Source organism: Bubalus bubalis, chromosome 16 (genome assembly GCF_019923935.1).
Source record: "Bubalus bubalis isolate 160015118507 breed Murrah chromosome 16, NDDB_SH_1, whole genome shotgun sequence".
Classification (NCBI taxonomy): Eukaryota; Metazoa; Chordata; class Mammalia; order Artiodactyla; family Bovidae; genus Bubalus; species Bubalus bubalis.
Window position 1 is genome coordinate 63889015 of NC_059172.1, and position 70941 is coordinate 63959955.

The window sequence follows — 70941 nt, forward strand, 5'->3', positions numbered from 1 at the left end:
AAATTTTATATCTCAAAGATGTGAATTTGTGATTAAAAAAATATACCTAGCTTTGTTTTTTAAAAATGTTTTATTTATTTATTATAGATATCCTTATTTATTTATTTAATTCTGACTGTGCTGGGCTTTTGCTGCTGTGTGTGGCTTTTTCTAGCTGTAGCAAGTGGGGTATGAGGGCTCCTCGTTGGGGTGGCCTCTCTTGTGACTGGTCGTGGGCTCTAGGTGCGTGAACTCGGTAGTTGTGACTCACGGGGTCAGTAGTTGTGGCTTGGGTGCTCTAGAGCACAGGTTCAGTAGTTGTGGCACATGAGGTTAGGTGCCCCGTGACATGTGGGATCTTCCTGGGCCAAACCTGTGTCCTCTGCATTGATAGGCAGATTCTTAACCACTGGACCACCAGGGAAGTCCAAAAATACATCCAGCTTTGTTATAGTGAATTTTCTAACAAAAAAAAAAATGCACTTTGCATTTGTTTGTCACCTAGCCCACTTCAATCACTTGCTGCTCCTAAAATGAGCTGTGGACTTTCCTGCCTCTGTGTCCTTGACATGCCCTTTCTCTGCTGTTGATTCACCTCCCTTACTCAGTTCAAATACCACCTTCTCTGAGAAACTCTCACCATTTGGTCAGAGTAAATGATTCTGAGCTGTCAAGCCCCACTAAAGAAATTCTTCCATCTCTAGTGAGCCCCAAGGATCCTCTCAAGGAAACACTTTCCCCTTCGAGACATGTGAGGAAACAGGGGTTGGCTTCAGACCCAAGGTAAGGACAAACCCGAGGGATGAGTTGTATACCTGTCACACCAGCCTGAAGAGATCACCCTCTGCTCATCAGGTTGTCATGTCCTGGGGAACCTCTTTCACTGATCAGTGGTGTCCGTTCTATGTAGATGGATGGAAAGGGTTAAGCAGCCAGGCAATTCCCCAGAGGCTTGGTAATTTCTGGAGAATCCTGGCACAAGTAATTTGCATAATGCAGACTTATCTCCTGGACAATGCAATGCCCTGCAATCCCAATGCAAACGAACTGCAGCTGTATTAACCTCTGAGGCTTGGGGGGCTGTTTGGACTATTGCTGGGAGCCCTTGCAGGAGATCACCCTTCCCCATTCAGCCCCAGGGACAGCAAAGTACAGACAGAACTTCATTTGTCTAGGGTTGGAGTTATGCACAAGGTGATTCTCTGCTCACTTCATCCTATAGTAACATCAGCAGTCAGGCTCAGGAGACTGTCTGAGAGCTTGGCCTATGGGATTAGACAGGCCTGGTTTCAAATCCTGCTTCTGTCGCTTAGTGGCCATGTGACCAAGGGCTAGTTGCTTGGTTTCCCTCTGCCCCAGTTTCTCCATCTATAAAATGGGTCCTCAAAGTATTGCCATGAGGATTGGATGAAATAATATAATATAATGCAAAGTACTTAGCCTAGGGTCTGAAGTCTTGAGTGATTCATGGCTGTGAAGATAAGGAAGAAAAGTACTCTCAGAGATTTCTCCCTGAAGCCTGCTATGAGATCTGATGTTCACCCTGCATAGAGGACCATCTGCAGTGTTCTAGAGACAGCAGAAGATTCTTGAGAGTCCCTTGGATAGGAAGGAGATCAAACCAGTCAATTCTAGGGCAAATCAATCCTGAATATTTACTGGAAGGACTGATACTGAAGCTCCAATACTTTGACCATCTGATGTGAAGAGCCAACTCGTTGAAAAAGACCCTGATGCTGGGAAAGATTGAGGGCAAGAGAAGAAGTGGGCAAAAGAGGATGAGATGGTTGGATAGCATCATCAGCTCAATGAACATGAGTTTGAGAAATTCCGGGAGATGGTGAAGGATGCAGAAGCCTTAGTGCTGCAGTCCATGGGGTTGCAAAGAGTTGGACACAACTGAATGATTGAAAAACAACAGCAAAAGACAGGTGGCCCCCTCTCACTAAACTCTCAGCTCCATAGGAGGTGGCTAGGAGTCCCTCCTGCAGGGGGGCCCTCATCCGCTCTGATGATCTGCTGTTTGTTGAGGGGTGAAAGGCAGCAAAGGATGACACTGAGTCGGAGATCCCACCAGAAGAGTCTTAGGACACTGTACAAACAGAAAACTCAGTCCTGTGACTTGTGCTCTGATCAGAGTCACTTCTCTGTCAGGATGAGCAGAAACTCCCCCAGCTCACACCTGCCAGCAGGGCTCCATCCCAGGGAGTTACAAGAACCTAAACTCTCTGCCCTTGTCAATATCTACCCCTCTTGCATCTATCTGTAGGATCCTTGCCATCAGAAGCAGGAAGCGGGAAGACCCTGCCGGTCTCTGTAACAAAGAGACCCTAGGATGTGGGCTCACCTTCTCCTCATCTCCAAGGAGATTGTTTTCTATTCTTGCCCGTTAGAGGGGGTCAGGGATCAGGACAAGATTCTTGAGCATGGAACTGGGGTGTCCCCAGGGAAGACTCAGTGAATAGGCCAGGGCCCTGGATGGCACGGAAGAGTCTGAAGGGCCCCATGTGACCAGGAGAACTTGGCACCCTGGACAAGGATACCACTGCCCCTTCGAGACTTTACTTCAGGCTGGTCTTTTAGGTCTGGGACTTTTGGACGCCCTCAGAGCAGCAGACCCTGCTGGTCCTGGGTTGGACGGCCAAGATTTAAACCTGGATTTGGTCCCCAACCTGAGGCAGGGCTCAGCTCTCCGCCCTTCACTCCTCCCCAGTCCTCTGCCAACACCTGCAGGGTATGGCGCTGTAGAAGTTAATGAGTGATTTATTAAGTCCCACAGATGACATTCCTGCTATTCGCCTCCATACTCAGATGGCTGAAGGAGACTTTCCTTTTATGATTTAAGAGTTCGGAGAACTTCTTTTCCGAGGAGGGTGGATTCGGATTTTGTATATCCTGAAGCGTCTCCTTTGCGGAGATGGCTCAGGAGAGACGCTAGTGGGCACGTGGCGTGGGAGCCGAATTCCTTCCTGTGCGCTCCTTCTCCGGGACGGCCTTTTCACGGAAAAGAGATAAGGCGGGTAGAGTTCCGGTTAATATTTAATCAGGGTACACGGATTCAGCTCTGCAAAGGCCACACTTAAGACTTCTGTTTGCAGTCTCTAAGTGCCAGGAAAGTATTAGTCCCTCCTGCACATTTAGGGCAAGATTACAGAGTTCTTTCTCCCAAAGTCAGCGGCAGGAATTCAGATGAATACGCCATCAGGCATAGCAGCCTCAGACCCCTACCTCGTCAAAGCCACGCTGGGATTCTCTGCAGGGCCGGGCTGGGAGGGACTGAGCCCTCTCCTCCTAACCAGACCTTTCCCGGCCCCATGGATTGCCCCCACCGGCCCAGTTGACTTTCTCTGCTCAGCCAGTGCTGAGTGTGGTCAACCGCGTGGTCGCCTCGCAGAAAGGAAGAAATGCTGTCTTTAAGTTTTTCTATTTGACGCTCTTTCCAAATGACTTATTCTAGGGATTTGGTTTCCTTGGTGGTGAACTCCTGTCTTCAGAGCGACAGGAGCCTCCGCGAAGTCAGGGATAGGACGGTGGATGCCCTGCGGCTGAGCCCTTGGGTCTCGCCCTGCTTCCATCAGCATCTGCTGATCTCAACAAACAGATGCTTTCACCTGTTCTCCTCTTAACTCTCCTCTTGGATATCACTTGCCCTCCCATTTCTTCTCCCACAGGGTGTGTGTCCCTGCGTGTGCCTGTGAGCGGGGTACTGGAAGGGCATGAGCTCTCGCTGTTTCTCTTAGAAATCTGGACTCGTGATGAGGTATTATTACTCGCCAGCGGATCTCTGTGGAGAAGGCAATGGCACCCCACTCCAGTACTTTGCCTGGAAAATCCCATGGATGGAGGAGCCTGGTAGGCTGCAGTCCATGGGGTCGCTAAGAGTCAGACACGACTGAGCGACTTCACTTTCACTTTTCACTTTCATGCATTGGAGAAGGAAATGGCAACCCACTCCAGTGTTCTTGCCTGGAGAATCCCAGGGATGGGGGAGCCTGGTGGGCTGCTGTCTATGGGGTCACACAGAGTCGGACACGACTGAAGTGACTTAGCAGCAGCATCAGCGGATCTCTGCCAACTCCAAGGTGTAAATCACAGCTCCTCACAGATCTTTCAGTTCAGCTCAGTCGCTCAGTTGTGTCTGACTCTGCAACACCATGGACTGCAGTACGCCAGGCCTCCCTGTCCATCACCAACTCCCAGAGTTTACTCAAACTCATGTCCATTTAGTTGGTGATGTCATCCAATCATCTCATCCTGTGTCATCCCCTTCTTCTCCCACCTTCAATCTTTCCCAGCATCAGGGTCTTTTCCAATGAGTCAGTTCTTTGCAGCAGGTGGCCAAAGTATTGGAGTTTCAGCTTCAACATCAGTCCTTTCAATGAATATTTAGGACTGATTTCCTTTAGGATGGACTGGTTGGATCTCCTTGCTATCCAAGGGACTCTCAAGAGTCTTCTCCAACACCACAGATCAAAAGCATCAATTCTTTGGCACTTAGCTTTCCTTATGGTCCAACTCTCACATCCATACATGACCACTGGAAAAACCATAGCTTTGACTAGACAGACCTTTGTTGGCAAAGTAATGTCTCTGCTTTTAATATGCTGTCTAGGTTGGTCATAGCTTTTCTTCCAAGGAGCAAGTGTCTTTTTTTATTTCATGGCTGCAGTCACCATCTGCATTGATTTTGGAGCCCCCCAAAATAAAGTCTGACGCTGTTTCCACTGTTTCCCCATCTATTTGCCATTAAGTGATGGGTCCAGATGCCATGACCTTAGTTTTCTGAATGTTGAGCTTCAAGCCAAATTTTTCACTCTCCTCTTTCACTTTCATCAAGAGGCTCTTTAGTTCCTCTTTGCTTTCTGCCATAAGGGTGGTAATCTGAGGTTATTGCTATTTTTCCCGGCAATCTTGATTCCAGCTTGTGCTTCCTCCAGCCCAGCATTTCTGATGATGTACTCTGCATATAAGTTAAATAAGCAGGGTGACAATATACAGCCTTGACGTACTCCTTTTCCTATTTGGAACCAGTCTTTTGTTCCATGTCCAGTTCTAACTGTTGCTTACTGACCTGCATGCAGATTTCTCAGGAAGCAGGTCAGGTGGTTTGGTATTCCCATCTCTTTAAGAACTTACCACAGTTTGTGGTGATCCACACAGTCAAAGGCTTTGGCATAGTCAATAAAGCAGAAGTAGATGTTTTTCTGGAACTCTCTTGCTTTTTTGATAATCCAGTGGATGTTGGCAATTTGATCTTTGGTTCCACTGCCTTTTATAACACCAGCTTGAACATCTGCAAGTTCACTGTTCATGTACTATTGAAGCCTGGCTTGGAGAATTTTGAGCATTACTTTACTAGCATGTGCTGCTGCTGCTGCTAAGTTGCTTCAGTTGTGTCCGAGGCTCCCTCATCCCTGGGATTCTCCAGGCAAGAACACTGGAGTGGGTTGCCATTTCCTTCGCCAATGCATGAAAGTGAAAAGTGTAAGTGAAGTCGTTCAGTTGTGTCTGACTCCTAGCGACCCCATGGACTGCAGCGCACCAGGCTCCTCTGTCCATGGGATTTTCCAGGTAAGAGTACTGGAGTGGGGACTAGCGTGTGAGATGAGTGCAATTGTGCGGTAGTTTGAGCATTCTTTGGCATTGTCTTTCTTTGGGATTGGAATGAAAACACCCTTTCCAGTCCTGTGGCCACTGCCGAGTTTTCCAAATTTGCTGGCATATTGAGTGCAGCACTCTAATAGCATCATATTTTAAGATTTGAAATAGCTCAACTGGAATTCCATCACCTCCACTAGCTTTGTTCATAGTGATGCTTCCCAAGGCCCACTTGACTTCGCATTCCAGGATGTCTGGTTCTAGGTGAGTGATCACACCATCGTGATTATCTGGGTAGTGAAGATCTTTTTTGTATAGTTCTCCTGTGTATTCTTGCCACCTCTTCTTAATATCTCCTGCTTCTGTTAGGTCTATACCATTTCTGTCCTTTATTGAGTCCATCTTTGCATGAAATGTTCCCCTGGTATCTCTAATTTTCTTGAAGAGATCTCTAGTCTTTCCCATTCTATTGTTTTCCTCTATTTCTTTGCACTGATCACTGAGGAAGGATCACATATCTTTATGAGCAACAAAAGTTGCCTTTAGGGGTTCATCACTATGTATGCACAGGGTTAAGAGCTTTATTCATGACCTCATTTAATCCTTCACTTATTATATACCTTCTAAGCTAAGTGTGATTATCAACCTCATTTTATAGCTGAGGATAAAGACACACAGAAAGACCTCAAATAACTTATTTAAGGTCACAGAGCTACTGAGTTGTCAAGCCAGGATAGAAGCCCAGATCTGTCTGCGTCTACTGCACCCTTTACCACCACATGCTATAATTTTTAAATGTAAATATTTAAACCAAGTTTATATTAAATTTACTATAATTGCACAGTAACATATGAATGTTATTCTTGTGGAAAATTAAAACTGCCTAGATAGAGCTGGAATCCTCTTTGATCAAATCCCCTATTTTTTGTTACTTTCCCTCATTCAGTGGGTAATTATTCTGTTTGGCTAATACAATTTCAGACCTTTTCCTATATATTTATATATATCTAAATATATGCTTGAGCTTCTCAGGTGGCTCAGTGGTAAAGAATCCACCTGCCAATGAAGGTGATACCTGGGTTGGGAAGATCCGCTGGAGAAGGAAATGGTAACCCACTCCAGTATTCTTGAGTGGGAAGTCCTAAGGGTAGATGAGCCTGGTGGGCTACAGTCCTTGGGGTTGCAAAGAGTCAGACATGACTTAGTGATTAAAAACAACAAACAAAAACAAATATGTGCATAGAAAACATCAGCAACACTTGCTTTTCAGCAACCCATGGAATCATGCTTACAAGCACCATTCTGGAGCTGCTTTCTTTTCACAATAGGTCTTGATTCTCTTTCCATGTAAACGTAGCAGATTCATTCATTCCTGTCACAGCCTAAAATTTCATGTTATGTATATGTACCATAGTTTTCTGTTTTGTTGGTCATTCCCCAATCAGTGAACATTTGAGTTGTTATCAAATTTCCATTATCATAATGTTTCAACCAAGATCCTTGGACATAGCTCCTTGTTCAATTTTGTGAGTATTTTTTTTAGGGCAGAGGAAGTGGGATTGGTGTGTGATAGAGTATGAAAATTTTAAATTTCAATAGATACAAGCAAATGATCCTCCACAGTGGCTGTGCCAATAGATAACTTCAACAGTTGTTACACACAAGTTGAAGGAAAAATACTGTCTCTCCAGTGAGGACTGCACAAGAGAAAATGGGCTTAAACAGTAATAGGACACACACAGGTAATAGGCAATGAGCGATGTGACTTCACAGACTTCTAGTTGGGCAGGTGACAATTTCTTTGAGCCTCAGTCTTCACATCTGCAAAATGGAAACAGTGATTTCAGTAACTCAGAGGGCTACTGTGAGGATTACTTGAGACGATACATGAAAAATTCATCGGGTATGACTGTACACATACTTGGTAAGCTAATGTAGTTATTATTAGCTTCAGGGGAAGGAAAAGAGAATGGAGGAGGGTCAGGACTGTCTTTTTCTAGAAATCCTTAAGGACAGTAAACTTGTGTCTGGGCTGGACCCAGGAGCTATTCCCTTGAGACAGAAAATTGGGTGACAGTGCACTGATGCTCAGCCAATTTAAAAGCAGAGCTAAAGGCCACAAGCCATGACCTTGAGCTTGACAGGCCCAGGAATGGTTGAAGACCATGCAGCATGGACATTCATTACCTTCTTATAAAAATTACAAATTCATGGGAAATGCTTTTGATGTTTTTGCCCTTGAAATATCTTGACTTTTAAATCCTAACTTCCTTGATATTCTGTGTGGCAAATATTGAGGATTTTAGTCCATCACGGCAATGTTAGTAAAGTAATAAAGCTTTATTTGGTGAGTTTTATTTTCCTATCAGCATGGCATAATCAGCTCGGCTCTGACCTTCGCTTGGGATGGGTAACCCTGAGAAAGTTGTGCAAACATTTTAAGTCCCAATCCTTTGAATAACTGCATGATAATACTATTTATAAGAAAAGCTAATGCTTTTTATGGAACACTTAAAATGTACCAGACATCGTGCTAATTAATCACTTAATGTGTGTTACTGGGTTATTATATAATTTAATGCTCACAGTGAGTAGAAGTAGGTGGTGGTCCCACGAGGCAAATCTGGGTTCAAATCCACTATCATTAACTGAGCCCAAGTGCCAGGCTGGGCCCAGCTCTCTTGGGGTGTAGTCTTCTCTTGGGTCTGGTAGGTGAGAGGCAGTTCTTGGCTTGAGAGGAAGCAAAGGTTGTCACTCACTCCTGACCTGCTTCTTGGAAACCTTCATTGGGATTGAAACCAGAGCTCTTGAACCATCTTGAGCTTCCTATCTGTCTATTTATTTTTGGCTGTTCTGGGTCTTCAGTGCTGTGGGGGCTACTCTCTAGCTGCAGAGGACAGGCTCTAGGGTGCATGGACTTCGGTAGTTGTGGCTTCCAGGGCTCTAGAGCACTGGCTCAGTGATGGTGGTGTGCTGGCTTAGTTGCCCTGAGGCGTGGGGAAACTTCCTAGACCAGGGATCAAACCCCTGCATGGGCACGTGGACTCTTCACCACTTAACCACCAGGAAAGCCCCATCTTGAGCTTCTTAAACCACCATCTCCCTTCTCCATCTTTCCCTACACCAAACTCCAGGTGCCAAAGAGACAATGCCGAGCCCAGTCCCCCTTTTTCCAGCTTCTGAACCTCTGAAACCCAAGTGGTGGGGGGAGTACCACAGGAGGAGCAGTACCTCAGCATCTGGGTGCCTTGGAGCCCATCAGAACTGGCTTCCCATCAGACAGGAGTGCTGAGAACAGGCCGGTGAGGGCACACCAGAGGTCAGGTGTGGTGGTGGAGAAGTTTGCAGACTTGTGCTGTGAGGACAAGCCTACGCTTGGGGCCAAAGAGAGATGGAGACAGAGAAAGAAGGGGCTTCTGAAGAAGTCTATACGCTTTTCTTGGTGACCATCCCTGCCCTGGTGACTCAGTTGTCCACCCATCGCCCTGGGACCATGAACTCCCTTCTCGGGAGGTGACAGCTGTCTTACTGTCCTCATTGGGCAAACTAGCAGCTCCCGTGGGGGCTCTGCATGTTCAGGTGCCTCCTGGAAACTCCTGCTCGCTCAGCGAGCAGGACATGGGGGGAGCCGGTCACAGGAACGTGGGTCTCTCTGGGCTTCAGAGGCTCTTTATCTGTAGGAAACCGGACATCCCAGGGCCCTTTCACGGTCATGTCCAACAGCTCTTGGCTCATCGCCATCTTGAAAGGAAACCCATTTCTGGTGGGGGTATGCCTGGGAGCTGTCCCCTTCAAATTCAGCACAGAGTTCTGGCCCAAGGTGTGGCTGACTAAGCACAGGATTGGGGGCCCCAAGACCAGGCTTCAGTAGTCGGTGACCCTGGGCAGGTCTCTTTGGTGCTGAGCTTCAGTTTTCTTCTCAGTGGAGTGAAGGGCTGGCTGAGTGGGGAGGTGGTTGCCCCACAGTGGGCAAGGTTGAAGGCAATGAACCAGCTTCAGCAGAGGAGGCGTGTCTCTTCCTTGGTAAAATTGACAAATAGAACTCTCTGCACAAAACTGACCTCCTCAGAGGTCCTAACACAAAGCGAGTGAGTTTGAGGGTCTCATACAGTGTGAGGAGCGTCTGGGTTTCCAGACCTCTGTCTTCTCAGGGGAACTGTTTCTAGGATGCCTAGCTATCCCAGTTTGCCCAGGACTAAAGGAGTCCCAGAAGGGTGTTGGGGATGCAACAGGCTGGTGCCAGAGAAAAAATGAGAACATGAAAATTGAGGCACAGAGAGGTGAAATGACTTGCCCAAGGGCACACAGCAGTAGGAAGAGCCAAAATTTGAACCCAGGCAATTTTTAAAAAAAAATTTATTTTTTAAAATATAGATTTATTTATTTTAATTGGAGGCTAATTACTTTACAATATTGTATTGGTTTTGCCATACAGTTTTTTGAGTGGTAAAATTGGGAAAGACGGGCAAAACACGTCAGATTGGTCACCCTGACTATTCCCCAAGCTCGCCTCCTAGAGGCCTAGGGCAGGACCCTTCTGCCTTTGGCCTTGGGCTAAGTTCAAACCCACTTGCCCTTGGCTCTGACCCACTGGAGTCTAGCACTGGACCTTGCTTTTCTTACCCATGGGCTTGGTTTCTTTCTCTCCTCTGTACCTGCTCAGTCTCATCTCCATCACCCACTTGAGTCAGACAGTCCTGGATTTCGACCCTTGGAGAAGTTACTTGACCAGGTATTCTCATCCGTATAGCTTAAAATGACACATACTCTCATCAGGTGCCAGGAAGAGTGCTAAGAACTTTCCATATCTTAACTCATTATCCCTCACAGCAATCTCATGAGCGTTATTATTATCTGTGCTATCAGGCATTATTATTATTATCTGTATTAGAGTTCCCCAGAGAAACAGAACAGACATCTATGTGTCTGTCTGTCTAACTATCTACCTGTTTATCTATCTACTGGAGAGATTTGCTTTAAGGAATTGGCTCTCATGATTAAAGAGACTGGGAAATCCAAAATCTGTAAGGAGGGGGCCGCAGGGAGCAGAAGGCTGGAGTCCAGGAAAGAACTGATGAGCTTGGAAAGTGAGGCACAGAGAGGTGAAGTGACTTGCCCAAGGGCACACAGCAGTAAGGAGAGGAGCCAACATTTGAAGCCAGGCAGTTTTTCCTTCAGAGCCTAAGCCCCTAATTACTATTGTAAATGGCCTTTGTAATATGGGGCTATGACTGTAACTATTACCTTGCTGAGTTCTTGGGAGGATTAAAATACATACATTATGTACCTGGTGACTGGCAGAAAGGAGATTCTCAATACTTGCTACTGGCCTTCTCCCTGAACTTTTCTGTTGCACAAAATGAGGCAGGTGGCCACAGATAGTCTGGTTACTATTGCTATCAGACTCAAAAGGCTCAGCTCCGCTGAGGAATGGGTTTTTAGCCAGGGGCGCATGTGCGTTACACGTGCTTATGATGTTGGATGGCTGGAGGCCACGGGGCTGCTGAGTCAGTGACCTGCATTCTTCTGTGTGTCTTTAAACCAGAGCAGGGCCAAGCCCTCAACCAGCCAGGAGCCTGGAGAAAGATAACAGGGTGTGAGGCGGTCTGTAAAGCCCAGGGCCTTGCAGCCAGCAGGGAGAGAGGGGCCAGGTGGCTTCAGGGCCCTTTGGGAGCCTGCCCTTTGTCCGGGGCTGTGGCCTTGGTATGCACCCAGCCTGGTCTCTGCTGCCAGACACCGTGTTCATTGGTAGAATGTAGAACTGGTCAGACAGTGATCCCTAAGGCCAGCTCACCTGACCTTCCACCCCAGTTATCGGTCCGTTTGACCTGAGACTCAGGATGAAATGATTGAACTGCTGGCTGTGGTATGTGCAGGTAACATTTACGCTCACATCTGCAAGCTGTCGTGCAGACTTGGAGGGGAAGCCACCCAAGGCACAGAGGTGAGCTCTGGCGCCAGCAAGTCTGGGCTCAGATCTTGACTCCATTTACTACCTTTGTGACACTGGTCAAGCCAATTGACCTCTCTAAAGCCTCAGATTCTTCTTCTCTAAAGTGGGGGTCATATGACTGATCTCTGAACTGGTTGGTTCAGTTACAAGGGCTCACACGTGTCAAAGGGCTTGGGCTCCTCTATCTTCTCTGCTTGGAATCACTCCTCATCTGCTTAAAACGCTGCTCTGGGGCCACCTTCTCTGACCATCTGCTTTGTATTCTTTGAGTCTAGAAGCATCAAGAAGGGCTCATAGCACCTTTGGCTGGCCCCATGCTTGGAGCCTAGGTTTAGAGTGATGGACAAACCCAGGCTGGACTCCTGAAAGGCGGACCAAACTTGGCTGGGACCCAGACAGTGGTGACAGTCTCCCTGCGGGGAGAGCACCCCACGCTGCTGGGGTGGATTCTTGTACATTTTAGTTATATCTCCTGGGAACAAGTCCTGGCTGGTTTTGGTTGATTTTTTTTTTTTTTTTGACTTTCAAGATATAGCACGTGAATTTCTAAATTTCAAAGCCCTCTAGGCAATATGCAAATGGTTTTAATTTGAGGTGTAACAGACAGGTGGAATTGACTCTAGAAAGCCAGCACTTTTTTGATTCCTGCCATATGATCTCTGAAAAGCAAGATGATTCTTTCAATTTATAGAATATTTTTTGGCCTCTTCTGTCCTATGATTTCTCTAGGCTGTGGTGTTGAGGAAAACATTTAAGGAGAAGCTTCTAAGAAAAAGGAAGATTCTCCTTGCTTTGGGTTATGGCGCACTCTTTCCTGTGTTGGTTTAGCAGCAGCGGGTTAGGGGCTGTGGTCTGGACGGCAGGGTGTCCATCCTGGATCAGAGAGGAAGATGCCAGGCAACTCCAGGCCTTCCCCTAGGACTTGTTTTGATCCTTTCTTGTCACACTTTCCTTTTTCTTTAACTTCTCATGGTTTTTTATGTGTGGTGGGGTGTGGGGGGCTGGAGGGACCATCTGACCCTACAGAACAGACCTTGGCTGAGTAACTGGAATTAAGATAGTGATTAAAAGCATGAGCTTCCGGGATGGAATTTGTGGATTCAAATCCTGACTTTTCCCACAACCTGTTCTTGTGGCTCTGGGTACTTCATTTAACCACCCTAAGGCTTATACCTGTAAAATGGAAATAAAACCAGCATCTGCTTCATTTTGCCAGGGTGAAATGCATTCATTAGGTAATGTACACAGTACAGCACATGATATTTAAAAACTCCCTCACAGAATGTTTCCTTCTTGGTTTCATGTATTATTAACCAACTTGGGAGCTCCAACCCACCCACAGGTGATGGGTCCTGTTGTGATCCCAAATGGTGCTGAGTGCTCTGTGGGGAGACAAGAGAAAGATCAGCCTTATTTCTTGGCTCTAAGGAGCTCTAGGAGAGACAAGACTTATACAAGAATAGAAAATCATGAGCTAAACAACCAAGCCAGTGTCTAATAAAATGCTAAGCTGAACGAACCTGGTGATGGGAGAGGTTGAAATTCAGGGAAGGAGGCCTCTATAGAAGCAAGGAGGTGCCCAGCATTTATTGAGCACTTACTATGTGCTGGCTTCACACAACTGGACCCTATTTTACTCACCAAGGGACACTGAGGCTCAGACACATGAAATAACTCACTTCCAGGTAGAATTGGCTGGAATTGGCATTGGAGTCTGGATGATGGAGAGTGGTCCTGAGCTGACCTGGAGAGAGTGGTGGGGTGCAGAGAGGCAGAGGTTGAAGGGGATCTCTATTCCTCAGTTTGCTGCCTTATTCCTTGGTTGCTCCCCTGAAGCTGTGCCCTGCCCCCTAGAAAGACATGAGAAGTGCTGCCTGGGGCCCACTGCTGGTCTAGCCATGCTGGGCAGGCTATGGGCATTGGTGCCAGCTGGTGCTGGCTGGTGGAGACCACATACGGCTCCTACTGTGCCACAGCCCAGCAGTGAAACCCGACACGTGTCTTGGCTCCACAAGGTGCTGGGCATTTGCCTTCTTATCAGGCTGGGCACATTCCTTGACCAAGTGGCCACCTGGGTTGCCGGTCAGGGTAGGTCCACTTCCGGCTGTGTGTGGATTTGCATTGCTGCCTGTCCTGCAAGGTTTGCATTTCTGAGAGTCTGGCCTGGTGATGTGGGGGCTGGCGTTGGGGGTGTGCTGCCTTGACTGCTGTCATTAGTGTGACTGAGGCATCTGGCATCCTGGGACAAGTGTGGTTCTGGTAGAGAGGACCAGGCTTTGAATCCTGCCCACCTTTCTTGATTGTACAAGCTGGAGCAGATCACCTCACCCCTTTAGGCTTCACCTTCCTTTACCATAAAATGGAAATGGTAAAAAAAAATACCCACCCTCAGTTTCATTTTGAGTATCAAATATTATAAGGAGCCTGACCTATCTTGCTAGGTGCTCCATAAAATTAATAATCATTTTTAACAATAATCACTGCCTCTGGAATATTGAGAGCTCTGAGCTCTAAAATAGTGCTCAGAAGGGATTAATACAAGTATGTGGTATGAGGCTGCCTCTGCGTCTTTCTTGTGCGGACTTGGTAGAGACCCAGCTTCTAATCCTCAAATGGGAGAAGGAATTTGAGCCTGTGGAAATCCTGCGCTCCAGCAGATTGCTCAGGAAGATTGTGTGACTGTAATAAAACTTTGCCCCTACAAAGTCTCTACCGGGCTGACATGTGTCTTGAGGAGAGTTTAGCTTGAATGCATCACCCAATGGGGTGCTCTAGCGATCATAATGGGCAAATGCCCACTTCTCATCTGTCACGTCTGGGGCTCAGTGGAGAGAAAACACTGTAGGTGTCAGAGCCCTGGGGTTTCAACTGCAGCTTGCCATCGGGTGACCCAGGACACTTTCCTCCACTTCTTTTGGTCCCCTTCTCATGTCAGGAGGTCCTCTGCCCTCTCTTGTCCTTGGCATTTACAAGAGCCCTGCAAGGTCAGCATTATGATGATGGTTTGTGTGTGCATGTGTGTGCGTGTGTGCACTCGGTCATGTCAGATTCTGTGTGACCCCATGGACTGTATCCCGCCAGGCTCCTCTGTCCCTGGGATTCTCCAGGAAAGGATACTGGAGTGAGTTATCACCTCCTTCTCCAGGGGATCTTCCCAACTCAGGGATCCAACCCACGTCTCCCGTGTCTCCTGTGGACTGGCAGGTGGATTCTTTACCGCTGAGCCACCTGGGAAGCCCACTGTTACTGAGCAATCAAACTTGGGTCACTTAGTGACTTGCCCAAGCACTCCTGTAAGAAACCCAGAGTGAAAACAAGGTGTTGCACCAGGCTTGAGCCTCGTGTTGAAAACTTTATCCAGATTCCCCGGGATCCTCTGGAAGAAGTTCTGGGCCAGTGGTCCAGTTTGAAACCTTGAGTCCTTCCTTTGGCATCTTAATCACTGTGCTTTTCCGAATGAAATTCCTCTTCTCTGGTAACACTAACTGGCTGTTTGCATAGTGTATCTTTGAGAACAATCTCAGGCCAAACCCTGTCATTTTATGAGAAGTTGGTTAATTATAAGGCGCTGCCAAGCCTGCAGCATGGAACAGATAGGGCAGACTGACTATTTTCAGGGGTTGTAAAAATTCTCTGGATGGCTATTGCCAAAAAAAAATTTCTAAAATGGACTGCACGGTGGTTCTAACAGAGACATTTTTGGGGAGGGAAAGTCCAGCTTTATGGAGTCACTAAGAATAGTGCAGGTTGACCTGGGGTTTTGATTCCAATCAGTTCAGTCTGAGATCAGCTTTATTCTCAAAAACCTGGCCGATCAGCCTACAGCCCTGAAGATCCAGTCATGTGAACTCAAGGCACTTTTGGTGAGAGTGTGGAGGTAGTTCGGGTAGATTTAGGCTTCTTTTCTGAGTTTTAATAAGTTGAATGACCCCTTAGGCGGCAGACCCACGAATTAAACATAAATTTCATTTTCCTCCAGGAAACAAACAATTCACAGCGGCCGGAGGAGATGCTGTGCTTTTTGTGGGTGCAGCCTTAGCGCCATTTTCTCCACCTGGGCCCTACCCTGGTCAGCAGGAGCTCATGGCAGGGCAGCTGAGTGGGAGCGGGGAGGAAGAGGAGCCGCAGGATGGACTGCACTTATCAGGAGGTGACTCTGAGACCTCTGCTCGATCTGAACTCGCTCAGCTCCCAGCTTGGAGAGCCAGGGGCAGACAATCCCGACTCCATACGAGGAGATGAGGTTGGCAAAAGAGGCAGCTAATGGCTGCGTGAGTTAGGCCGAGACTGGAGGCACAGTGGTGTGATTAGCAGGTTTTGAGACTGGAACCTGGGAGCTGGCTGGCCTCTTAGCTTCAGCCCTCTGGCCCCTAGGTGGGTACCATTCTCCCCCCCGACACACTTCATGGAATGTAAGTGAAGGGAACCAGAGGACCAGGAGTACTCCTCAAAGTGTTCCTTGAAGCAAAGGTGGCCGAGTTTTGCCCTTCCCAGTCCCTCAAGCTGACAAACCCATCAGTCTCTCTTTGAGTGTCTACCTCTCCTTCCTGGCTTAGGCGGTAGGTTGTCCCTCTTCCAAGAGGCATCCCACAGGGGATGTTCTAATATCCTCGCTCTTGTCTCTTTTTTAGTCTTGGAATAGGGTCCTTGTCTTCTCCTCTCCCTTTCCTCCCCTCACTCTCATCGTTTGCTCTCTTTCTCTTCTTCCTTTAACCTCTGTCCCTCTTCTTCTTTATTCTCTTTCCCCAGCCCTTTCTCCTTCCTTGTTTTGATGTGTTGATTTTTCTTCCTACCCCTGGCAGTCTTGCCTCCTTAACAGAACTAGGGGCTCCCTGAGGCCAAAGACCACGACTTGAACTTGCATCCTATCTGGTGTATGGAGAGAGACCCTCTTGAACCAATTGTCAGGGTGGTTCTCAGTGAGTCTGTGTTCCTCCTGGCCTGTGACTCCACTTCAGAGTACTTCCTTCCCTCTCTAAGCCCTCCTGGACTGCTTTCCTGGACTGTGGCTCCTCTAGGGCAGCTTCAGTAGCTGACGGGGGCTTGCCTCTGCCTTGGCTGGCCTGTCCTATCCTCAGCCCCGTTTCCATTGCCAGCTGCTGGTCTCCACTGCACAGACCCCTTTCAGCTGCCGACGAGCTCTTGGACAGCGACTAGGCAAGGCTGAAGTTCCCCATTCTCTGCCATTTCTTTTTCCCTCTGCTGGCAACAAGAAGTCTCAGTGACTGGGAACACTAAAAAAGATCTGACCCAGCCTGTCTGAAAAAATAACACAAACAAAATAAAAACTGAATTTGTTGAACTCTACTTGTAAGATATTATTGTAGACAAACATATATCATTATCCAGCTTTAACAGTGAAATCTTGGCTTTTCATGGCTGGAGACTGATGGAGACTGAGACCAAAATGCAGAAGGTGAGTAGCAGTGGCAGTCAGGAAGTCTCCACGGATGGTTTAGTTGAAACCCTAAGGTAAACAGCTCATTGCCAGGCATCTGGTTAGCTGCTTCATGTGCCTTTTCACTGAGTCCTCCAGCAATCCTAGGAGGCAAGTGAGTGTTAATTTTTTTGCCCGTCTTATACACAAACTACTGAAGCTTAGGAAGAGTTAAGCAGTTTAGCCAAAGTAATGGGCCTAGAGGTTTAAATCTGGGGTGACTCGGGTTGGTGCTTACGTTCATAGCCACTCTATGGTACTACCTCCAAAAGCAAGCACGGTGTCAAGTTTGGAAAGCTTTCAGGAATCAGGCCCTGGAGTGAGGCAGTCCAATCCATAGTGAGCTCTCAGATGAATAAATCATCACGTTTGCCTCTGTAGACGTTTATATGTTTGGGTCTATTAGACTAGCCCTAAAAAGTATACTGTTTTTACTTTTAGACACTATTACTACGGTTTGTGTAGCTGCCACAGATGAATCAACATCTCAGTCCCTTGCTACTCAGAGTGTGCTTGAAAGACCAGAATTGTCAGCCTCAGCTGGGAGCCTGCTAGAAATGCAGGGTCTCAGACCCCACCCCAGACCTGCCCAAGCACAATCTCCACTCTATGAGCCCCCAGGGGCCCATGTGCACACGGGGTGAGCTGGGCTCACAGCTTTGCCCTGTGGGGGTTACCCACGCAGTTGAAGGCAGAGCAACTGATTTATGATTCAGTCCACCCAGTTTTCCAAAGGAACACAACATTTTATTATTTAAAAAATATTTAACCACTTCTGATGTAACTGATAACCCTGACTAGCTCATAAAAACTAACCATTTAAAAACATTTCTGTTAAACAGTGGAGTTTACCTGAATCCAAATACCTGGGCATACCTCAAGTACCTCATTCACTGAACATCACCTGCTCTCTTTCTAACAACTTCTGAGTCACTCGACAGGAAGAAGTCCTTGAAAGTGGCTCATTTTAGCCAGCTGCACACACTATTAGAGAAAAGAATAAGGATAATTACCACTTACTGAGTACTTTCTACTGGGGGTCTATAGTGCGTTATCTGTAATCCTATTATTTTTAGGGGTGGCATGGGACTTCAACTTTTGCATCTCTTCTGGTTTATTTTGTAGAAGGGAATTTCATATAAAATTGTGATGTTTTATTGACAGGGACTATCTTAGTCATCCTTCTACCTGCAGAGTGCTTGGTACAGCATTTTATATAGAGTAATTGCATAGTAAGCATTTTTAAAAAATAAAAGACAGTCCAGCAACTCCAAGCTCCTCCTAAGGACGTTTCTTAAAGAGGCCTTTTGATTTTTCTTTAAGACATTAAAAATAATTCCATGGTATCATTTGAAACAGAGCTCTACTGGAGCAGTTTCCTCGCAGAGACCATGACAATAGCTGACCAAATTCTCTTTGTTCCCTTTCTGTTCTGCATCAAGTTTTAACCACAGCTTTCCATTTCAGCCTTTTATTTTTGTCAGTCAGAGATGCCTTCATTCTGCTGATGGTGTTGTCCATGGATGAAGAGTGGGGTCAGTGGTATGAACCTCTGGAGAACTCTGTTCCAGAACTCTGTTCTAGGGCCTTTCCTAGGGCAAGGGGGTCATAGACTATGGGCTTAGACAGATTTAGGTTTGAATTATGTTCCTCTAACTTATTGACCTGGTATTTGACTCAAACTTTCTGAACCTTAGTTTTCTCATCTATAAAATGGGATACTGCTGCTGCTAAGTCACTTCAGTCGTGTCTGACTCTGTGTGACCCTATAGATGGCAGCCCACCAGGCTCTGCCATCCCTGGGATTCTCCAGGCAAGAACACTGGAGTGGGTTGCCATTTCCTTCTCCAATGCATGAAAGTGAAAAGTGAAAGTGAAGTTGCTCAGTCATGTCCGACTCTTAGTGACCCCATGGACTGCAGCCTTCCAGGCTCCTCCGTCCACGGGATTTCCCAGGCAGAAGTACTGGAGTGAGGTGCCATTGCCTTCTTTGAAAATGGGATACTAATACTTAACTTAGTGGCTGGTTTGGGGGACCAAATGAGCTAGTGGCAGGTAGGTAGCCTAGCAGGCACAAAATAACTGGGGAGCTCCATCTGCACAATGACCAGCTGAAGTCAGCAAGACCATGATTTTCCCCTAAAGAAGAGAGAGAACAGAAAAACCAGATAGTTAGGAAAGTCTTTCCCAAAGGAATGGCTACAACTGTTCTCAGACCCTGGCAATAGTGACAAAGTTCTCACAATCCCCATTCTCTCCAAGAGAATGGATGGCCTCTTGTCTCAGTGTCTTAGGGCATTTGGAAAGATCTTGGATGCTCTGGTCATGCAATGTGACCGGACTTCCTGAGCCTTTTTTTAAATTTTTAATTGAAGTATAATTGACTTATTATGCTGCCAGTCCCAGGTGCACAAACAGTGAGTCTATATTTCTGTACATTACATGATGATCACTACAGGAAGTCTATTCACCATACAAAGTTATTGCAGGGTTATTGACTATATTTCTCATGTTGTACATTGCATCCTGGTGACACATATGAGCTCCTTTTGATCAACTCAAAAAAAAAAAAAAAGCATTCCACAAGTTGTTCCCAGGACAAAACCAATTTTGAAGAGTTTTTCTGAACGAGTAGGTTTTACTCCATTGGTTTGTGTGCTTGGGTCACTGAAGCCCAGAGGGGTTAAGGCACTTGTCCAATATCGCAGAGCCAATAGTCGGTAGAAGCAGGAATCAAGCCTAGGTCGGTCTGCTCCAGAGGTCATAAGTCTGGGCTGTATGGAGTGGTGTCTGGCAAGCGGGATTCCCACTCCCCTCATCCTGCTGCAGAAAGGAGACAGATGGCAATCTCCTTTCTTCCCTTGCACAGGTGGGAGGGAACACGGAGGCTCACGCTCCGCATGGCTACCCAGATCAGTAGGCTCAGTTCTGTCCTGCCCAGGTGGCCTCCTCCAGGCAATCAGCCAGCATCCCTGCACTCCCCCCAGCCCCTCTTGGAACAGGGAGGGAATGGGATGGAGGGGGTAGGTTGGGGGGGCGGTTCCTCCTCTAGCCATTCCCATCTCATGGAGAGGAAGCCTCAGGGAAGGACAACCAAGCCCACTGTAGCTTTGATCCTTCCTGCAAAACACTTGGAACACAGAAAACTTCAGCCTTTTCATTTTCTTATTCACAAAGCTCAGTGAGTGAGAACTTAAAAACCTGTGGAGGAGAACTTTAGAGAGGCCACAGGGAGGACACTCCCCACCCCCTCCACCACCATCTGAGTCTAGCTCTGCTTGCTAAGCCCGTGGCAGAGACAAGTGGCTCAGACGAGCCTGGCTCCTCAGACCCAGCTCAGACTGGCTGCAGCCTATGTGCGCTGAACTGGAGGGAGGAGATCGGGGTCAGGAGCCCCATGGCTCTCACCTGCCACACACTTCTGCAGGTCCTCAACCCACTGCACTGCCCTGGGCCCGGACTCCAGTGAAAGGTTAGAAGGATGTCCTTGCTGTGTCTTTCTGTTTCAGGTCGAGGGTGGCAGGCAGAGCGGTTTACTCAGGCTGGGGAGGTGCTCAGGCTGGAGCCCTCTCACTCGATGGGGCCACTCTCTATGCCCTCCCCTCGCTGGGCTGTTGGAGCAGTTGGAGGCTTGCGGTGTAGGAGCAGGCTACCGCAGAAGGAAGAAACATTCCTGTGGCTTCCTCAGGCCCAAATGCACATGAAATAGAGACCCAGAGCCCCACAGAGAGTAGGTGGGTGTTCCCACTGCCTGGTTCAGTGCCTCAGTGGAGACACGAGGAAGGTTCCCCAGACAGAGCATGGCAGGAGGTCATCTGAACAAGTCTGATTGCGTGTCCCAGCCACCGAAAGTCTTTTTGCAACATGAAGCAAGGAGCCACGCAGAGAGAAGTTCAAAGGAAATGAGTGTCCACAATGATGTCAGGCCCAGATTCCTTCCGGGTCGGAATTCTCTGATAATAACAACCAGAGTGGGAGGTGTTTACTGTTGGCCAGGATCTGTGCTTTTTATGAAACTTTAAAAAGTGGTTTTCAATAACCTTAGGAGTTTTGAAGGGCTACCAAAGGCTGGATTTTCTATTTGTCCCTTAAGGGGAACTAAACAATTAGGCCCATGTCCCTTCTGCCTCTTGCTCCCCGATCCCTCCTGCCCCCCAAGTCATCTCTTCCTCAGTAGCTCCTTATTGACCTGTAATGGCTTTTTGTGCAATAAAGAACTTCTCTGCCAGAAGACAGTCCTGTCCTGGAACAAGTCACTTTGCTGTTCTGGACTCAGTTTTCTCACCTGTGGAATGAGGGTTGATTGGACAAAACCACTGGTTCTCAACACTGACTCTGCATTAGTATCTTCTTGGGGGGAGTCCCGAGATCATCTGAATGCTTACTTCATAGATACCCATACACCCATGACACATAAATGCACACATGTATAAAGGGTGAAAGCTGCATAAGATTTGTAGTCTAGTTAACAGCATTGGACCAATATCACCTTCCTGATTTTGCTATTGTACTGTAATAAAAAGATGTCAGTCACCATTGAGAGAAGCTAGGTGAAGGGTGTATAGGACTCCAAGTATTTAGTATTATTTTTGCAACTTCTTGTACTTTTAAAATACAGAGTTGAAAAAATTCCTAATGCCCAAATTCCACCCCAGAGATTACGATTCATTTGTCCAGGGCTTGGATATCAGTGTTTTTCAAAACCTCCTTGGTGACTGTAATATGCAGCCACAGGGTTCAGAGCCCCTGAAATAGATGATATCTGGAATCCTTTCCAGCCCTAAAATATTATCAGCCAAATTAATCTCAACCCTTCCTCAAACTATTTAAATGTTCAACGTGTAGGGGTCATTTTTGTTTTTATTACCCACTGCATAAAGGTGTTCTTTAATTTGTCCTAAAGTTACCCCTTGTCTGAGTGACCTATGCTTTCATTCTCAAGTACTGTCATCCTCCAGCTGGATCTTGGAACTGCTGCTTCTAATTGATGTTCTTTCCCCAGGTTTCTTGCCTCTGCCATGGTTGACATTCATGGGCGGCAGTTCATTTCTCATTCACCCTAGACCACAAGCCCCTGCTTAGATGTGGTCAGCTCTGCACAGGTCTCACCAGATAAGGGTGAATTAGGCAGGCTTCCATTTAAATTCTCTTTACTTTATTTATTTATTTTAATTTTATTTTATTTTTAAACTTTACAAAATTGTATTAGTTATGCCAAATATCAAAATGAATCTGCCACAGGTATACATGTGTTCCCCATCCTGAACCCTAAATTCTCTTTACTTTATTCTCTGTACTTCCCCCCAAACCTCTATGGGGAACCAGACTTTCCCGAACCATTGAGGTTAATCAATAGGAATTATAACATGGGAAATGAAAGATTCAAACCTAATGCTGAATGGGACTGTACTTGGCATTTGAAAAAGAAAAAAAAGCACCTCAAAGTTAAATCTCTCACAGGGAGTCCACTTGAGGATTTGCCCCTGTTCTAATGCTAAATCCCCTGTCCTCTGATGAACAGTCTTTTCAGAGAACACACATTTTTTGCACAATCACAGTGAAATTGTTACCCTATCCGGATACCGTTAGGGAAAGTGTCATCCACGTACAAATTTATCTCTTTCAGTTATCAGGGCAATCCTAGTAACTGAATAACCCCCAGCAGAGCTCTTCTCAAAATCTGGCTTATTCAACCTCGAGTTACACAGTGCGGGAGAGATGTGGGCTTCGCTAGGGCAGACCTATGTGGGCTTTGACAGGTCTAGTCCTGACAGGCTAAAGGCGAATGTTTTCTCTTTGCTCCTGATCACCCAGGTGGAAATGAACAGATGTCTCTCTCTCTCACACATACAAATATTTCCCAGGGACCAAGTGCACGTTCTCTATCCATATTAAGTGATAGAAACTGTTTTCTGAGTGGACACAGATTCCTGCCCTCAATGAGTTTAGAACTTTATTATTGTGCGAACTTGTCTCCTTTCAGATTTGTTCATCTTCCAGCTCCTACATCTTGCCCAGAGGCCTACCGGGAGTAAGAAATGGGTTATGTTCCCTGCCTTTTAAAGCACAGAGCCGCCTAGCCCTGAATACCCTGCACCCCTGTCTTGCTGCACTAAACTCTAGTCATTAGGGCTTTGTGATACCCCGCCCCTGACCAACTCTTGTTTCTTCAGCAGGGCATCTGTATTCTTCATCCGTATGAAGAAGCGAGGAAGTGTGAAAGTTAATTTTCTTGAGCAGCCATGCCAACGTTGTGCAGGCATCACAGAGGGTTTGAGGATTTAGAAATCGTTGTAAGTCCATGTTTATTTTAATCTATAATAGTCACAGTTTTCATTGGCTTTAATTCTAATTTATTTAACCTTCATCTTTCTAGAATGAATAATCACTTTAAAAACCATTTTCTACTGAAAAGAGGCACTGCATGGCCCCTCTCCTCAGCTCTGCCCGGCTCCATCATTCCAGTTATCTTTATCTGTACCTTGCTCTCTGATGTCCACTTGCAGTCTTAGGCCAGCTGCCAAATGTCACTGCTCTGGGCCATTGATTGAGGTAATGGTTTCCAAATGTTTACTACTTTAAACTTTATCTCAGCTCTCTCAGGCTTTAACGTTTGACCCTAATATAAATTTCCTAAGAATCTGAAAATCAGTCCATGCCCATCCTCCCGGTTTTAAATTTTAAAAATCACATCCTTATTTCTGTGTGTTTTTAAATTTAATTAAAAATTTTTATTAGAGGATAATTGCTTTACAATGTTGTGGAGGTCTCTGCTGTACATCAGTGCAAATCAATCATCATCATATTTATATGCCCTTCCCTCTTAAGCCTTCACCACGATTCCACACCTCTAGATCATTACAGAGTGCCAAACTGGGCTCCCTGTGTTACATAGCGGTTTCCAACTAGCTATCTGTTTTACACATGATAGTGTATATATGTCAATGCTTCTGCCTCTCTGTGCCCATTAGTCCATTCTCTACGTCTCTCTTTTAAATTTTTGACTGAATTTTGAAGGCGTGTAATCAGTCTTGCACATGATAAGCACTTAATCAATATTTTGCTTTATTAATGTTCCTAATGGTTCTGAATGGACTTCCCTGGTGGCTCAGATGGTAAAGCATCTGCCTACAATGTGGGAGATTCAGGTTCAACCCTGGGTTGGGAAGATCTCCTGGAGTAGGAAATGGCAACCCACTCCAGTATTCTTGCCTGGAAAATCTCATGGACGGAGGAATCTGGTAGGCTATAGTCCATGGGGTCGCAAAGAGTTGGACACAGCTGCTGCTAAGTCGCTTCAGTCGTGTCCAACTCTGTGTGACCCCAGAGATGGCAGCCCACCAGGCTCCCCGTCCCTGGGATTCTCCAGGCAAGAACACTGGAGTGGGTTGCCATTTCCTCCTCCAATGCATGAAAGTGAAAAGTGAAAGTGAAGGCGCTCAGTCATGTCCGACTCTTAGCGACCCCATGGACTGCAGCCTACCAGGCTCCTCTGTCCATGGGATTTTCCAGGCAAGAGTACTAGAGTGGGGTGCTATTGCCTTCTCTGTGGACACAGCTGAGTGACTTCATATTCACTTTCAAGGGTTCTGAATAACAAAATTATTCATTCATTTGAACTTACATTTGTAACCTTATTAAATGTCTCTGTGGTATGAGGAACTGGCTACAAATATTCATGTCCAGATACACATGCAACTTTTAGGGCAAAGATCAAATTCCAAATAGATTATTCCTCCACGTCTAATGCATGGAATGCATGCTGAGACTATTAGAAGGTCTGACTGTGGCATCAGATAAGCAGAATTTGAGGACTCTGTCTTGATTTATAGGTTGTGTGACCATGGGCAAGTTATTTCATCTCTCAAAACAGCAATTTTATCATTGAGAAAAATGAGACCATTATAGTGTCTATCTTGTGTGGTTGTTTGAAGATTAAATGAGATAGGGCCATTGCATTGGCCCACAGAAAGAACTCAGTCCATATAAGCTATTATTAAAGTTTCTGAGTTCTTCTAAGTTACAAGGGAACAATCCAGACACGGAACATCAGTGTTTTTTCATTTTATTTTTAATTGAAGGATAATTGCTTTACAACATTGTATTGGTTTCCGCCATACATCCATATCAGTGTTTTAACTGTAAGCAGAGGACCACCTAAATCAGAATCAACCAAGGACTTACTGAATGAAAAAAAAAGAATCAACTTAGATACATTTAAACAGGCAGATGCCTGGGCCCTACCACTGACTTATTGATCATGCTTTCTCACACCGAGGTGCTATTGTTCAGTCACTCAGTCCTGCCCAAACCTTTTCGACACCATGGACTGTACACGCCAAGCTTCCCTGTCCTTCATTATCTCCTTGAGCTTGCTCAAATTTATTTCCATTGAGTCAGTGATGCCATCCAACCATCTCATTCTCTGTTGCCCTCTTCTCCTCTTGTCCTCAATCTTTCTCAGTATCAGGGCCTTTTCCAAAGAGTCTTCACGTCAGGTGACCAAAGTATTGGAGCTTTAGCTTAAACATCAGTCTTTCTATTGAATATTCAGAGTTGATTTCCTTTAGGACTGACTGGTTTGATCCTGCTGTCTCAAGGGGCTCTCAACAGTTTTCTCCAGCACCACAGTTTGAAAGCATCAATTCTTTGGTGCTCAGCCTTCTTTATTGTCCAACTCTCACAACTGTATGTGAGTGACTATTGGAAAAACCATAGCTTTGACCACGTGGACCTTTGTTGGCAAGGTGATGTCTCTGTTTTTTAATACACCATCTAGGTGTGTCATAGCAAGGAGCATGCGTCTTTTAATTTCGTGGCTGCAATCACATCCACAGTGATTTTGGAGCCCCCCAAAATAGAGTCTGTCACTGTTTCCACTTTTTCCCCATCGATTTGCCATGAAGTGATGGGGGTGGATGCCATGATCTTCTTTTTTTGAATGTTGAGTTTCAAGCCAGCTTTTTCACTCTCCTCTTTCACCTTCATCAAGAGGCTCTTTAGTTCCTCTTTGTTTTCTGCCATAAGGGTGGTGTCATCTGCATATCTGAGGTTATTGATATTTCTCCTGGCAATCTTGATTCCAGTTTATGCTTCATCCAGCCTGTACTCTGCATAGAAGTTAAACAAGCAGGGTGACAGGTTAAACAAGCCTTGATGTACTCCTTTCCCAATTTTGAACCAGTCTGTTGTTCCATGTCTGGTTCTAACTGTTGCTTCTTAACCTGCATACAGACTTTTCAGGAGACAGGTAATGTGGTCTGGTACTTCCATATCTGTAAGAATTTTCCACAGTTTGTTGTGATCCACACAGTCAAAAGCTTTAGCATAATCAATGAAGCAGAAGTAGATGTTTTTCTGGAATTCTCTTGATTTTTTTTATGATCCAACAGATGTGGGCAATTTGATCTCTGGTTCTCTGCCTTTTCTAAATCCTGCTTGAACATCTAGAATTTCTCAGTTCAAATACTGCTGAAGCCTAGCTTGAAGGTTTTGAACATAATTTTGATAACAATTGTGAAATGAGTGCAATTGTACGGTAATTTGAGCATGCATTGGTATTGCCTTTCTTTGGGATTGGAATGAAAACTGACCTTTTCCTGGGCACCTGTGTTTTATCCAGCTTCCTAGGCATCTATTGATGAGAAGCGTTCTGGGCTGTCTCAGAGCTGCTGTGCAGCTCCGTGTCACTGTGTGAGCTGCAGTGGGTAAGAGGCTAGGTGGCCTGTGTCCATTGACTTTGTAGCATGTCAGGTGTTCTGTGGCCCCAAATTTTTGCAAAGATCTTAAGGACCATTTTATATGCTTTGTGCTCAGTCATGTCTGACTCTTTGCAAACCCATGGACTGTATATAGTCTGCCAGGCTCCTCTGCCCATGGGATTTTCCAGGTAAGACTACTGGAGTGGGGTGCCATTTTCTATTCCAGGGGATCTTCCCAACCCAGGGGATTGAACCTGCATCTCTTGCATCTCCTGCATTGGCAGGCAGATATTTATCCACTAGCACCACCTATGAAGCCCATTTTAAAGTTGGAGTTATTCATCATAATACGCAGTAGAGATTTTAGCTCTTGTCTCACATTTTTAAAAAATGAATCTTTTTCCATGCCAGATTTAGGGGAAAAATTAAAGGACATGTGAAGAAAGAACCAGATACAAGGAAGCAGGAAGTGCTCTCAACGCTGCAAGGTCACCGATTCAGAAAGCAGAGGATAGAAGTGGGGAATGAAAAAAAGAATGGCATCCAGGAAAGAGATTTTGGTGCCAACCACTGGACATCTGTGTGTTCTTTGCTCTTTGTCTCTTTGGGGCAGCTGCTGGGGGTGGGTACAAGGTGTGCAGGGGCTTTGGGCTGTGTGCACAGACATTTGTTGACAATAGACCGGTTTCAGTTTGGTTTGAAACTATTAAAATTTTATTTTTATTGGTGTCTCAGAAAGGCAGTGATTGTTCTGTTCCCCTGGCACATCTATCCCAGAGGCAGGTTGTAACTTGTCCTGTTTGCCCAAGCCTTAGTAGAGTCCCCAGGGAAGGGACAGTCAGATAGTGTCAATTTGAAAGCAAATGTGTCTCCTGATCAAAAGAAACCCACTGAGGTGGAGGCTTGTCACCTTCTTCCCCTCCATCTTCCAGCTCTTGTGCTTGGCACCTTCTTTTCCTGTGGACAGTCCGACCCAGCTGGAAAGCTCTGACTATTTGTAGGCAGCTGGGAACACAGTTTTGTGTCAACAGGAAGGTTGGGGTTTAATGGAGAATGATTCCTCAGGCTCCCGAGCAGTCTTTCACAAATGGCAGCTCAAACGTTTCACCAGTGGAGAGTAGGGAGCACTTCTTGGTATTTTTCAGACCCTAGCGCAGCCACTTATTGGCTGCGTGACAGTGGGCAGGTGACTTAACTTCTCTGAACCTCAGACTTCTCATTTTGCTATCAGTGTTATTGTGAAGATTGAGATGATGTGTGAGAAGATCAATAGACAATTCTGGCACATAGAAGGGCTCAGAAAATGGTAGCTGTGGCCAGTACCAATGGTACCAGTATTGCTTCCCTTGTGCTGAACCTCAGGACACGGAAAATGCCCCCAGACCTCACTGTGGAGATGAAGTCCTGTGCCTTCATGCCCTCAACAAACAGGATTCAACAGTATAGTTTAGGACAGATAGCTTTAGTAGCTCCTCTTCACCTTGAAAGGCAGTTGGCCTTGTTCAAACAGATTAATCAGAGAAGTTCAATTGTAAATAACATGGTCAATCCTATAAATCAATCTGTAAATAAGTGATGCATATTTAAAGACCTAAAGCAGAAATTCAGAAATAGAAAGTAACAAAGAATTCTAACCTTTGTGGTACATCAACTGCATGGCAGCTCTCAAGAGAAAGATTAAGTATTTGCCCTCGAAGTTTACAAAACAGGATTTTGGGTATGAAAAGAATTATCTACAGTTTAACCCTGCTGTAGGTATGATGTGCTTTTGAGGCATCTTAACCTTCCATTGACCACTGATACACATGAGAAACTAATGATTCATACACGTCTTTCTCTGATGTTACCCCAAGATGTATACCCTCGTCTAGCAGTGGAGGCTGAATGTCCCGCTTCAGCCATCACAGCTGTGTCTACCCTCCATGCCCACGGGAGCCAAGGTACCTCACCGCATTAAAATAATTTTCAATCTGTGAACAAGTGGGATTAAATACTAAAGAGTAATTCTTGATTTCCAGAATAACTTGATATTATTCATATCAGTTGGGGAATGACTAGTGGAAAATTTAAAAAACAAGCCAACTTTTAGTAATACAAAATTATTTATTAGTTAAAAAATTATCATTTGTTCGTTACACACAAAAAAGTAAAACAACCGAATGTTCCCTACAAAAATTTTAACCGTTAAGCATACAAAGTAGGAGTGGCAGTATGACTGAGCCTAAGGACTCTGTCTTGAAGCCTCAATTAGTGTCAGAAAACCAAAAACGGTGACATGTAAACTGCACCTGTGATATTTTGTTAGCAGGTTGTATATTTTGAGTTGTCATCTAGAGGTGGTAAAAAAAGAAAAAAAAAAAAAAGATGTACGCATGTCATGTTCCAAATAGGCGTCATTTCTATTAACTGTAGCAAATGTCCCAATTTGTTTCCCTCTTATAGAAATCACTGCTTGCTGCTGCGGAGGGAGCGAAATTCACATAGTCTGTGCTGGGGTAGGAAAAGCAGTCTGAGGCTCTGAAGGCGTCCAAGCGTTCGGCCTCACAGGAGGCACAGCAGCAGATGGAGGCGGGGGAGAAGCTGTCATACTGGGCGTGCGCGGGCGGGTGAGAGTAGGCATAATCTTCCGACGGGTGGCCGCAGTTCCTGGTGTCCAGCTGCGGGAGAGCGGTGTGGCTCTCCGCGGTGTATGAAGGCAGCTGAGCAGGACAGTAATTGTAGTCGAAGGAGCCAGAGAGAGTGGAGGAATCCGAAGGCGATTCTGGCGTCTAGAGAGATGAAAACCAAGGACCAAAAGGCGTGATAAATTAGACAGGATTAAAAGAACTGAATAGAGCCGATTTATTAACTCAGAGTAAAAGAACATTAGGGGTGGAAAAAAAAAAAAGCATAACAAAACCATCCGACCCAACCCAAATCTGCAGAAGTAATTTTATTTGCTGGCTGTGTGATTTCATGACACCACATTCTCTATTTACCTATTTCTTTCCCAACAATAAACTGCCCTGCTTCACTGGCTTTCTTTGTTATAAGCATACTTTACAGGATGCTTTGTTCTTGAAACCACAAAATCCCATTGTGCCTGGTCACCTGCACATCAAATCTTGCTTGTGCCTTGATGTAAGGGGCAGGTGGCACCCTGGATGTTTCTCCACACCCTTGACTGTGGAGAAGAAGGTGAATACACAGGGAGAGCTGGGATCCTCACGGAGCCAGTGTCTGGGAGGCTCCAAGACTCCAAACTCCTGTTATAGGCACTAAAGTCTTATCCTCTGTGGAAAAAGGTACTTTCTGCTCCCTCTTAAGCGGGTCCATGATTGTTACTGAGAAAGCCTAACTTGGGAGCTGGAAGAGAAGTGGATGTTTGGGGGGCCCTGTGTGTATATCCTGTAGAGTTAATTTCTTATCCCCTTAAAATTCACTTACTTACATGGACTTTTGACAAACCAAAAGCAAAAAAGAATTTACATTTAAAAAAACCTGTTTTTAAGGTTTTTAACAGTATCTAAAAGACATCTTCAACAATTGGTAACTACCAATGGAAGCCTCACTCCATTTAAACTGATAACACATTTTCAATAATATAAGGTCTGATATGAACAGACAATGTAAATGTTTTCAACTATTAGGGCTTCACTTTTTACCAAACATCTCAGACTAAAATGGGCTCTTATGCCTGTACCAGACCAATAAGACCCTTTAGGAGAGCCAATTAAGTGTCAAAATAAAACAGAAATAGCTCCTTATCAGACAACAGTTTGCCTTGTTGACACAGCCTTAATTCCATTTTCTAGAACTCAAAAATCCAAGGGCCATTGTTTAAATCAGTAATTTCCAACAGAGAGAAGTCTGAATTTTACAGTTTAAAAACATTAAATGAATATTGCCGGGAAACCTTTTTATGGCCACACACCAATGTACTCTGGGCATAGCTGACTCAGGAAATCGTGATTACACGTGTTTCCAGAGGTTTTTGCCCTTCAATATGTAGCTATTTCTACCTCTGTTGGGTTTTACATCAGTCTTTGCTGGCTTCCTGGATGATTTCCTTGTTGATAGCGTTTGTATGATTTCTCACGAGATGATACAAACTCTCTGCCCCATAGTAGGCAATAACAGGTTTTGTAAAGAACAGAGATAAATTACCAGGCTCTGGTTAAAGCAGAAAGGGGCAGCTTGGAAGCTGTCTGGGAAATAGTGTGGAGTACTTTGCATGGAACTAAGCGAAGGATCCGGGTGTGTCTCTGGCTGAAGGTAGGAATCAAATATCTGGTCCAGAAAGCCTGGGTTTTCTTCACAAGAAACACAACTGGAAAATTCTCGGGGTTGGAAATAATTGGGTGTGGAAGGAATTGGTTCAGGCTCAAAATACAGTCCTAGAAGAAAAAGGAACAGGAGAGGTTTTGGTTTAAAAACTGCACTTACATATGTGAATGGAGTTCTAGTCTATATTCTGAATATTTCCTACATCTAGGGGGAAAAGGGGAAAGTTTGAGAAAAGTAAATAGGCAGGCAATTTGGATTTTTAAAGTTGCCTTAGTTAATTCAAGCCCAGTGAAATGAATCTGATTAATAGCTTGGAGATTTATTCAAAAGGTGAAAAGAAAAGAACGGTGATCCAATTTCTGTCCAACTGTCACAGCCAAGCTCAAACTTTCACTGTCCACTTTCTTGGACTATAAGCACCAACACCCAGCCCCTATCTGCAGTCCACGTGAACCTCATCTCTCAAAAGTAAACTGTAGAGTTGCTTGAGGCTTTAAGAAAACTGATGCCATGGCAAATAATCCTCTTGATCTAGGGTTAATTGCTTTCTAAAAGTTTTCACACTGAGTGACTGAACTGAACTTATATTTTGAGGAGTATTATAAACGGCAACACAAATCATAAAAGGGAGAAACCAGGAATACAGAATACAATCTAGTATTATTTGTTTTATATTACAAAAGGCAAAAATGTTTCCTTAGTGAACACATTACATTACATGTGATCAAGGAATTAATCTAAGTGCTTAAATACAAAACAAGAATAGCTCCAAAAACATGACTCCTTTTCCATTTTAGTATTAATAGGCCCCAATTTTGATTATTATCCTGAAATGCTCAAAGAAGATAGGCTTAGAGGAATGACGGAACACTGGAGGTTTTGAAGTCTCAAGGCTCCTTTAAGGTTAAGTTAAAGTGGCACATTCAGTGGGGAGTTCCCATAGCACAGGTTTCCTTATAGATGACCTCCCTCAACTCTGAGCTGCGAGTGGCATCGGTAGGAGTGTTTATGTAATAGCGTTATTCGTAATGGGCTGAGAAAACACACTTGTTTGAACTGCTTTCTGGGAAGAGAGTAAAGGAGAGGAGGGAAGCCCCTGTCGGCTAGAAACTAAGTGAAACAAGAGCAAAGGCATTATTCTAGGACCTCGGGATGTCTGGTTTTCCACCTAATAGTACACTTAAAAGATAACAGGTTTCAGAAAGCAATTCTGATCTTTTAATCAAGATTAGTTACTTGGAAATGAGGACCTGGAACTAATGTGAGGAACAAGCTCTTGGGACAGAGTAGATAGCAGAGAATAGACAGTTCAGAAATGAGGACAAAATGTTGCACCTGTTTCCTTGCTGGGCTTATATTTGGAGTCACCATGCCTTTTTTTTCACCTTCTGATTGGTTGGATTCCAATTAAATGGTGGTGCCTATCTTAACCCCTGAATCAAGTACTAAAAGCCTTTCGAGATGGACTTTTGCAAGTGTTTTTGAGGGAATTGTAAGGCTGGCTGTACTGACCTGCAGAAGATGGTGGGACTGGGTCTGAAAGGTGGACACTGTTGCCTCCGGACTGCTGCCAAAGCAAGATGACCACAAAGCAAAGTGAAATAAGAGTTCTTTAAAGGGAAAGCTAAAACATTTTGACATGAACTATGTTGCCTTCTACTTTAAGGTAAGCCAGATCCTTTCTTCTAAAAAAACTTGCCGCTGTGAAATACAACCGATGTTATATCTTATTCATATTCAACTTTTATTTTTGCTTGGGGATTTTCTTCTAGTGTCTCCCACTTAAATTTTTATTAATTTTGATAAAAATTAATTTAAATGATTTTTATATTACATAAATGAACAGTTCAAGAAAACTCAGTAGAGAGTCTATTAAACTATTTAATTTAAAATTAATAAGGACTAACATTTATTTAATCCCAACTAGCTATAACTCAGTCAATCATTTTCCTCAAAATTTTCTTACACTATCTGTTGGCTTAATCTTGGATAGCTAAAAATAGTCACATGTTCTTCCTAGCTATGATATAACAGAAAATATTTTCTTAAAGTTGTAGTCAGTAACCTGTAGCTTATCTACATTGTAGTTAATGGTTGGGAAATATTTTACTTCTCTGGACTTTTTATGCTATCTTCTATAAAATTTGCTTTTTTTCACTACAATAAATACCTGAAGTTTACGAGTCTGTTCCTTTTAACTATTCAAAGTAAAGCAGCCTGTGTCTTCTGGTTAAATTAATAACTGTACTAATTGAGTAATTTAGGACTTTTTTATTTCAGGTTTCAGGTGGTGGCTTTAAAGTTTAAAGGGACCAGCCAGCCTTGCTCCGAGAGTCTGTGCCAGGAAGCAGAGCTCCGCATGCCTGTCTCCTGTCTCGCGGGGTACACTCACAGCTGTACACTGAGCCCCTGGGAGCCTGCACACTCAGTTGCTGCTGAAATAGGAGGTGGTGTTAATTTTGAAAATGATCCATGCTGTAATGTCATGAACCAGGAAGCTGGAATCCTTCACCAGCTCTTTATGCAAATATTTGGCTGCAGCTTGAGCTCAAGCACTTGGAAGGAGTGGGTTTTAAAAACTCATTGTAGAGCTCTGGTTAACCCCATTCCTCCCCCGGAATGGTCTCTTTGTAGACCTCCCCAGGTTATCTCCCTCAGGTATGTTTACAATATCCTACGTGATATTATCTCGCTAGTCATGGGTTCACTTTCTACTCTGCTCCAAGAATACAAAGACAGTCTCCTTTCCCTAGATTTCAAACAGCGCAAAAATCCACAATCTATGATTTATAAAAACACATCATCTGTTTAAAAAAATTAATAGTAGAAAAGGGTAAATTATGTTTTTTGGTAAGTACTAATTCAAGTTTCTCTTTATCCTGTAGGTGAGAGAGTTAATGTGTGTGTGTGTGTGTGTGTGTGTGTGTGTGTATGTGTGTGTGTGTATATGTGTGTAGGGCTGTTTGTAAACTGATTCTGCTGAAGTAAGTTTTTGAAATTGACAAATCTGACATGCATGTGTGTCTCCTGGCACTACTGGATACCTTAACATTTGTCTCAATCTATAACTTCCATCCAGGATTGCCTTCTTAAAATTTCAAATTGTGGATACTACTCTGTTTTTACAACAAATTATGATAAATTTCTTCCTGCTTTATGTATTTGATAAAAAATCAACTCTTTCCTTGGCTTAATGCTTCCCAAAGGTCTCCTTCAACCACTGAACAAATTGGAGATGATCTCTGTTAAACCAGAAGCAGGCATACATACACTATCCCCTTCTATCTACCATCCGTGTCTACTGACTATACCTCCTAGGCTTCCTAGAATCCCAGATCCTTCTGCTGGTTCCCAGTGAGGAATTTTACATCTGACTCTCATAGTTAAATCATCTCTGTGTTACTCCTCCATGCCTGTGAGGACCTGGGTGGGTATCATCTTCCAGAAAGCAAAGTTGGGGCCAGCTTTGCCCTGCATGTTCCTGCAAGGCACTGGTTTAGAAGTACTGCTTGATTATTTTTCAGAGAGGAATTCAGAAAAATTTAGATAAGTCAAACTGCTCTAGGGAATAGATACTGGTCAGATACACAAATGAAATGTTTCAGCCTTGCTTTCATTCCAGAAGCTAGCTAACAGGGAAACAGTGGCCAAACCAACCCAGAAGTGACCAAGAATAATACAGTAGCCATATGCAAGTGGGTCTTCTCCAGGTTGCAGCTGGAGCAGAACTGTACAAGGTCCCAAAGCCCCTTAATGAAAGATTACATTTTGTTAGGAACATCCTGATGATTTTTTTTTCTTTTTTGGTACCACTAGTATATCCCAGTTCCTTTGTTCCTGGTTTTATTAATTTTAAAATAATCTCTGAAATAAAGGAGTTGGTAGTTAAGGCTACCAGACTCCTGCTCAGTACAGCTGGATCTGCAGGAAGATGAATTTAGGGAGCCAACAGGTGGGAAAGTTGTTGTGTTTTTTTTTAAAGAATAAGTGGGTCTTGGTCCCACTTTTTGCTCTACCATTAGCAACTGTAAGGCTTTGAACCTTAGCTGTAATAGAGGCATACAGATCCCTGATCCACTCACCTCTCCTTGTTATTATAAGAACTAAAAGAAACAGTGAGTGTGCAAAAGTGCTTTAAAAGAACCACTGGAAAGCCCTCTACAAATGGAAAAAAGTTTAAAACTTTAGCATGAGCTGAAGTTCTACATATGGAGGTACTGACTTTGCATGCATGCTCACTGGCTCAGAAGTGTCTGACTCTTTGCAACCCCACGGACTTTGCAACCCGCAGGCTCCTCTGTCCATGGGATTATCCAGGCAAGAATACTGGAGTGGGTTGCTATTTCCTCCTCCAGGGGATCTTCTCAATTCAGGGATTGAACCTATATCTCCCATGTCTCTTACATTGGCAGGTGGATTTTTTTTTTTTTTTTTTTTTTTTTGCCACTGAGCTACCTGGGAAGCCCACTGACTTGACATCCAGCAAATATAAAATTTGTGCTGCCCATGCCATATCACAGAAACCTCTAAACTCTGAGCAAAGGGTGTGAGTGAACACTAGTGAATATCTGGCTTTTAACTTCTGATTCTAATTTTATTTTAGCTACTTTTCACAAATAATAATAATGATAGCTAACATGTATTGAGCACTTTCTAAGTGGAAAGTGTTCTTCTAAGTGTTTATGTGTAATAACCCATTTACTCCTCACAAAATCCATTTCCAGCTTAAAGGAAACTGAGACATGAGAGACTGAGTAACTTGCTCAAGCCTTCACACAATGGAGGAACTGAGGTCTGAACCCAGTTCACTGGTTCTAGAACCTGTGTTCACCACTGCTAGGGCATCTGCATCTTCCCTAAAAGGCCCGTTTTATGAACTCAGGCACTGCACACAAACAGCACTGGACACAAACACTGTTGTGGGACAGATGCCAATAAGCTGAAGACAGGACCAGTCTTATCACTGGCAATATGGGCCCATCCTTCGTATCTGAATCTACACCCAAACCAACCCAAAGGCAACTGTGTGATCAAGGGCTCTAATTGCCCTCTCTTGGGGGAAACCACCCTAGTTTATTTGGTTCCGCTGCTGAGCATTCTTGCCAGTATCTTCTGCTTTAGGATGCACATAAAATGGTAGGTACCCTTATGACTGCCCAGGTCTATCTCATAACCCGGAACTGCTTAAGGCTTCATCACATATAAGGAGGTGGTTCTATATTCCAAGCTGTCTCCTCTGAGGCTACACAGCCCCTTTCAGCTGGGTAATTTCAGTGCTTGGGATCAGAAGAATGAGGACAGGGGATGCGGTGGGGGGGAGGTTCCATGGAGAATCGCCCCATGAAGGGCTTCCTAAAAGGACATTTCTGGGAGAGATTTCCTTTGCCTATGTGAGGGCACATACACTATCTTCCTACAGAATAAGAACCTACTTACCTACTGCTGCTTCTCTCCCTGCACTGGACCAACACGCTCGACTCTGATCAGTGAGGGCTGGACTCCCCCAAGTCCTGAGCCCTACAACATGTCTGTTCTCTGTGGTGAACTGGGATGAAGGTGGGCACAGATGTTGTAAGATCAGCTTAAGAAGGCCAGGTCTGGGGATGGTGATGGGCCCAGGGAGGCCTCCTACACTTTCCCAGACACAGGGCAGAATGAAGCGGAACACCATTTGGGAACAAGTGAAGGGTTTATGCTTACGGTTCCCCCTGAGGCTGCCTGGTGTGCCCTTCTCTGCTGCAGCAGCTCCTTCACTGTGATCTTCACCCGGACACCTTGATACACCTTAGGTTTTTCTGGGGAAAGGCAACTGAGTCAGCGGTCAAGGGTAAGGTCTGCAGTGTCAGGCAAGGGTGTAGGGGTCTTTATAAACTATGGCATCTAACGCCAGATCTCTAGGACTGGATATCGCAAAGAGAATGCTAAAAGGCAGATGGGAAAGAAACTCAAATTTCTCAAACTTGAAAGGATGAAGAGATTACCATGGGCAGGTTTCAGGGCCCCAGTGGAAATAGAACCTATGGAAATCTGTGGGCCCACCCACCCCAGGCTGGGCACAGGTTTTTCTGCTCAGGAACGTGGAGACCAGTCTAGGGAAGCTCTCCTCCTTGGCTCAGTTAGGGAAACCCAGGGTTCTGGTCTGGAAGAGAGACCGGGGGAGGGGCTGGATGCTTCAGCACTGACCTAGCCCACCCGACTCCCACTCCAGTGGAAGTTCCGAGTCCCTTCCTTTCCCACGGGACCAGTCTTGGCTTCTGGGGAGCCTCTGACCTCAGTGTGCCCCTGGTCTGGAAGCCAGCCTTGGGGCAAGCAGCGGACGGGTGGGGTTTGGCCGACCCTGGGCCCTTGGATGGCGAGGAGCTCATTAGGCTGAGCCCAGTAAAGGGACCAGGCCTGACAACTGCCCCCCTCCCTCCCGTCTTTTTCTCTTGCCTCCTCTCTCCTTGCCCCCTTTCTGCGCCTTCGCCTCTTTCCCGCCTCCCTCCTTAGGCCCCGCTCCTGCTCGCCCCTTTTCCCGTCTCTCCCCACCCCCTCCCTTTCTGAGGCTGGCATTTCCCTGCGGCGCCCAGACTCCAAGTCGAGTCCGCGCAGCGCGAGCCCTGGGGAGGCGTGCGGGGCGGCCCAGGACCGCGCGCTCTCGGCAGGGAAGCCGCCCTCCAGAAGGGGCCGCCCCGGGCTGCCCGGCTCCCGGGAGAGGCCGAGCGCCCGAGGGGTCGGCGGGGAGGGCGTCCGGCGGGCCGGGAGCTCGGGGCAGCCGCGGCCCCGAGTGGCGGGTGGGGGGACGCGGAGCCGCGGTGAGTAGGTCGGGCCGGGCGAGTGTTCGCGGGGAGGTGGCCGAGGGAGTCCGGGCGCGACTCCGGCCCTGACCTCGACCCCGGAGTGCGCGAGCGCGGGACAGGCGCGCGGGGAGGGGGCGGGCCGCGCAATCGGCCGAAGCGCCCGCGACCGTGTCGGGCCGCCAGCGCCTCGCCTGGTCACTACGGAGACCGCCGCAGGACTGGTGGGAGCCCCCGGGACCCGGCCCCGGGGGCTAGACGTCTCCCCCCGGAAAAGGAGGTCCTGAGTTCGTCGCCCAGACCCAGGGGATCCGCATCTGGCCCGCGGGGCTGGGCGCCGCACCCTTGCCGCCATCCACCGTCTCCCGGAGACTTCCTCCCCGGGTCCGCGGCCCCAGGGACAGCGAGTGCGGCCCGGGGTCCGCGCAGGAACCGCCACGGCCCGGCTCTGGGCGGCCGGCGCGCGTCCCGGGCTCATCGCGAGCCTCTAGCTCCCCCCGCCGCCGCTGCTGCGCGCGCAGAGTTCGCTCAGCCGAGAAGTCCCAGGGTCACATCTGTGGCCAAGTGAGAGGGCTGGTGGTGGACCGCGGGACGCGGACCGCCGCTGCGGTCAACTGGGTCTCTGGGCCTCTGCCCTGGGGACCAGGCGCCGAGTGGGAGCGGCCACAGCGTGGCCCGTGCCCTCTCCCGATCCCGGGCTCCTACTTGCATGCCCTGACTTTGTGCCTCTCTGTTCCATGCAGGAAAAGTCGTGGAAATACACCCGTATCAAAACGCCCCTCGCCCTCGTGACCCTACCCCAGAAGAAGCAGCGGAGTTACCCGACATCGTGGTCAGCAGAAGCTGAGGTGGTGGCTGGATGCTGCAGCTGCAGGGACTCAGCGTGGAGGAGGGCTCCTGTGCAGGGGGAGAAGCAGAGATGCAACATTTTTAAAGTTTCACAAAGCATCCAGCTGCACCCAGGTTCCTGGAGCAGGAGACAAACAGAATTAATGTTTTATACCTTCGGGTATAGGTTTGAGTTTTTTCCCCCTCATGCCAAGTATTTAAAACCTCTAGAAACCCATGATTTGACAATCAATGATTGCGCGATACTTTCAATTTGAATATTCAAAGGCTTAACAAAATGGACTATCTTCTGCAGAAATCCTGCACACAGGCACCCCAGGGAGAGTCCAGAGAAACAGGGAGTGAGACCCCTTTGGGTCCTGACCCTTGCTTTTACTGTATTTTGAGCATTTTGCCCACCTTCCCACAGAGAGAGCAGGAATCCTCAAAGATGCTCTGTGTTTCTGCCTCAAAGGGAGCTCTGGGATCCATGAGTGACCTAGGCTGCCCTTCATGTCCACCTGAGCCAGACTGACTGGGCTGACTGGTTTCCATCTCCTCAGTCTCTGTTTTGAGGGAAAATCTCAGGTTTTGGGGAGTAAACATGGCAGCCAGTAGGTATGGCCTGGCAAGGAGTCACTCTGGGCCCAGGTTGCAGGCTGGAGGCCTACAGAGGCCTTCGCTCTGCGCCTCATCTCCTTCTGGCCCCGCCTGGCCACGTGCCGGCTTCCCTCCCCTTTTCCCCCGCTCTCTGTCTGTGCCCCAGACACTGGGGTTTCAGTTCAGAATGCCTGCACATTAAGACCCTTTGCTCCTCCCCACAGAGCTGGGGATGCCTCTGGGGCCTCACCCTCTGGAGAGTGTCTGAGTCTGGTGGTTTTTCACTATGAAGTTCCCTTTTTGTTTTTTTCCTCTCCTTTTTCCCCTCTGGAGCCACCCCTGCCTTTTGGCCACAGGAACGTGTGTTGAGAAAGGATGATAAGCTTGGCTTCTGCTCATTTTAGCTGAAAGGATATGGATTTGGGTTCAGGCCTTCACACTTTGGGTGAGAGGTGGGAGGGCTTTGAGGTCAGCTGCCCCCTCAGTCCCGGCCTAATCCCCTTACAGATGACCTGAGATTGTGCTGGGTTATGTTCTCCAACCACCTGCTGTACCTGTTCTGTGTGATTTGGAAGCTTGAGAAGATACAAGTGGCCCAGAGAGTGAGTGGGTGCCAGGCCAGATCCTCTCCTAGCCCCCGAGGGAAGGCAGAGTGGGGTTCCCTTTCCGGGTAAGCCAAGACATTTCCATGTTGCCAGGACAGGTAACACTTATAGGCCCCTGTTCTTTATTCTCTGAAATGCGTAAAGTGGATTTGAGCATAAAAATACCCAAATGCTCTGGGATGTGTTGGTTGCAGGGTGGAGCACACAGAGGTGGAGAAAGGAGTTCTCTAAGAGTGACAAGACACCAAGAGTGTGATGGGTAAGTTGCCTGACAAGTGGAGCCATGTCTCAGGGAGGAGATCAGGGCTGGGGACCCTTGAGGTGGCCCCTGGCAGTACATTTGTCACGAGTCCACCCGGAATCTGTCAGCTCTGGAGTTTCTTTCTCCCAAGGCACTGAACCTGTGTTTTCCTGTTGGACCTCAGGACCAGCCTGGTGAGGAGGGGAAAGCCACCGGGAGTTTAGAGAGGAGAGCCCCTGTTTCCTTTCTCCATGCCCTGTTGTGCATGGGCACAGCCCTTCTCAGGAAACAGTGAGTCAAGCAGCGTAGAATTAGGGACAGTCTCTTGTCCATCTAGCTTCTTCCATGACTTCTCTTTTGCCCTCCTTTTTATTTTATACTTATTTTCTTTTGGCTTGCTTTAAATAAAATCTTCTCTTGCACCTTTGTGTTATTATTTTTTTTCTGGGTTTCTTTTTTTTTCCGTCTCTCTTTTTGTCATCACTTTCCTCCATTCCTTATCTGCATTGCTGTTTTTCTCCTGGGCTTTGTGTGTGTGTCTGTTTTCCCGTGTTCTGGGGCGCTGTCTCAGTTTTTCAGGCTTAGTCGCCTTCCTAATTTGTCCTTTTAGGTGGAGATGGGTGGGGATGGCAGGAGCCATAGAGTGCCCTTAGCGACATCATGGAAACTGATGGTGGTGACTGGTTGCCCTTTGGAGAAGGCAGGCAGGGCTGGGTGAGAGGTGAGTGGTGTGGAGGCCACAGGCTCTGTAGGGACAGCAGAGACTTCTCTGTCCCTTCCTCCAGAAGGCTCTGCCCAAACCAGAGCAGCAATTCTGGGGGCTTCTGCGTTGGCCCCTAGCTGAAGCGATGGATGTTCCAGTGCTGTAGCTAGCTAGCAACTTTGGAAAACTGGATTTCCTTAGGCTGGAGTCTTGATTTGAGAAACAAGGCCCCCTCCCGCCTCAGTTTGTAGCCTAACATTAAGGAGTTTGGTTTTCACTGTTTCTATAATTGCAAAACCCTAGCACAGATACTTAAGAGCCAGATGCCACGCCTGTAGAGGTGAGGGAGCGTTCTAACTTGCGCTCGTAAATTTTCCTTGTGGGGCCACGTGAGTCTTGTGGCCTGAAGCAGTGAGCTCGGCTCTGAGACCCCATAGCCTTCGATGTTCCTCATGGACTTTTTAGAGTTTGTCCTTCACTGAGTGTTTGTTGCATGTCACACACTGAATGGTAGAACCTCCCCAGATCCCAGGCGAGGAAGCAGGGTCAGAGGGATGAGCAACATGATCAAGATTACTGAGCAGGTACATGCAGGATTAGGAATCAAAGTTTCATAAATCCCTTACTCTTAACTATTAGAGTTATCTCCATGATCTTTTATAGCAGACACTTTCAAACTTCTTAGACTTCAACCCACAACTAAGAAATTCATCTTACACGTTCACATACTATAACAGTATATGTTTATAGAATAAATTTTTGTGGAACAATGTACACCTATGCGTGTAAGATGTTCTGAAATTTTCTGTTCCATCTTTTCCATCTCATATTATTTAGGAAAAATCTATGTTGATTGGGAGTCGCTGAGATAATTTAATGATCCGCTGATGAGTTGTGACAAACATTGGAAAATACTGGCTGTGAGACATGCAGACCCACTGGGCAGAGCTTTGAACAGCACATGCTGTTGCGTGTGGACAGTGTGTGCGCTGTCTGCTGTGCTGTTGGCATGTGTGGGGAGGCTGGGGCAGCGCAGATACTGACTGGAGAGTGGTCTGTAAACACTGGGGTCACCGGAACCCCGAGAAGAGGCTGCCTGGAGGGGAGGAGGAGCTGCTAATTATGCTAATGACAGCTTGTGTGCCTCGGACTGGGAACTCTTCTTTCTTGCTGGGGGCATGTGCTGTGCTTAGTCATTCAGTCGTGTCCAACTGTGTGTGACCCCATGGACTGTAGCCCTCCAGGCTCCTCTGTCCATGGGGATTCTCTAGGCAAGAATACTGGAGTAGGTTGCCATGCCCTCCTCCAGGGGATCTTCCCAACCTAGGGATCAAACTCAGGTGTCCCACACTGCAGGTGGATTCTTTACCATCTGAGCCACCAGGGAAGCCCAAGAATACTGGAGTGGGTAGACTATTGCTTCTCCAGGGGAACTTACCAACCCAGGAATTGAACTGGGGTCTCCTTCATTGCAGATGGATTCTTTACCCACTGAGCTACCCTCATGGTTACCTGCTGTCTGCCCTGAGGTCCTGATCATCCCTTTGGAGTTTTTAATAAAAGACTGAAAAATAAAATGTAGTGGACTTTAACAGTTTCTCTTGCCTCAAAATGTAACACAGGGTCCTGATGTTTGGATGTTTAAAGGGATCTCTGAGGTACTGAGAGAGACTTGGCGTATTTTTCAAACATCCCTGTTGGTGGTCGTCTGGCCTAGCTCTTGGGGTGAGCTGTAGGCCTGTAAATGAGTCTTGAGGAAATGGGAGCTCACTGCGTGTCAGGCAGCCTGTTCCACTGCTGTAAATATAATGATCACTGGCAGAGCCAAAATCCAATGTGTTGTGTTAGTTGAGTACCATCTATATGCTTGGCCTGGTATCAAGCACCAGGAATACAAAGACAGATAGTCCTGCTTTCTGCCATCAACTGCTTGGTGAGTAATGTGGATTACCTGTTCTCCCACTTCCACATTGCTGCTCCTTCATTATGGGTCTGTCCAGTACATTCATTTGTTCATTCATTCATTCAACAAGTGTATAATGATGACCTGCTTTGACCAGGCCCAGAGCTAAGCCTGAAGAAGTTATCACACTTCTTCCACTCCTGCTGCAAACCTTTTCTTTTTGAGGTTCACCATCCATAGTTTCTCTAAGTCTTCATGTATTGCAATATTTCAGATCTCTGAGGCACTGATCTTAGAAACTCTTAGTTAGTCCTTGACCGTCTTGAAGTCCTGTAGCACCAAAATAATGGGAATAGCATACATTTCTTTTTAAAGTTTTAAGCTGAATATTTTAACTCAAAAGTTTTGCAGGCTTTTGTATGCAAATGACACTGCAAAGCATTATATTTTCCCCCCAAAGTAGGAGATTTTATTAAATTACACACATTTGACACATGGATGTGGAAAGACTTTCAGTATAAGAAAAAGAAGGAGTTTATTCCCTCTAAATTTGACTATGGCTGTAAATTCTCTTTATTAATGCAAAGTTCTTTTGTCATTCTTACTGAGGAACACTGTTACCAAACCTTGTGGGTAATATCAAGTTCCAAAAATATGGAGGAAACAAGTACTTACTGGGACCAGTGTGAATGCTTGGTCCGTATGAAAATGACCAGGAAAACTATTATACGAAGGTTATTTAATGATCTGTGGTAAGTCAAACTCTTTCCATAAAACAGATTCAAAGTTTTTACTTTAAGAGACTTCCATGGGGAATGAGCATTGGATAGTTTATCATTTAGGAAGATACCATCAAATTCTTCTTGAAAAGCTCATCTTTTACTTAAAACATTTTTATTATGCAACATTTAAGACATACAAAAGCATTGAGATTAACATGATAAAAGCCTATGAATATATTATCAAGGTTAAGAAATATTATCAAGGCTAAGAAATATGTAATCACTCATTTATGTTTAATTTTTTGGATTTTTCCACCTAAGATATTTGATTGAGAGAAGGCTACTGATTTTCCTAATGTGAAGAGCTAATTCTTAGATATTATTTGTTTTATCCACATTTTTTCCTTTCAGAACTTGGACATTTTTTACCTCTTTTCCTTGTAATAGACTGACAATTGCATATTGCAAACCCAAATATCTTATTTATCAGAAATTATGAATAAAGGACACTTTAATATCAAAGATCAAATAAGTCATGGTCTCATCATTTACAAATAAATGTAAAAGATTTTCTTATTTATTTAATCTGATCTTTAGGGATTCTAATTCTTAATCTATTTATCATATTTGTTTTAATCACACCAGATATAATACCAAACATTGAGTAACTTTTATTTCTAAGAATTCTTAGTAATATTTACAGTCTGCATATCCTAAATGAATTCATAAAACATTTTCTGTGCTACTTCAAAGGTTCAGTAATTTTCCTTGTTAAAGACATTTAAAAATACAAAATCAATCATCTTAGATATATTACCAGTAAAACTCAATATCCAGTACTGCCTGGGTTTGCAAAGAGTATGACTAAGTTAAACATTAAACCTGGTGAGGATTTTCTTATACATCAGAACTGTCATCCACGGTGTTGGGATCTAAGTTGTTATTCATCTTTGTGGTATCATTTTTGCTCAATTTAACAAACACTAACGGAACACCTACAGCCTGCTGGACACTAAGCCAGCTTCTGAGGACACAGAATTGAAACAATCAGAAGTCTTTTCCTTGATGAGTCTAGTTAGAGAAGCCTCTTTAGCCAGAGGGCACAATTTTGCACTTAACCCCTCAAGAGTCAGCATTTATCGAGTATGGTATATAAGAGGAACAGGGTAATATTGTTTTCAACAGAAGGGCTACCTGATAAAGAACTTAGTGACAGAATATAAAGCATGAGTATAGGGACTTCCTTTGGCGGTCCAATGGTTAAGAATTCACTTTGCCATGCAAGGGACATGTGTTTGATCCCTGGCCAGGGAACTAAGATCCCACATGCTGCTGGGCAACTAAGCCAGGGTGCCACAACTGAGCCCGCACGCCTAGAGCCCAGGCTCCGCAACAAGAGAAGCCATTGCAATGGGAAGCCCGTGCAACACGGCTAGAGCAGCCCCACTTGCTGCACCTAGAGAAAGCCCACATGCAGCTAGAAGACTCAGTGGAGCCAAAATAAAGTGAATGAGTAAATAAAAAAATTTTAAAAAGAGTATAATTTTAGTAATATTTTTTTTTTTTTTGTAGAATGACTGTAATGTAATGTGACTTAAACCTTGGACACCAATTGTTATTTCAATTTTTAAAATATAACTGATGTTTTATTTTTATGAATGTATTATTTAGATTTACATAGTAAAAATGGATCACAGAGAAACTACTAATAGCTTTATACACACACACATGCACACATATAAATATACATGCAAATATTTATTTTACTATTGGGGTTAGTAATTATTTTCCCTTTGTGGAATTTTCTGTACAATACTCTAGTACTAAAATCTCTGCCTTTTCCACTATACTGCCATCATATTGTATTAAATATTAACTGAGTTGTAGCAAGTCATAATGCTCATTTACAAGAAGTTATTAAATAAATGAGGTAAAGCTATTGTTTTCTTCTCTCATTCTTTGGGATTTGTATAGTATTATAAGAGAAATACAAACACTTTCAACTACATACTATAATATCTGTATTTAGTGATTTATAGGCAATCGCCTCTATTTTAGTTTTTGCATGGGCAAAGTTTGCTTTCCATTTTTTGCGGACATTATCCTTCAAGAGAGATTTCTTAGCTTGAACTTGATATCACCATCTCTGCTTACTTACTTTGTTTATTTTAAAATTGTTATTGGGGTATAATTTGTTTACATTATTGTGTTAGTTTCAGGTGTACAGCAAAGTGAATCAGTTATACATATACATATATGTACTCTTTTTTAGATTATTTTCTCAATAGGTCATTACAGAGTATGGAGTAGAGTTTCCTCTGCTATACAGCCAAGTTCCTATTAGTTATTTATTTTATATACAGTAGGGTGTATATGTCAATCCCTCTGTCAATCCCTCTAATCTCTGCTTATTTCACATCTTAAGGGACCTAAAAGGGATGGTGTTTTGAACCTAAGCTCTTAAATTTTCTCTCACTTCCCCAGGAAAGCTGTGAGCCTGAGAAGAGCAGGTTTAATAAGGAGAGGGAAAGGAGGTGTATTTTTTTTTTTTTTGACATCATGCATTATTACAAAAAGGCACAGTTAGTCTCTGGAGTGCTCTAGGAAACAGAGAGTACTTGAATGGGAAATGGAATAAGGAAATATAATTAACTTCCCTGACATAAGTTTATATCTTGGTTTCACTTTTTAACAAGTATTGTAAATTCCCAGAGCAATAAAACAGAATTAAATGAAAATCTATGCAGTATAGCAATACACTGTCAAGCTAAATAGAATTCTTAAAAATTATTTACTGTTTGGAATTATTACTGCCATTCCCCACTCCACTTGGCCTTTTAGACTGGAGAACTGAAAAGGACACTAAGCAGCCTATGGGCTGGTGTGTGTCTCCTTTTTTATAAATTAAATTTCCCAAACACTATGAAAGGACTTATGTGCTCTGAGAAGGATGTAGACACCACTGGTCACTGAGCTCTACTTAGCTGAGAACCAGGTTGTGAGAAGAAGAACATGACAGGTGAGCAGAAAGCAGCAAACCAAGAGAAATAAGCATGCCTAATATTTAGTGTTATAATCAAATCAAAATTAAAGATACAGGAACATATATTTATTATTTACACATAATTTATAATATCTGTGTTGTGTGATACTTGGTAACACACAGAAGCAGTAGATGACTGTAATTATGATCAATTTTCTAGAAAAGTGACTTAAAGATCCTTCCTTGTGAAGGCTCCTGCACCTCCAGGGACGGCCAGATCTTCTCCTGATGAGGGGCTTGTCGTCCAGGTATGAGTGAGGCTGGATGACAGATGGCTCTGCCAAAGATACTGGTAATCAGGACTGAGTTCTCCAGTTTGATCAGACTTCAGAAGGGCAGCTCCCTCTCCTGTTGTAGAAGCTACCCCCTTCCATGGTAGCTCAAAGCGAATACTGAGCAAAGTAAAGATGAGGCTATGGGAAGGATTGTGGGAGGAATGAGTAGCCAGGGGACCTGGGAGACTGCGGTCCAGCAGCTAAGGACCACCAGTGCTCCTTCCATCAGCGTCTGGTCCTCTGAGGATGCTCTCCCAGGAGTGGGGTGAAGAGTGTGTGTAAAAGAGGCTCCTATTCAAGCATTTCTGTGGGGACACCACAGATCAGGAGTGTGTTTGCTCAACCAGAATATACTCTTGAATGCCCAGAGAAGGAGGAACATCAATTATTCACTTCTAAGTGTGAACTAATAGCCGTTTTTCACTTTCTAGACTTCTAAACAGAGCATGGGACCCTGTCACAGAGGATGCGATGGAAACTGTTTTGAGTGGCTCTGGGCCCCGAGGAGATGGAGATGCAGGGAAAAAGCACTGGATAAGGAGAAACCTGAAGGGTTAGAAAAATGTGGTGAAGGGAATAAAGAAAGGAAGATGGTAAGAAGACAAAAGGAAGATTCTGGGTGTAACCTGCGGAGCTTGACACAGGCTTTGCAAAGTTAAAGTGTGTGCAGGGTGTTTATGATGGGCTTGGCCTGCAGACAGGCATGGTACATGGTGGGAATTACTGTGAGAGCTTAACTGGCAAAGGAATCCAAACCAATCAGACTTATATGAGACAGATTGAGGCTTCAAGTGTCCATTTCTTCATTTATACAAAGTAAGACCTATATATTTCTGACCAATGAGCCACCAGCAAGGTCTCTCTTCAAATAGGAGGTGTGTGTACACCTGACACTGTCCTTCTTCAGAGCTCCTTTGCTTCTGGTGTTCTTGCCGACAGTCCAGGCCTGCTGTCTGTGTTTTCCTTATAATGCATGCATTCTTATTTGATTATAGAATGTCCATTTTACTAATCCACTCTGAGAACTGTTGGTGTATTCCATCAGAGAAACAATATCTAGCTTAATTGCTCAAAGAGGCCATTGGTCAAAGACAGTTTTTTGGCCTTTATTGTTTTTTGGATTAGCCTAATTTTTGGACATCCTGGGCTTTAGTGCAGAGTCAAAACCATGTAGTTATGAAGCCAATAGTGTCCTGGCTTCATCCTACTTTAATGACAATAAAGCGTTTTTTTTATGGATCGCATTTGTTACTTGCAAGTTATTATTTGTTATTTGCAAGACCCTGTAAGGTGAGAAATGTATGTAATACTTCACACTTTATAAAGTCACATGCTATAAAGCGCATTTTGTTTTATGTGCTCTAATCTATTTTATACCCTATACATTCTCTTTTATTGAGGAATACACATAGTACATAACTAAGAAAAATTAGACAGGAAAATCAGTATGTTTTATGAGCTGCATAAAGTTTTTAATGTAATTTAAGGAAAACTATCAGTGTTAAAATGACACTTCAAAGATAACAGAAGATTCAAAACATAATGGGTTATTAAGCCCCAAAACCTCACTGTCAGGCAGTCTATCCCTGGCACACTGAATTCACATTGTGGTGTGTTTCAGTGGGGTTATGGTGGGTGGATCACAAATAAATGCCGTCATCTATTAACAAAGGGTGGCACAACGGCTTGTCCTGAAAACCCACTTCTGAAAGAACTGCCACACCACAAGAGTCTGTGAATACAGAGAACTGACTTAAAGCACAGAAGTCCTCTGGTGCCCTCAGTAGGCTCTGCGGCACTCATATGGCCCCCACGCCAGGCTCCCGTCTTCTTTGGTCCACGGAGAAGTGTCCTGGAGGGCAGAGGTGTCTGTGCCCTCGTCTGGGGAGAAGGGCCCCACCTTGGGCGGTGGGTCATTGGACATCGTCATGAAAGAGGTGAAAGGGTAGGGGGCCGGGGTGGGGTACCCCTGCGTGTGGTATAAATCCTCCAGCGCATGCAGCGAGTAGGACTGAACCCCGGTGAGGGGGCCCCCCCAGCCGGTGCTCCTGTGCTGGGCCGCACCGCCCGACTCCAGCTGCGAGAGGGAGCCGGTGCTGGGTGCCAAGCTCTGCAGGGCATCGGCCGGCACGGGGTCTGGCTGGCTGAGGCCTTCAGGCACCGTCTGCTCCCACGAGTCCCTCTGAGGAGAATGGAAAGGTCATTGGGGTTAGTCACTAGGTGATGGTCTGACGGGGACACATTTCCTTCCCGACACAGGGGCCCCTGTCTTCCAAAGCAGGCTTGGGGTCCTCCCTGTGCTGTCCAGCGCCTCCTTACAGGCGGCTCTCTCCTCTGCTGTTGGACACTGAACGTTTTAGTGCCTTTCTCAGTCTAGAATTGGGTGTGTGTGTTTGTGCGTGTGTGTGCATGTGTGTGTGTGTGTGCGTGTGTGTACGTGTGTGTGTGTGTGTGTGTGTGTAAATAGAGTCCTTTCCCTAGAGAACATTAAATGAGTAAATGTGAAAATGATAAAATGAACATTTAGGCAGTGTTTCATCTACTCCTGGAAAGAGAAGCGTCTAAATTACAGGGTGGGCTTCTAAGGGGGCAGGGAAGGCTACCCTGCCCCCCAGGGAGCAACGACCTGGAGCCTCATAGGTTGGGGGCTGGAAAGGTTTAGGTTTGATTCAATGCTAGGCCACTTACTAGCTTCCTAACTCTGAGTGCCTCACTTTGTTCTTCTGTCAAATGGGGCTTTAATAACTATACCCTGAGTTGTTGCCAGTATTAAATGAACATGTGCACGTAATTCCCAATCTCTTGAGGCCTGTTTGGTCTAAAACCCCATGTCCACAGACTTATTCCTTTGTGGTCGCGGGCTTTACAGTTTTGTATAAAAAGGTTATTCGTGCTCTTTCTTATGAACTCATCTCCGGAAGGGCTGCGAGAGAAGCAGGTTCTAAAGGGTAGAAATACCGTCGGGGGAAGAGGAACGAAGGGGAAGGTCAGAGGCTTCCTGATGGATATGCCCCGGGGACGGCCTCGCTGGGTCTGCGAGGTAAGACAATGCTCTTTCCTTAAGTGCTGGCGGAATGATGGGGGAACATCTGGTAAAATCTAGAGTGTTAACACAATGGCTGTACGTCCTGTCCTATTTAGTCGTCCCGCCTCAACCCCTGGATAGACAGAGCCTCCCGCGTGGCTGGCCCGAAGCCCCGAGGAAAGCTCTCTGAACGTGGATTCTGGCCTCTCCCTGGGCGAGTAGACTCTTGGCTGCTGGGCGCACGGGCTGTCCAGGGCCGCGGGAACCCCAACCTCGGTGACCCCCCCCCTAAACTAAGCCTCTGAATACTCACCAGCGCGAAGTGTGCGGGGTCGCTGGGGAAGGGCGGCGGCAGGAGCGGCGGCAGGGGCGAGGAGCTGAACAGGGTGCCGCTGTTGGGGGTCAGGGCCGTGGGGCGGTGGTCCCCGTAGGGCTCCGGGAAGTACGGGTCCAGCAGGGCCGCGTGGCCCTGCCCCACTGAGGACTCGCAGGCAAAGGGCTTGGCCGCGCTTGACGTGCAGGCGTCGTTGGCAAACTGCTTGGTGTTGTGAAAGTCCGGGTCGGAGAGGAAGGCTCTCCTGACACCATAGTAACCTGACATCACCGGTGAGCCTGTTGCCAAAGGGAAAACAGACAGACAAATGTCTCCTCGGAGGAAGTCAAGGCATGTCTATGGCAACCCGGTCTTTCCACGTGTGACATGGTGTTTCTAACGCAGGCCTGACGCCAAGGCCAACATTTAAATAGATAGATGGCTTGAAAAGCATTCAATAGGGTGGCATTATCGCTTTTAACTACTCTGGTCCCCCACACTGGTATGTTTAAGGTCGAGCTGCCTTAGGTAATGAGCTCACTTTACATGGAGTTATTACTGCCCAGTGTCTCTCACATACACAATTTTTTTGTATACCTTCTGTATGCGAGGCGCTCTACTAGGAAGGGGCTGGGCTAAAGAGGACAGGATAAGAATCCCCTGGCATTTGCTGTTATCTAATGAAGCATCTTTTTCACAGCTTCTAAGCCTTGCCCCCATAGATTAAGAGGCTGCTTCTGGGGCATGCTATGTGAGATTCAGTTTCTCTAAATCAGGTAAGACACTGACCTCACCCGGAATCAGAGGCAAGTTGTACTCTTCTTTTAATTTTTGTACACCGACGGTGACTTGCACCTAGCAGGCAACAGAAAATGGTTTGCCTTGCTTTGCTTCTGGGAAGCCAAGTTAGAGGACCGCGATAAAGGTTTTCTTGGCTTTGAAGAGTCTGGTGTTATTTGCTGCCCTCTCGTGGCCAATTTGAGTCCCACTCAGCTCCCCTGGGCCCTGCAAGCTTGAGAAGGGAAAACCTGGCACAGAAAGCCCCCCTTGGTGGAAACCTGGAGAGGCTGAAACTAAGAATCTCATTTAAGGTAAGGCCAGTGAAATAGTCCCAGACGAGAAGAGATGTGTTTGCTAAATGTTTTCTGAACCTGCAGTTCAATTGTATCAGGGAACCCTGTATCATTTAGAACAGGTTCAGGAGCACAGACTCAAGGACTACAAAACAGATTTTTTTTTTTCCTCTCCAGCTGGTGTTGGGTGTGATCCGGTTAGCTCAGACCTACTCTCTTAGTCACAAAAGAGTTGATCTGGGAGAAAGTCGCAGGTGCTTGTCTTTCTTACTTTCCACAACCGCAGTGGACTGCTTCTGAGCTTCGTCCCTGCCCACCCTGCCCACTCTCTGGGAGAGAAGACAGACTCATCAAGACCCTCCTCCTTGTTACCCTGACTCAGTCCTACAGGACTCTCCAGACATAGCACTTAGACCCCTGCTACCCAAGGCGGCACATTGCATTGTGCTCAATACTCTCTCATCTGAGCGTAGTCCTCTTTCCAGTTGACCTACCAGCCCTACACGGGCAGAACTTACATCTTATACATTTTCTGTAAACCCAGTAGTATAATACTATGTGCAACAATTCATGTAAATTTATTCATTCATTCAAATAAAAATTTCTCCCAGAAACTTAACAGCACAATTCCACTCACTCCATTTCCATCTTAAATTCTATAGCCCCCGAATTCTAATCTGCTCATGAATTTGAAAGCCGCAGTTAGAGGTTTCATCATAAGCATACTTCTCCAGAAAAAAATATGTGCCCGTGAAAATCAATATCAACAAATAAGGTTTTGTTTCATGCCATGAATCTGTATCTATCGTAGTGGTTAAGGCTACAAACAGCAAGGAGACTAAGTAAAAAAGGCTACCAGGCTCTCCTGTATGCATTTCCAATTTCCAAATAAAAAAACACAGAGAAAAAATCCTTAGGTGTTTAAACATGTATTTTTTCTATTTAAAAAGAGGAAGAGCCATTCCAGATGATGAGAAAGGCTGCAGAAATTTTCGTCTGTAGAATGGAGCAGATACAGCCAAATTCCAATGACAGTAAATATGATTGGGAAACACGGTATAGAGACATTCAGACGTGCAGGATCTTCTTCTGCTCTAATTTCTTTCCCTTATCCAGCTCTGAAGATGACCCAAATTACTGGGAAAACCTATGCCGCTTCTGAGCTTGGAAGTGGAATTCTCCAGGCAAGAATACTGGAGTGGGTTGCCATTCCCTTCTCCAGGAGATCGTCCCAACCCAGGGTTTGAACCGGGGTCTCCTGCATTGCAGGCAGATTCTTTACCATCTGAGTCACCAGGGAAGCTGTAAAAACTATATGAAGGGCCTAATTGCTCTTGCTTTTTGCCCAATAAGCTTATACTAGACAGAATGTATTCCAAATTCAGAAACGGCTGCATGAGGTCTGCCTTTACTGATTTTACATGTTAAAAACAAGTATTTTAAAGCAGCAAAACGTTCAAAGTCTTGTAAGGCATCTTTGAAAAAATGGAAGCCTAAATGCCTGATTTACTTCAAAAGGGAAGGAATCGACCCCTGTGAACTGCAATACTTACCTGGCACTGGGCCAAATGGAGACTGAGCGGAACCGACACTGCCCTGGAAGATAGAGAGGCATGTGTGTTTTATTCTTTTAAAAAAATTTTAATTGGTGGATAATTGCTTCACAATATTGTGATGGTTTTTGCCATATGTGAGAATGAATCGGCCGTAGGCATACATGTGTACCCTCCCTCCGAACCCTCCTCTCTCCTCCTTCCCCCTTTTTCTTCCCCTCTACTGTTTGTGTTAATGAAAGTGAAAGCTGCTTAGTCATGTCCAACTCTTTGCAACACCATGGACTATACAGTTTATGGAATTCTCCAGGCCAGGATACTGGAGTGGGTAGCCTTTCCCTTCTCCAGGGGATCTTCCCAACCCAGGGATTGAACCCAGGTCTCCCACATTGCAGGCGGATTCTTTACCAGCTGAGCCACAATATCCTTTTTCAAATATGTATCAGTGATTTATATAAATGGGTTATGGGCTTCCCAGGTGGCGCTAGTGGTAAAGAACCCACCTGCCAATGTGAAGGACATGGGAGATGCAGGTTTGATCCCTGGGTTGGGGAGATCCCCTGGAGGAGGGCACGGCAACCCACTCACTCCAGTATTCTTGCCTGGAGAATCCCATGGACAGAGGAGCCTGGCGGGCTAGAGTCCATAGGGTTGCAAAGACTACTGAAGCAACTTAGCACGCATATCACACACACATTTATATAGATACATACATACATACACAAATAAGGTTGTATTTGGTTTTATCATTGAATGGCCCCCTGTAAGCTGTCTGCCTCCCTGTAGAATGGAAGCTTCACTAAGGGTAGAAACTTTGACTGTGACTTGTTCTCTGTGGCTGGAACAGGGGGTGATTCATAGACACAACAAAAATATGTGGAATAAAAATAGCAGTTTAATGAGCATAGGAGGTTGAGGCTGTTGTCAGTTGAATTATGTCCCCTGAAAAGATATATTGAAGTCATAATTACCAGTACCTGTGAATGTGAACTTATTTGGAAACAGGATCTTTGAAGCAGTGACTAGTTAATTTAAAATGAATTTACTCTGAAGGATGTGGCCCTAAATCTAATATGATCAGTGTCCTTATAAGAAGAGGCGAGACAAACACAGACACAGAGGAGAGAAGGCAGTCTGAAGAAACAGGCAGAAATTTGAGAGCTACAACTTCAAGTAAGGACCACTAAGGTTTGCCAACAACCTTCAGAAGCTTGTGGGGGTGGGGGTGCGGGCTTCCCCAGTGGCTCAGCAGTAAAGAATCTGCCTGCCTTGCAGGAGATGCAGGAGACAAGGGTTTGATCCCTGGGTTGGGAAGATCCCCTGGAGGAGGGCATGAAATCCCACTCCAGTATTCTTGCCTGGAGAATTCCATGGAGAGAGGAGGCTGGTGGGCTACAGTCTATGGGGTCTCAAAGAGTTGGACACGACTGAAGCAACTAGGTCCATACTTGCCTATGCCAGAAGCTAGGAAGAGGCAAAGAAGGTTGCACCCCTAAAGCCTTCAGAGGAACCTGGCCCTCCTGACAACTCGATTTTGGACTTATAGCCTCCAGATCTGTAAGAAAATAAATTATTTTTTTAAGCTGCTTGTTTGCGGTAATTTGTTACTGCAGCCTTAGGACATGCCCTAATACAGGGTGTGATTGATGATGAAACAGAATTTGCCATAGCATGAGAAGTGACACTGCAGTAGTAAGATGGGGTGAGGTGGACACCTAAGCTGGTATTAGGGATGGGGTGGGGAACACATCCTGGAGGAGGAGATGCTCAAGCTGACTGCTGAAGGAAGGGTATCCAGGTGTATTTAGTCTTAAAATGCAAATTCTGACTCCAAGATGCCCAGGAACAAACTAAGTGGAAAATGTAGCTGTTGTAAAAGTGAAGAGGTATCAACATCCATGTTTTTGGATTTGAGTTCTTAGTTCTGTCCTGACCCTGATAATCCTACAGACTCTCAAGAGTTGGAGGGATTTTATAGAGTCTTATTCAACCAGCACTCAATGCTGAAATCCTCTCCACTGTTATTAACCCTGGGTGCATTCAGCCTCTAGTGATGGAGAACTCTGCACCCTCTGAGAAAGCCAATTTCTTCTTTGGCAACCTCTATTACAAATGTACTTATTTCTAATCTCCTTGGTCCATACTGAATAAGTTAAACTCTTCTTCCATAAATAGCTCTTCAAATATCTGAGAGTAACCCATCATTTCCCAACTGTCTTAATCAGACTGGGCTGATATAACAAATACCATAGACTTGGTGGCTTAAACAAAAAACATTTCTCCCATTTATGGAGGCTGGAAGTTTGAGATCAGGGTGCCAGCATGGTTGGGTCCTTTGAGGGGCTTTCATCCTGGCTTACAGATGGCTGTTTTCTTTCAGTGTCTTCATGCGGCACAAAGAAAGATCATCTTTTCCATATGTCTCTTCTTATAGGAGCACCAGTCCCATTCATATGACTTAACTCTCATGACTTCATTACTGCCCCAAAGGCCCCAACTTAAAATACCATCATACTGGGGACCAAGGCTTTAACATATGAATTACAAAAGAAGTAGGTGAGGTATACAAACTTTCCATCCATAGGACTAAATTGGAATCCTATCTTCTCTAGGGAAGTATCCACCAATTGGCAGATTTTATTTTTTGGGGCTCCAAAATCCCCGAGAATAGTGATTGCAGCCATGAAATTAAAAGATACTTCCTCCTTGGAAGGAAAGCTATGAAAAACCTAGACAGCATATTAAAAAGCAGAGACACCACTTTGCCAACAAAGGTCCGGATAGCCAAAACTATGGTTTTTCCAGTAGTCATGTATGGATGTGAGAGTTGGACTATAAAGAAAGCTGAGCACTGAAGAATTTTGAACTCTGTTGCTGGAGAAGAATCTTGAGAGTCCCTTGGACTGCAAGGAGATCCAACCAACCAATACTAAAAAAAAAATCGCCCCTGAATGTTTGTTGAAAGGACTGAAGCTGAAGCTCCAATACTTTGGCCACCTGATGCGAAGAACTGACTCATTGGAAAAGACCCTGATGCTGGGAAAGATTGAAGGCAGGAGAAGGGGACAACAGAGGATGAGATGGTTGGAGGGCATCACTGACTCAATGGATATGAGTTTGAGCAAACTCTGGGAGATAGTGGAGGACAGGAAAGCCTGGCGTGCTGCAGTCCATGGGGTGTCAAAGAGTGGGACGTGACTGAGCATCAGACATGGCTTAGCGACTGAACAACAGCCACTCAGAGGTAGCATGGTATTTGAAAGAGAAGACTCTGGAATGAATGTCTATATTTGAATCCCAGCTCTGCCTCTTGTTTGCTGTGTGATCTTAGGCACATGAAGATTAAATATGATCTTATATGTCATGCACTGAGAATAGTTCCTAGTTTTGAGTAAGGAGGGCATAAGTATTAGCTATTATCACTCAGATGCATTTTTACATTTCTTAAAGTCCATGGTTTATTCCTATAAACAGGTCACCGTGTTTGATGTTAAAATTCTTTAAAAAATTATTTTACTGATGTATAGTTGATTTACAATGTTGTGTTAGTTTCTGCTATAGAGCAAAATGATTCAGTTATACATATTCTTTTTCATATTCTTTTCTGTTATGGTTTATTGCAGGATACTGAATATAGTTCCCTGTGCTATACAGTAGGATTTTTTTTATTTTTACAAAACATCCATTCTACTTATAGTGGTTTGCCTCTGTTAATCCCAAACTTCTTAGTAGGTAAACAATGTGTGTGGGGTCCAAGGTCAGGATGCTGTGATGTCTTGTACAGGAAGCAAAGGAGGTAATGATTAATTAGAGAAGAGCTTGTGTTCAGGCACATTTTCCCATGTTGCCAGGGCCCATGGTATCTAGTGTTCCCCTCTGCTTTCCATCTCTTTCTTCAAAGGCCTGTGCCAGGGCCCATTCCCCCTGCCTCTTGCCTCAGCCTCCTTCCCTGGGGAAGCAGAGTGTGGCAGGGTGGTGGCCATCCCTGGCGCTGCATTGGGGGGTGTCCTGTTGCCCTCTTGCCTCCTTTTCTCTGCTTGTTCCTCTTAAACTGCTCTGGCCAAGGCTGGAGCCAGGAGTGAGGCTTCCTGTGAAAGGCAGGGTGCACGTCCAGCTGGACAGACAGAATTATGAGCGCCTCTCCATAATGCACCGGTTCATCAGCTGGCCCGGCCTGCCCTGGCCTCTGCCTGAAGCATGAGCAAAGGTTATTCTGGGCTCACACAGTCCCTGCAGCGTCTGCCACCACCAGGGCCACCAACAATCTTCTTCCATTCCTTTTCCTTCTGCCCACTTTTACTTATTACTGTGGAATTGCCAGCCCTGTACTCCCAATCCAGTTTTAATACCTGAGGAACTTTCATAATGACTAGGCTAGTTGATTTTATTTGTTATTTGATGAAAAGAAGCCTCTTGTGTTCATTTCCCCTGTATAATTTTGCCCTTTACCTGCTGTGGAAATTAAACATTCTATTTCCATGCTTTATGATTAGTCATAAAATTTTACCTTGCATATTTAACAAAGCCTACAAACAGTATCTTAAGCCTCCCACTGACAGACAAGACCCTTAGGATGTTAACTCTTTTTGCTCCTCTCCTAATTTACATCAGGGCTTCCCTGGTGGCTCAGGCAGTAAAGCGTCTGCCGCAATGTGGGAGACCTGGGTTCGATCCCTGGGTTGGGAAGATCCCCTGGAGAAGGAAATGGCAACCCACTCCAGTACTCTTGCCTGGAAAATCCCATGGATGGAGGAGCCAGGTAGACTACAGAACATGGGGTCACAAAGAGTCGGACACGATTGAGCGACTTCACTAATTTACATGAGTATGTATTTTCTTGAATTTTAGTTTAAACCTCCACAAATTAAACATCATGATTATTTTCATCATCATTTTGCCAAGTAAATATGTATTAGACTTACTACATGTTTATCATTTTCTTTTCTTATCTGTCCTCCAAACTTTTTTCTAGGTTCATTTTCCTCCTTCTGAAAGAACCCTTTAGAAAATTCCTTTCCTGTAGGTGGTGGTTTAGCTGCTAAGTCGTGTCTGACTCTTTGTGACCCTATGGACTGTAGCCCACCAGGCTCCTCTATCCATGAGATTTTCCAGGCAAGAATACTGGAGTGGGTTGCCATTTCCTTCCCCAGGGGATCTTCCCAACCCAGGGATCGAACCTATGTCTCTTGCATTGCAGGCGAGTTTTTTACTGTCTGAGTCACCTGGGACGTCGGTGTTGGTGGCAATTTCCAGCTTTTATGTAAATGAAAATATAATTCCTTTTGCCTTTGTACTTAAAAGATACTATTTCTGGATGCACAATTGTAATTTTGTAAGTATTCTTCTCTCTGCACTTTAAAGATTTCATTTCACTGTCTTGTGGCTTCCATGATTGCTGTTGAGAAGTTTGCTATTAACCTTATAGATATTCTATATAACAATCTTTCTTTCTTTTCTGACTACCCTTTAAAGTATACTCCTTTTGGCTTTAAGAGTTTTCAGCTTCACCTCCTTTTTTCTTAGATAGTTTTTTAAAATGTATTCAGCTTGTATAGGATGTACTTCATGTGACTGGGGATGCATGTCTTTTGGAAAAGTTTCAACCATCTTTTTCTTAAATATTATCTTGTCTGTGTTATCTGAATTCTCTCCTTCTGAGTTTTTGACGTTTGTTAAATCTTTTACTTTTATCCCCAATAAATTCTCAACTTCTTGTTACTTTCCCTCTATCCATGATTCTGTGTTCTATATTTTGGAACAGATTGGTATAGATTTCTTCAGCTCTACATCCAGTTCACTAATTCCTTCTTCAACTGTAGCTTATTTGCTGTTTAACTCATGCATTGATTTTTTTTTTTTTTTGGTATCAATGATTAGATATTTTCTCAGTCCTATAAATTCTGTTTGATCTATTAAAAATATTGGTTGGTCTTCTGTTGAAGGTACACTATTCATTTTTATTATTATTGTTATTTTTTAAAATTTGTATTTTGTTATGCTAATACCCAAATTCCCGAAAGTCCTGGGGATTTAACTTTATTGTTCATGCTGACTCTCATTCCTAGTGATTTGTTTCCTCATACATTTGGTGATCTCTGATTGAAACGTGAATCTGGGTTGACCTTAATCTGCGAAAATCTGAGTTCCTAACGTTGTGTTTCTCCTGAAGATTTATGCTTATATTTCTTGGGAAGCAGCTCCCTTCCAGGTTCCCCAGTCCCAGGTTCAGCTACCCCAAACTTAGCAAAACTAGCTCAAGGACTAGTCAGTCTTCACATAGAAAGCTAGTTTGGACCCCTGTCCTTAGGGGAATCTGCCTTTCTGGGGTGATCATCTTCTCATCATTCAGTGTCTTTACTTCTGCTCAAACATTTCCCCTCCCTTCCATGTCACCCCTCAAATCACCCCACCAAACCGCCTAGCTTTATTGATTTCCCTTACATCCTACCAGCTCAACAAATCAGCAAAAAAATTTTTATGCAGGATCCAGTTTTGTTATGGGTATAATCTCCCTACCTCCAGACCATTGACTCTGCCTGAAACAAAATCACATCCCCAAGGATTAAAAATAGAAGTATATGCTGTCTTGTCTTTCACACACCAGATTAAAAAAATTTTTTTCTATGACTTCCAACATGTTCCAACAGAGATATGAATTATAATAAAATTCATAGGCACATACTTGTAGAAATTTTATAAGCACACTATTAGGCACATGACCAAATATGTTATATTGCTATCTCATTAATTATCAAACCACCCCAGAAGGTAAGTAATATTATTTTCATCTTAATGATGAGGAAATTGAAATAGAGAACAACTCAGGTTTCTCTGCAGGTAGGGTTGTTTCTGGTGGTAATGGTGTGATTTCAGGGTCTGTTTCTTTTATTTTTTAAAAAAATTTTTATTGGAGTGTAGTTGATTCATAATGTTATGTTAACTTTCAGGTCTGTAGCAAAGTGAATCAGCTATAGATATACATATATCCACTCTTTTTAAGATTCTTTTCTCATATAGGCCATTATGGAGTACTGAGTAGAATTCCCTGTGTTATACAGTATGTTCTTATTAGTTATCTATTTTATATTTGTAGTATGTATATGTCAGTCCCAATCTCCCAATTTATCCCTCCCCCATCCCCTGTGAACCGTAAGTTTGTTTTCTACATCTGTGACTCTACTTCTGTTCAAAACTTATCTCATAACTACCACACCAGACTGCCTTCCAAGAGTTTTAATAACTTGAAAATGAAAGTGGGAAAACTTCATAGTTTAAAAATTTAGTATAAAGGAGACTTAGGATATTCAGCATTACTGACTCAGTGGACCTGAGTTTGAGCAAGCTCTGGGAGCTGGTGATGGACGCGGAAGCCTGGTGTGCTGCAGTCTGCTGCTGCTGCTAAGTCGCTTCAGTCGTGTCCGACTCTATGAGACCCATAGACGGCAGCCCACCAGGCTCCCCCGTCCCTGGGATTCTCCAGGCAAGAACACTGGAGTGGGTTGCCATTTCCTTCTCCAATGCATGAAAGGGAAAAGTCAAAGTGAAGTCGCTCAGTCGTGTCTGACTCTTCGCGACCCCATGGACTGCAGTCTACCAGGCTCCTCCATCCATGGGATTTGCCAGGCAAGAGTACTGGAGTGGGGTGCCATTGCCTTCTCCGGTGCTGCAGTCTATGGGGTCGCAAAGAGTCAGAAACAACTGAGTGACTGAACTGAACTGAACTGACGACATTCAGAGAAACCATATAATTACATAAATGCTCACAAAGAAGATTCAGTGGGAGGTATATTTCCCTGTGTGTGTGTGTATATACATATATATATACTTCCATATCTATATCTATATATCTATACATTTTTAGCCTTTAGTAAGTATTCCATCTTGGGGGGAGGAGGTTCAAATTTGATAAAGCATAATTTATGTACAATACAATTTCCAACTTGTAAGCATATAATTTGATCAATTTTGACCATTTCAAAAAACTCCTACATGATCTCCCCCATTGTGATATAAAACATTTCCACACAATTAATTATTTATAGCTATAATCAGTGCTTATGGTGACCTGGGAAATATTTAGATTGGATAAGTCATATAAAAGGCAATGATAGCACACAACTTCTGTTCATCTCACAGAACATAGAAGAGTTCTAAAAGGCCTATGCTGGGACCAGGAGGGGTTTCACTGGGCTGATTTCAGAGCTGGTATACCAGATTCATATGTTGAGAAAGAACAACCTAAGACATGAGCCTTCAACATGCGCACTAAGTATCTTTGCTCATGTGAAGGGAAAACACATTTCTTTTTACCTTGTTCAAGACATTATATTCATTCAGTTGCATCATATGAATTCTTTAGAAATAATATTGAAATTAATATTGAAAAGCCCATAACTTTTGACCAAATGAGATGGTATATAATTTTTATTTTGCATACAGCAAACAACAGGATCTTGCAATGCCAGGTAGCCAAATTTAGAGGTTTACATTTGAATGAAATTTGCCAGTGTGCAACTTCCTGTAGCTAACACAGCAGCCTCACAGCTGCCCCAAAAGCCCCTCCATGAAAATGAGTTAATTTGAACTAATAGGTCACCATGATAGTAAAGTGATAAGATCAGGAGTTTCCCTTCACTACATTTATTGTCATTTTTATGACCCTAGAATATTTTTAGGTGCCAGCCTGAAAACTGAAAGACCATGTGAAGTGTACTAAAGAAGAGGGCTGCAAGGAGTGTAAGATCTTTCATGATATATTTAAAAAATTTCAACTATATAGTCTGAAAGTGTCCCTTTAAATTTGAAGATATTGCTGCTAATGCTTAAATAAAAATCATAGCCCCTTCTGAATGGCTGAGATTCCTTTTCAAGGAATTCACAGCATATTTAATTTCTCACTATCATCATATCTATGATTGGGAGAGAGGTGGAGATGATGATATACTGAACATTTTAAAACCATGTTTTAATATCTGAATTGAGAACAACCATTAGTCAAACAATTTTCTTCCAACTTTGAAATGAATGTAAAGTCAGTGCCAGGTATAATGTTGTTATCCTTTAAATAGGTACCTGTGTTAGGATGGAATACCTTCTTCCTCCACAAGAAAATGGGCATAGAGAATTAGATGCTTAGCTAATGTGACAAGTATATAGTAGAACTGGGGCATTCTGATTGGTGTGAACTCTTATGCAGTGACTCAGCTATAACAAACCTGTTCTAATAAGTCTTATTAATTTTGCAAAGTTTGAAAAAGGTTTTAATTTATGGACCAGTTATCTGAGTTACCTAGTAATTTAGTCATAAATATGGATAAGAGAAATGCTCCATAATGAATAGGAACTAGAGTTCTAAGCATCTACCATGTGCCAGATGCTTTATGTAATGATATCTTATTATAAAGTAGATATTATCACCTCAAGTTTATAAAAGAGGAAACCAAGCATCAGAGAAGTTAAGTAATATGTCCCAAATTATCTATCTTATAAATTGCAGGACTAGGATTTAAACCCAAACTCTCTGACTCTAAGAGTTATTTCCCCTCAAGCTCTCAGTGACATAACCAGTAGGTTCTGTGCCCTAGCCCTTCCATCAAACCAAAGATATCTACTGGCACCTCTGATGTGCTAGGCACAATGTTGAATGTCTCAGGTGCTAGAAAAAATGCAACCAAAGGGCTTAGATTAGGATCTACTTAGGGACATAAGCCATTTGCTATAGATTAAATATGGCCACAATTACTTTGCAGCTCTTCCCATCAATAAGTGGCATCTATACTTCTACCTCGGAGAAGGCAATGGCACCCCACTCTAGTACTCTTGCCTGGAAAATCCCATGGGCCTAGGAGCTTGGTAGGCTGCAGTCCATGGGGTTGTGAAGAGTCGGACACGACTGAGCGGCTTCACTTTCACTTTTCACTTTCATGCATTGGAGAAGGAAATGGCAACCCATTCCAGTGTTCTTGCCTGGAGAATCCCAGGGACGGCAGAGCCTGGTGGGCTGCTGTTTATGGGCTCACATGGAGTCGGACACAACTGAAGGGACTTAGCAGCAGCAGCAGCAGCAGCATACTTCTACCGTCTTGAATCTGGGATGGTTTTGTGACTTGATTTGGCTAGTAGAATGTGGACTAGGATTTTATGAATACCTGCTTCATGCCAGACTCTGTGCCATGTAGTGTATATATATTAGTGTGTTTCATCACTTTTAGTAATTAACATTTGTGTACTTTATATACTCTACATAATGCTAAGTGATTCACATTGTTCCACTAAAGCCTTGCCATTAACCAATGAAATAGACTGCTGTAAGTAATTGTCTTTAGATTACAGATCAGAAAATTTATAGGCAGTGTAAAGACTGTCAAGGTCACAGAACTAGTGAGTGACGCAGGCTGGATTCTACTAGAGCTGCTCGGGCTGTGCATGTAGAGAGGGGAGGTTGGGGTAAGGATGAGAGTAGCAGAGGCCATGAGCTGCTGTCCTGAGGGAGGTGACTGAACGCATCACGCTGGAGGCGATATAGGAGTCCTGTTTTGAAGGATGACAGGAAATCAGTAAGCAGATAGGATAAGGGGTCTCGTCGTTGAGAGGCAAAGCAAAGGCTCAAATGTGTGGACAGCATGTCACAGATGTGGAAATATGCAGACAGGAAAGCTGGAGGAAGGAGCAAGGGCCAGGTTATAAAGAGCATTTTTTGAGCCAGGCTGAAGGAACCTGGACTTTGTCCACTAACAGGAAGTGGTTCTTTAGATGGCTATTAGCAGTGTAGATGTATTAAAAGTGGCATTCTAGGAAATTTAATCAGGGGCTGAAAATGATGGTCAGAAATGGTTGGTGTGGTGAGTGTATGGGCTGCTGGAGCTTCCCAGATCCACGATACAGGTCTGATGGGCTCTCGGTGGGGTGGGGTTGGGGAGGCTAGCAGGTGACATTTATATCCACCTCTATTTGGCTTTGTGTTGGAGCCTGGTGAAGGCTGATACTCGCCCTGTGGGTGCTAAGGGCTGCTGGCCACCTGTCCCAGTTGTACCAATTCCCAGGGCTCTTTCTCTCTTTTCTTCTTTATCGCTAGCCTCCTCGTTGATACCCATGTGTAAAGAAGGGCCTGGCATGTCTCCCTCATAAGGCCCTATTTACAAAGGAAAAAAACCCTATGTCCTTAAATGATTTAAGAGGTCATTGTATAGGTTCAATCCTAAAGCCTGTAAGAATTTGTGAGGAAGCAATATTGAAACATGTATCTTTAAAAACATTTGCCTTGCTTCTATAAAGCCTAGATTATAGAATATTTATCTCACAAAGAAAGAGTTGATTTGGGGCACCTTATCTCCAATATCACCATCTCAGGTGGAAGTAGGGACTATGTGATTGATATAAGATGGAGATATGAGAGTATGAAGTGCTTTGATTGATGCCTTCAAACACAGAGAGGTAAAATGAAGTCTAAAAGAGACCTGTTTAAATTTTCTCTTGGGAGAAGGGAATTCACCACGAGAACACCATGTATTTTTGTAATAGTGCATGTAAATAACATAGATTTTGATATTGATTACCTTGGTGCAACAACTTAATTTCTTTATAATAAAATGTCATAGAGAGATTCTGGAAGATTGCACATGACCCTGGGAAGTGGAACAAGTAGGAAGGGAAGGTCAGTAGACTTAAAAAAAAAATTATGCTGTTTTATTAAGTTTGAAATTTTACCACGTGTTATTTTTGTAATTGAAACTAGTTAATATAAATTAAAAACCAGAATTTAGGTCTTATATCTTTATTGTAGATTTCAAAATTAAAAAAAAAAATCTGTGGTTCCAACTGTCTTACATTTCTGGTCTATGAACTACTTTATGCCCTTTGGAAAGTAACACTGTTATAGAATTCCAAACTTCTGACAGTTTCTTAAAATTTTACTGTTAAAACTTTCCTGCTTGGCACAAAATTATGTCCAGGCTGCCTCTGTGAGAAAGTTATTTCTGTTGCCTGAGTTACAAAATGAAACACATTTTTTTTTCACCCTTGGGTCTTGGCGCGCCTTTGGAATGCTATTTGTATTTATGTAGATCGATAGCTAAGTTAGAATGACAGGAGCTACTGGGATGCACATTAATAAATGGTATCGTACATTCTGGCTAGAACGAAATGTGCAGAACTTCAGCTCTGCCAGATGGACTTGCCATGGCTGTTTCACTGAAAAACTTGATTACTTTTGCAAGCTGAGTAAAAGAATTCACCACCCGGAAATATTTTAAATTTCATGACATTAAAAACAACCACTACAGAACCAATAAGACAGCTGAAAAAAAATAAGGTGCTTGCAAAAAGTTTGCCTTTATTAATATTATTTTTTAAAAAGTTTCTGCAATTGTGAAAGAGCAGGTGGTTGGGTGGGGAACATGGACAGCCCTGGAAATCTGGTTCAGTTCTCTGAACAGGCAGGACTGTGGGCTAATTAAAGTCAGACAATGGGCCATTTTGTAATCTTTAGATAAAACATTCATTCAAATGAATGCCAGGGATATAATACGTACTTCTATATTCAAACATTGGCGTTTTGAGTTTACAGGGCAGGCATTGCCTGCTCTGAAAATGTTTCTTACTTTCTTTTTAAATTCTTTCTGGGCTCAGAAGGGGGTTAGTTGGCAATGTTAACAAGCAATATGCAAAGCACTGTGCTATGAGAGCGAGCGAAAGGTGTGGGGGAGCATTCCCAAGGTAGACACTGATTCCCTTTATCGATAACCATACAAACATTACAAATGAATGGATCCTTTTGCAGGCAACTCAGAAAAAAGTAACAAGGGCAAGTGAGATGTACTCCTTAAGGAAAAAAATCATATTTTCCCCTAAGAATTTAATATTCAAACATGAAAAGAACAGGTACTTCTAAAATATATATTTTTTTTAAGTAAGAAAAATAAAACATTAGCAAAGCAGGAAGATACACACTGGGCCATCTGATGACCAATTGCAGTGCCCAGGGAAGCAGGAAATTCTTACTAAAGCCAGACTACATTATAGGATTGGTTTATAAGAGATGAAGAGATGAAAACTAATTTTTATGGTAAATTTTTAGAAATCATAGAAGAGCATGAAGATTTCTTGTAATAGCACAGATCCAGATAATTTGCACTTGTGCTTAGCCATTCAGTCATGTCTGACTCTTTGCAACCTCATGGACTGTAGCCCACCAGGCACCTCTGTCTGTGGGGATTCTGCAGGCAAGAATACTGGAGTGGGTTGCCATGCCCTCCTCCAGGGGATCTATCCAATCCAGGGATTGAACCCAGGTCTCCCTCATTGCAGGTGGATTCTTTACTATCTGAGCCACCAGGGAAGCCCAATTTGCACTTATATGTCTTCAAAGCTTGAGATGCCTCTGACCAGAACATGGGGATTTTCCAGGCAAGAGTACTGGAGTGGGGTGCCATCACCTTCTCCCATGGAATCAACAGATTATGCCTATTCTCTGCTCTTGACTTGACAAGTCCAGAAAGGGCTGCAATGGCTGTGATGTCTTCCTTGAATTTATGTGTGGCTTCCTTGAATTTATAAATTTAAATTTATATTTAAAGCATGGAGGAGGATAGGCGGGCATGGCAACCCAATATTCCTGTCTGGAGAACCCCATGGATAGGGGAGCCTTAAGGGCTGCAGTCCATAGGGTCATGCAGACTCAGACAGGACTGAAGCGACTTAGCCTACACGCACAAATCAGTTTGTGTGCTTATTCACACTCTGCCTCTTCCTTTCACTTAGAATTTTCATTGTTATTTAATACCACCATTAGAATATCAAAGAGAAATAGCACAATATATATAAATTGCCCAAGTTTTAGAAAAGTTGGGAAATTATACCTTGATTATATCTGTCTTTAGCATGGAATTCTAAGACCCACCCAGGAAATGAGATTCTTGGTAGTGTGTCTCTCTCCATCTTTTACCATATATTCATAAGACGATAAGAGCAGAAGGAAATTACCCTCCCCTTTCCTTACTAGCTATTTTATTTATTCAGCGTATGCATATGATTCCTGAGTGTGTACAACTGTGAGAGAGTGCTGGAATACCATGTAGGTTGGGAGAGCATCTAAGAGGTGGATGACCAGAGTGAACTGGTAAGCTCGGCATTTCCCTGAGCCTGGGGTCTCTTCCAGCCTTCAGAAAGGAGCTGAGATGGGTCTCCTGCTCCTTGGGTGGGAGAGTGGCATATTACATCTTGTCCCAGGAGCAAGTCATGTGCTACCAGCCTCTCAGGTCAGGTCAGCAACTTTCAGAAAAAAATCAGACTTCAGCTGAAGGCAGAGCAGAGAAGCAAGCTTCAGGCAAGAAGAGGAGGTCAGAGTGAAATAGGTTGGCTGAGGCAGACCTAGAGAGCTCAAGAAGAGCCGGAGAGAGGCTTCTGTGAGGTCTGTGTGGTGTGCTTGGACTCTGGCTCCGGAAATGCTTTCCTCTTTTACAGGGAGGGCCAGGTGCCGTGCAGAGCCCAGGGGAACAAGAGTCCAGGAGAGGTGGGGGATGGCTGAGAGGAATGACACTCAGGTAGCAGGTTCTGGGATGCAGCTAGAGATAGGTTCTGTAAGGAAATTAAGTCCAGTTTCTTCCAAGATGTCTGGTGTCAAAGGAGAGGAAGGTCCTGGCTCTGGTTTGGACTGGGTGTGGCATCATCTGAGCGGTATACAGAATCACTGCAGGGACAGGCCGGGAGACAGACTTGTGGCTGAGAAGGGGTGAAAGACACGATGGGCCATGGCCTGTGTGGAGTGTGGAGGGTGGGCATAGGACTGAGCGAGGACCTGAAGCAAAGTGGTTATGTATTCCCAAAGCTCGTCCTTCCTTGGACCAGAAATGTAAACTTAAGGAGGCAATATGGTGGGTAAAATAAAGACTGTGAAGTCCAGCAAACCTGGTTTCAAATCTATGCTCCACTGATTCCTACCCCATTCTTAGTTTCCTCATCTGAAAAATAGATATGAGCATCACCCTCTTAAAGCTATTGTGCTCCTTGTTGATAAGTGAAATTTACTCTAAAATGAATAAATGAAAATATTTGTGACATCTTTACTTTGAAGCCTAGAAGAAATGTTAGCTATTATTATTAAGAATTCTTATTTACCCCAAAGAAAAATTGAGGGGATAGAAGAGGACTCAGGCCCAGAAGTCACCTCAACTGTTCTATCCGTGCCAGTCTTTGACTAGATATTTAAGCTAGTGTAGAACATTTGCACTCCATGTAATTGTTCTTGCGCCTTATGTGATTTTTCTATTGCCTATTTCCCTTGCAAACTCAATTTGCAACTCTAGCTGAACTAGAAGAAAGGAGATTTATCTTTCTCGGAATAAAGAAGGGATTACAGCTTGGCTTTGGTAGACCCATCAGGTTGGGGGTAGGGTGGAACACGTTCTGGGGTCAGGAAGATCTAGCAAAGCAGAAAGATAAACAGCTGTACCCAGTGGGGAGAAGGGGGACACATCAGAAACGCTATGAGTACTGGTCCCCTCCCACCCGTACCATTCATATGATTATATGATCCTTTGTAATTGAGGAAATGTAGACTCTTGCCTGGAAAATCCCATGGACGGAGGAGCCTGGTAGGCTGCAGTTCATGGGGTTACAAAGGGCTGGACATGGCTAAGTGACCAAGCACATGTATAAGGGAGGAGTGAGTGGTGTAACGCTGGTGTTGCTGAGTCAGAATAAAAGTAATGTTGCTAACTGTTGCTCCCATTGTTTTGTTGTTTCATTTGCTCACAGTGAATCAATTTTTCGAATCTACAAAAGGCATCCCATGGCCTTTCTAGTAGCCAATTTATTTATACGGTTTTAGAATTTGTAGTAACGATGACAGAAGTGTCTATTTCCCCAGGTTGCTGTTCAGAGCTCACCACCACCTATGGATATCTTCCTTTTCACAGCACACTAACATGACAGATAACATTTATCAAATGCTACCATGCTCCAGATACTAGGAAAACCATAAAAGCTGCCATTTTCTGAGCACTTAAAACATGCCATGCACCATGTACCAGCCAACCAGAGGCTAAGGGCATAGAGGGGAGTGTCTGGGAGACCTCTGCAGGCAAGACTAGAACTAAATTTTGAGAGGTCACACACCACTTCACTTCTCCACCATTTGGACCAAGAGGGTCCACCCACTGCATATCACAGAGTCTCTCCTCTCCCTCTGGATGGTCACCCCTCCTCGCATTCTTTTGAACTCTGCCCCTCCTCACTGCCCATCAAGTTTTCTTCTCTCCCAGCTTAGCTCAAGGCTCACGCTCCTCCAAGAAGTCTTTCACCTACCCTGACCATGGCTTGCTCGCCCTCTTTGCAACCTCTGTCCTGCTCTCTGATGGTCACTGTCATGTTTGGCACTTGGATACCAAAGCTGTCTTTTAATTTTTAATCACTTATTTCATGCGTAATTCCTTCTCTCAGCTGGACTGTACATTTCTTCAGTTCAGTGAATTTCTTATATCATTTGAATACTAATGTTCATTAGATGAAGTATTTGATGCTCTAGCATTGATTGAACACATACTATGTGCAAAGCCCTTGACACATGTTAAATCTAACACTTACAATAACTTTGGGAGGCAGATATTATCATCTTCCTTTGACACTAAGATTAAAGTACCTTTACAGTCATCATACAGTTGGCAAATGGCAGTGCTGGGATTTGCATTCAGGTCATCTGGATCCAGAGTCCAAACTCTTCATCATGCTATGCTGCCTGTGCCTTAGATGAGAAACCCCTGCGAATCTAAGCACTGAGGGTTCTCAGATGACAGAGTGATCTGAAACTTCAGCTCAAGGATGCTGGAATTGGAATATGAGCTGGTTCTCAGAGATTGAGATATATTTCAAACCATAGCGAGATGGGAACATTTGAAATACAAATAGTAAAGAAGTAAGGGGATGGGATAAACTGTTAAAAATTTGAGTATTAAAATTGAATACGGAAGTAGGACCAACCAAATTCTGCTTTTATTGACAAGGACAGAGGCCCAGAGAGGAGAGAGGAATTCCCGGAGACCACTGATGGCCAGAAGGAGGGGATTCAAACAGACCGAGGAGGGAGCAATTTCTTTTTTAACACCAAAGAGAAGTCTTAGATGTGTTTTCCAAAGTTTCAGGGAAATCAAAGAAACTTTGAGATGCTATAACATGCAATTTTTAATTGCCTATTTTCATTTTTTAATACTTCATGAGAAACTCAAATGCAAATCACAGATACGAACATCATGTTTACATTTGGTGGTAACCGAAATGCGCATGTGACTGGTGCCACAAGACAGCAGCTGGGAATAGAACAAAACAAATCTCTAACTAGCAGTCCTGACGGAAAGACAGTTGTTACAGATGGAGCTGGACAATGTGCATCTGTTCTACAGTTAGAGGTCGCCGACCTCTTAAGGAAGATCAAACACTTTCATATAATCTATGCCATAAACATATTATATGACTTCCATTTACCTTCTGTTCTTCCAGTTTTTTCCATCAGTATCTACTATTGTCCTGCTTCTTTTTGTGTTTACAATGTTTTACTTCCAAAAATAATCAGGAAAGGGTGATTACAAGATACCCAGCTGACAGTGCAGCCTTATCCTGTATGTTCTTGATGTAGAGATTTTAGCAGCTAATTTAAGTGTAAGGATTTAGGAACATATAGAAAAAGAAAATAACTGTAACTATTGATGCTTACTATTTGGAAAGCAGATACTTAAGTTTAATATAAAAAGGATCATGTCGAGTGGAAATAGATTTTGGTCTGTGTATGTATATGATATATAATTCAAGGCTGGTCTAATCCAAATATCTTTCTCACTTGGGATATAGCTCCTCAACATTTTTCTCAGTTTGGGTCTTCTCAAAACCACCAGGAGTCATCGTTTGTTTTTCCTCTGGTTTATGTAGAATATTAACTTAAAATCACTTTCATATCTATTTCCTTATTGTTCTTCACTATAGCATTTTGATGAATGAACAGAACAGGATAACTACTAGGATGTCCATAAACCAATAAAATAGAGTAAACATCAGACCCTGATTACCAAGCCCATTCTTAACCTCCCGTACTACACCATATTCCCCCATTCCACTACTCAGTTTTAACTCCAAGCTGAGCTCCGTTTCCTACTTATCAAGTTTAGAATTTTTCCCCTCTTGCAACTTTTGTATATTCAATAATTTAAAATGAATCCTAATCATAGTTTGAGGAAAAATTGATTAGACAGTTCAATAGCTTGCAAACTGTTCAGCGAAGTTCAAAACAAAATGAAAAATTGTGGCTATTAGTTTTACTGCCTCTTCTTTTTGAAAAAATATTTGATTATTTTAGTTTTATT

At 44.3% G+C, this 70941-nt stretch overlaps 3 protein-coding genes and 1 long non-coding RNA gene across 6 annotated transcripts; 2 read left to right on the plus strand and 2 right to left on the minus strand.

Annotated features, from left to right (window-relative positions):
* The first annotated feature begins 11084 nt into the window (after positions 1-11084).
* Positions 11085-27608, plus strand: LOC123329825. Its single transcript, XR_006545417.2, has 4 exons — positions 11085-11521; positions 23141-23260; positions 23344-23519; positions 27080-27608. It is a non-coding gene; the product is annotated as an uncharacterized LOC123329825 (long non-coding RNA).
* Positions 27609-28751: 1143 nt separating this feature from the next.
* On the minus strand, positions 28752-38255 carry COLCA2 (colorectal cancer associated 2; the record flags this gene model as incomplete). The annotated part of the gene is made up of 5 exons (XM_006074561.4): positions 28752-29436; positions 30815-31044; positions 32447-32501; positions 36635-36729; positions 38054-38255. Coding segments are annotated over 5 exons (948 nt in total), but the record flags the coding sequence as incomplete, so codon positions are not given.
* LOC112579384 lies at positions 38195-43821 on the plus strand. 3 transcript variants are annotated; one of them, XM_044929765.2, is made up of 4 exons: positions 38195-38673; positions 39646-39740; positions 39938-40002; positions 42163-43821. In XM_044929765.2, the coding sequence occupies exons 1-4, from the start codon at positions 38448-38450 to the stop codon at positions 42221-42223; spliced, it is 447 nt and encodes a 148-aa protein (XP_044785700.1). In that variant the 5' UTR covers positions 38195-38447; the 3' UTR covers positions 42224-43821. The 3 variants fall into 3 exon arrangements, with proteins under 3 accessions (XP_044785700.1, XP_044785701.1, XP_025121530.2); XM_044929766.2 differs by lacking the exon at positions 42163-43821 and adding an exon at positions 40136-41459; XM_025265745.3 differs by lacking the exon at positions 42163-43821 and adding an exon at positions 40169-41459.
* Positions 43822-48094: 4273 nt separating this feature from the next.
* On the minus strand, positions 48095-50264 carry C16H11orf53 (chromosome 16 C11orf53 homolog). Its single transcript, XM_006074546.4, has 2 exons — positions 49969-50264; positions 48095-48812 (listed from the first exon to the last, which is right to left on the minus strand). The coding sequence occupies exons 1-2, from the start codon at positions 50254-50256 to the stop codon at positions 48411-48413; spliced, it is 690 nt and encodes a 229-aa protein (XP_006074608.4). The 5' UTR covers positions 50257-50264; the 3' UTR covers positions 48095-48410.
* Between the last annotated feature and the right edge of the window lie 20677 nt (positions 50265-70941).

Excerpts from the sequence above, each read along its gene's own strand:
- LOC112579384 (XM_044929765.2), top strand. The coding sequence starts at position 38,448 with ATGCAGGAAAAGTCGTGGAAATACACCCGTATCAAAACGCCCCTCGCC. Across the intron at positions 39,741-39,937 it reads AGATACAAGTGGCCCAGAGA|GGTGGAGCACACAGAGGTGG; the intron begins GTGAGTGGGTGC and ends TGTTGGTTGCAG. Across the intron at positions 40,003-42,162 it reads AGACACCAAGAGTGTGATGG|ATGGATTCTTTACCCACTGA; the intron begins GTAAGTTGCCTG and ends CCTTCATTGCAG.
- C16H11orf53 (XM_006074546.4), bottom strand. The coding sequence starts at position 50,256 with ATGTCAGGTTACTATGGTGTCAGGAGAGCCTTCCTCTCCGACCCGGAC. Across the intron at positions 48,813-49,968 it reads ACCCCGCACACTTCGCGCTG|AGGGACTCGTGGGAGCAGAC; the intron begins GTGAGTATTCAG and ends CATTCTCCTCAG.